This window comes from Lactuca saligna, chromosome 2 (assembly GCF_052625555.1).
Source record: "Lactuca saligna cultivar CGN05327 chromosome 2, ASM5262555v1, whole genome shotgun sequence".
In the NCBI taxonomy this organism is placed as follows: domain Eukaryota; kingdom Viridiplantae; phylum Streptophyta; class Magnoliopsida; order Asterales; family Asteraceae; genus Lactuca; species Lactuca saligna.
This window is the reverse complement of record NC_136418.1, coordinates 94,829,745-94,901,833: the sequence shown is the minus strand read 5'-3', so window position 1 is coordinate 94,901,833 and position 72,089 is coordinate 94,829,745.

Genomic DNA, 72,089 nt, shown 5'->3' with positions numbered 1-72,089 from the left:
ACTTAATGTTTATCATAGTATCGGTGGAGCGTGTGTGGTTAACCGGCACATCGATTGAGGGGTAAACACTTAAGGGTACCAAGTAATTTGCATGGTTACTTCACACCTTGTTTTGTGATCCTCGGCATCCCAGTCACAAAACTTGAAGGGCACACTCGAGATTGAAACATGCCATTGAACAGTTCAATGAATCTCAAAAGATCTAGGAGTTTCAAAACCAATTAAAACCTAATAATACATTTCATTTATCTTGGTGGAAATTGGTGAATCGTCATTCACCTACCTTCAAATTGTTTTATAGCTTGGATTACGGCATACCTCTTCTAAGTTATAAAATAGTCTGTTGGGTCCTAGCCTTAATATTTCATATTGGGTGTCATATTAAGGACTTTAGATCAACTATCTTGAATATCTCCCAAAAGATGTCTGGTTTAGACATTTATGATCTTCCCAAATATCTTGAAACAAGCTTTCCTAATGAAGATGATGTCCCATGGATATCATACTTCTTTCTCCTCCTCCAATTATTCTCCCTAACCCACAAGTTCTTGAAAAGTTTAAGGTCACTCAAGCCCTAATGGCAAGGCAAGGTCTAGGTGTGATCACATCTTGGAGATGTAGTCACATATTGACAAGCCGGGAGAGTTGGGTGTCAAAGTCTTGAGAAAGTTGATGATTCAATCACTTTCTAAGTCACATAGTGAGTTCCTTTGGGACACCTATGAAATAGACTATGACAAGACCCTTAATGATCTTATCTATTGTTAAGATCAACTTCCTGAAACTTTATGGACATTGACAATGGTGACACTGGAAATACAGAAAAAGCATTCTCTTCCCAATGGAAAGGGATCGGCCATGGTCAACTCGGTTGACCAAATGGTAAAGAGAAACGTCTAAGTCTGTGATAGTCTCGTGTACCATTATCAAAGGGTCCATATGTTTATATTGCCAAAGGAAGGGGCATTAGTTGCGAAGCTGCCAAATTTACCTAAGGATGTTAAGGTCAATAAGATTGACTCTACTTCAGGTAAAGTCCACTACTCTAACTCTGTTAAGTTTCTATTCTGAGACTCCTGATACATGATGTGACTGGGTCACATGGTAATGTTTTAAGGATCAAAGAAAAGTAAAGGAACTTAAAGAAAGAATATGCTGAATCTGATCCCATAGATGGATTTCTATCGCGTAGTTTGAAAAAAATCGGATTCTTGAGCTAATTCTTAGGAGTTATGAGATATTGCTAAGGAATAGATAACAACAAGTTTTTCATATGGGTTGTAAGGATAAGTTTTTCCGCATAGTTTTAAAATAAAAGAAAAAATTTTGGTTTTATTTATTTTAAAATATCCTTACAATGGCATTTGAGGAAAAATTGTTGCTTATATGATTCCATTAATAGCAAGAGTGGAAGTATGAAATTGATTCCTTCATTTGTGGTAATGTCTAAATTTACCAAATAAGGAAAGATTCTCATCATCCAAAGTCTCAATTGGACCGGGACTTGGAAGCATGCAAGTTGTATAGCATGATGTATGAGAACTTTCAAGTATTGGAAAAATTAAGACTAATTACTTATTCACATGGATGTGTGAGTCAAGTAATGGACTAAGGGATCGAGCACATAGTCATGTGCACTGATTAAGTCCACCACAAAAGATGTAAGGCTATTCGTCATAGTTTACTAAAGCTCAGTAAATATGATTATACTTACAAGCTTAAGTGTAACTCTGAGACATTGGAAAAGGTTCCAATGCATGGCAGAGCGAATAAGAAGAATCAAATCAGGCAAAAGGATAAAAGTTTCTCAAATCTGAAAAGATGGGAGAGTACTTTAGTATCAGTTTTGTGATCATCTTAATGATTAAGAAACCATATCAAAAATTAGTTCTCTAAGGAAGTCTTAGTTCATTTTTATGACTAAGAAGAAGGGATCTTGAATTGTTGAAATGGTTAAATCAAGAAGATGAGTCATACTTTGTTTCAATACAAGTCTTAGAGTCATACTCCAAGATTGTAATTTGAGTGACATGTCTTAAAGAAGGTTTAAAACACTTGACAAATGTAAGAGTAAAAGTTTTCTACTCTTGTACATTTGAAATTGGTAAGTTGTGATGTTTTGGATAAAACAAAAACCAACTAAGGCCAATTGTGTGAAGTGTTTGTCTTGATTAGAATCCGCACTATCTCTTGGAAGTTTGACAAGGGAGTCTTATAGGTCAAGAGGACAGTGGGAGTCTTAAAGGTCTTGAAATTCTCAAGAACTAATCAAGAATGAAACCTGAAGTTCTTCACTAGCACACGACTTGTGGTTTATAACCTATCGTGTTGACATATTCTGTGCCCATTCCAGTTAAAGTTGGCTTTGCATATGAGTTCTTAGAGTTCTCAATGTGTTGCACAACAACTTGGAAGCAATGGTAGGCCCTTGAGCTGCCAGGTGGCAAGAAATTAAGATTGAGTTCAATCCATATGGTTTTTTGGATTTGTCATTATCCTTGTCTTGTGATTATGGTTTTGACAAATTCATATGGGTAGGAACTCATACACCAATAAATCTAAGTGTCATAAGGTTTCTCTCTGATTCATGAAAATGATGGTGAGGAAACACTTCCACTAAGTAGATTTTAGCTAGATAGCAATTGGGATATTTGCATTCTCAAAGTCGTTAGTGGAGCGTGTGTGGTTTACCGGCACACTAACTTGGACTTGTGAGAAATGGCAAAGGTCAAAACGATCAAGATTATGATTACGGCATCCCTTTTCATAGTTCTTAAAATTGTTTTGACACACCCATGAGCTATCTAAGGGAAGGTGTATGTTTTTGATAAAGTCTTATCAAAACAATCTAGTATCAGAAATCTGAACTTTGGTAAGAAAGTCAATAAAGTATTGATTTCTAGAAGTCGAGCTTTCTGAGTATATGTCAAAGCTAGTGGGAGCATAAGTGTTATGCTAATAATCATCATGTTAGTGGGAGCATGATAATTACGATAAGTATTGCAAGCTAGCAATGTTAATTATAGAAAACAAAAGGTTTCAATTGGGAAAAAGTTGTTTTGCTATAATTAAGGGAGAGGAAATTATACTTCATCTCAAATCTATAAGCTTAGATCATGAGGTTTTAATCATTTAGTCAAGGATATATATGAATTTCATGTTGGAATGGCTCAACATAAGGAAATTCTGTATATGGGTCCATTATTTGCGTTCTAAAATTCGTTTATGATTACGGCATCCCTTTTCATAATCTAAATTATGAGAACTTGGCAAATTGAAATGGAAATGTTATAGCAAAAGACTGGTTTAGTCTTTATGTGAGACATCATGAATCGTGTCCCATATGCTTCGGATATAGGATCGATTACATGTGCTATATTCATCCTTTCTAAAAATTTCAAAATGCTTGGGGCATTAAGAAGGGAAAAGGTTTAGAACTGGATATGACTAAAAGGATTAAACAATTGTCGAGGACAATCTAAGGTTTACCAAAGATTGGTTGCTCAAGGACAATTAGAAGTATAGTGATAATTCTGGAAGGACCATATTGACATAATCTGTAAGGAGGCAACTCTTGTTCAGAAGTGATAGTCGAAATGGAATCTGGAAATGTTTCAAAGTTAGAATTTTCAATCTGTGTAAGATTAAGGAAACTTAATGCAAGAAGGATGGTTCCAAGGACTTGATCTCCTTTGGAATGCTCTGTAATGATTGTTGTTAAGTCTTTCTGACTTTGTGCATAATCATTACAAGAGGATCGATGCATATAAGTTTAGAATCTAACAGATTTCAGTAAATGACATGAATTTGGAATTCTTGCATTTGCAGTAAGGATTTGGGAGTGTGAAAAGAGAATCATTGAAGTTATGTTCATTTGATCTAGTTCACAAAATAAAGATCATAGACAAACATATTATGCATACTTGGTGTATGGCATGACTAGTGTTTAGAAAACATAGTGTGCATGCTTGGAGCATGGGACAACTATTGTTTTAAATTCAAGAATAATGTTGATAGCTGAAACAGTATACAATGAATAATGTGTAATCATATGGTGATAAATAAAAGGTGTTTTATTTATATTCATAAGTTCTGAGACCATATTGGATTCAATTATTATTGTGTTTCACTTTGCATGTTTTGACATCCCGAATAAACTAGGTTATTCTTCCGGAATGACTAAGTTATTCAAACCATCCACAGTCGGTCATATGTTGGAAGTAGATATGAATTAAGACTGTCATGGGTTGGCTTGTAGAGGTCTAAGATGTTGGACAAAGGGCTACAACACTCATGAGTGCTCATAAGTTCTGAGTATTGGATTCAACCCGCGCTCATTGGAATCACTTCATGGATTTTATCACGAGTGATCATGAGACGATAATATCTTATATTCTTCAAACCTAGAGATATGAGTTGTTACTATGAGTTGATAGTACATTGATTACACGAAATGCATTGGTAACTCGATGTTATAAAACGTGTCTTTGTGTATGATTCAACAAGTAGTAGAACAAGCCATATGAGTCGAAGTTTATCCATTCCTTTTACCTTCGGGATAAAAGCGATATCTGTGGGCCCCTCGATGATTTGATGATGACAAATGGAAGTGCTCGGCTGGGCCAGGACTGATTTGATTTGTTCAATTAGTCAGTCGTCATAAATCGGAAATCGGGAAACAACAAATGGACAGAGAGAATGATTATAATCCATGTCTCAGTCCATATGATATCTAGAATGGAGGAATATATGATCCCTTATCTAATGGACAAGTCATTGACAAGATCAGAGTTCATCTACAAGGTCAGAGTTCGACAGAAGCTTTTGAGAGCTACGATTGCCAGTTGGTTCCTGAAGTCATACGCAAAAATAGTTTTAGACTTATCCAAGTGGGAGACTGTTGGATTAATGTCTAAGTCCATAATTATAATTGGTAAGACTTGACCCGACCCGGCATGGTCCATTTGGGTTGCATGGCATCATGCACTTGGATAGACTAAAATGAGAGAAATAACACTTAAGGTTTGTTAATATATTATAAGTTCTAATATATTAATAAGGTTATTTAATTAGTATTGATCAAGAATTAATTTGGAATTAATTAAGTGATCAAAAGGAGACTAATTAAATATATGGGTTGATTGTGTAAATCATTCATTCTTATATATGTGGGCTTGTGATCCAAGATTCCTTATGTTGGACTAAGTCCATGGGGTGACCCATGGATACTCCATGGAGGTTAAAATCCATGGAGCATAAGGAATGGGTAAAGTCATGAGTTACATGGTGTAACCCTAATAGCCACCATATAAAAGAAACCCATGGCTCAAGAAATCGTGACTATGTGTGTGTATGAGGGCTAGACGATTTCATGAAGTGTTCTAATGTCTCTCTAAGTTATTCCAAGTGCTTATGGTGTTGTGTGAACCATTTGAGGTGTCACACTTGGGGCACTAGGCACTCAAGCTTCATGAAGACAAGCACTATCAAAGATGTATGTATTCTATCTTGTTATATCCATTATTTTGTATGCTAGATTAGGATAATACCTTTGATGTTCATATTTGCATGTATAATAGAGAAAACATAGATCCAAGGTATTTAGGGTTGCATGTACACTTAGGAGTGTTAGAATGCTCATAACCCAACAATCATATGGTGATAAATAAAAGGTGTTTTATTTATGTTCATAGGTTTTGATACCATATTGGATTCAATTATTCTTGTGTTTCATTTTGCATGTTTTGACTTCCAGAATAAACTAGGTTATTCTTCTGGAATGACTATGTTATACAAACCATCCACAGTCAGTCATATGTTGGAAGTAGATATGAATCAAGACTGTCATGGGTTGGCTTGTAAAGGTCTAAGATGTTGGACAAACGGCTACAACACTCATGAGTGCTCATAAGTTCTGAGTATTGGATTCAACCCGCGCTCATTGGAATCACTTCATGGATTTTATCACGAGTGATCATGAGATGATAATATCTTATATTCTTCAAACCTAGAGATATGAGTTGTTACTATGAGTTGGTTGTACATTGATTCCACGAAAACGCATTTGGTAACTCGGTGCTATAAAACGTGCCTTTGTGTATGATTCAACAAGTAGTAGAACAAGCCATATGAGTCGAAGTTTATCCATTCCTTTTACCTTCGGGATAAAAGCGATATTTGTGGGCCTCTCGATGATTTGATGATGACAAATGGAAGTGCTCGGTCAGGCCAGGATTGATTTGATTTGTTCAATTAGTCAGTCGTCATAAATCGAAAATCGGGAAACAACGAATGGATAGAGAGAATGATTAAAATCCATGTCTCAGTCCATATGATATTTAGAATGGAGGAATATATGATCCCTTATCTAATGGACGCGTCATTGATTTGTTCAGAGTTCGACAACGGCTTTAAGAGCTACGATTGCTAGTCGGGTTATGAAGTCGTACTTGCAATAATAGTTTTAGACATATCCAAGTGGGAGACTGTTGGATTAGATGTCTAAGCCCATAACTATTATTGGTATGTACTTGACCCGAGAGTAGCATGGTCCATTTGGTTGCATATCATCAGGACAATTTGTTAGGATGGACTTTTGAGAGAAGGTTATTTATGGTTTATTAATATATTATAAGTTATAATATATTAATATGAAATCATATGTTTTAATTAGTATTGATCAAGAATTAATTTGGAATTAATTTAGTGGTCAAAAGAGACTAATTAAATCTATGGGGACTAATTGTGATAATTAGTTATATTTATATGTGTTGGGCTTATGATCCATGTTGGACCAATTTTATGTATGGATACATAAAGAGTTGGGCCACATGAACCATGGATCATAAAACCCATGGGTATGGATTATGGGTGATACCCATGACCCTTGGAATCCTACATATAAATAGGTTACTCCATAGCCAAAATCACCACTTCTTTTCTTAGAGAAATATGGAGGTGTTTTGGTGCATGGAATTCTCTCTCAAGAGCCACCTTTGTTCTAGGTGTGTTGTGATTCCATTTGAGGCATTTCATACTATTGGTGCTAAGCTCTTAAGGCCAAATACATCAAGACTTCAAGCCACATAAAAGGTATGTTTCCCTAACTAGTATATTATATGGTTTTTGTCAAATGCATGCTAGTTATAGGTTTAATGCCTTGGAAACCATTTGCATGTATAATTAGTGAAAACATAGATCCAAGGTATTTAGGGTTGTATGTGCACCATAGGATGTTGTATTATACCAAAACCCAATAGTGGTATCAGAGCCATGGGTTGTTTTCTACTATATTTGATGCAAATGTATTTTTTTTCAAGTTGATGAAAAAAAAAAAGAAAAAAAAACATGAAGTTTGTCAAATTTTATGATAATTACTTGATTTTATGAAAAACTAATTATTTGTAAAATTTGAGTCACTTTACTACAAGAGTTGAACTAGCTCAATTTATTAAAAGATAGAATGATATGATTATTTTATTTTTTTTAAGTTTGATCTAAGTGGTTTTAAGGAGTTACAAATTTTGTCATAAGATTTTGGAACTCAAAAGTTTTTTTTAAAGTTATCATCTTAAGAGTTTTGAAACTTCCATAAGTTATGGATGTGAAATGTCTCATTTATTAACTCTTTAGGTTATGAAGTCTAAGAGTCTTCAAAGAATAATTGTCAAAGTTTCAAGATTTGTATTAGTTTATATGATTATCTAATTTCTTAAGGGGAATACTAGAGGGCTAGCCGATTTATGTGTGTAAGGAATCTCTTCTCAAGTTATCCTTTGTTCTAGGTGTGTTGTGATTCCATTTGAGGCATTCATACTATTGGTGCTAAGCTCTTAAAGCTCTAAGGTTTCCAAGCCACAAGAAAATGTATGTTATCTAACTTGTTTTGTTACCCAAGTATCAAAGATTTGTATGCTAGTTAGGGTAATGCCTTGGAAAGTTCAAGTTTTCATGTATAATAGAGATAACATAGATCCAAGGTATTTAGGGTTGTATGTACACCTTAGGAGTTTTAGATTGCTTAAAACTCATCAGTAGTGGTATCAGAACCAATGCTTCTTTTCAATTATACATGATGAATTTGTACTTGGACTCGGTGAGTCCTCCAGTGGACTCGGCGAGTCCACTGTCCAGAAAGCCAAAATTTTGATTTTTTAAATTCATGATCCGATTTATGATTCTTAATACATGATGTGACTAGGTTACATTTTGATGTTTTGTTGGATCATGCCAAAGGAAGGAAGCTTAAAAGAAGAGTATGTTGAATCTGGTCGCGAAGATGGATTTCAATCGCATGGTTCGAAGATCGGATTTTTAAGCTGCTACTTAGGAGTTATGATAGATTTCTAGGGAATATATAATAACATAGTTTTCATTTGTAATTGCATTGTAAGGAAAAGTTTTTTCGCATTTTATAAATAAATAAAATTTTGTTTTTTTATTTATATTATATCTCCTTACAGTGGCATTGGTGAAAAATTGATGTTTGTATGTTTCTATGTTAGCAATATGAATTTGATTCTTTCGTTTGTGGTACTGTCAAAATTTACCAAATAAGGAAAGACTCTCATCACCCAATTTTCAATTGGACAAAAACTTGGAATCATGCAAGTTGTATCTTATGATGAATGAGAGTTTTCATCTTTGGCAAATTAAGACTAATTCATTGATCACATGTATATATGAGTCAAGTGAAGGACTAGGGGATTGAGTACACATTCTTGTGCACTGGTCAAGTCCACCACAAAGATCGATAAGACTATTCATCATGATTTACTAAAGTTTAGAAAACATGGTTATGCTTACAAGTTTAAGTATAACTGTGAGACATTGGAAAAGTTTCAATGTATGGCAGAACGAATGAGAAGACAAATTAGGTGGAAACATAAAAGTTTCTCCAATATGAAAAGATGGGAGAGTACTTTAGTATCATGTTTTATGGTCATCTTAATGATTATTGAAACCATATCACAATTGATCCTCTAAAGACATCTTAGTGCATTCTTATGGCTAAGACGAGGATTCATGAATTGTTGAAATGGTTAAATAATTAAGATGAGGCATACTTCATTCTAGAAACAAGTCTTGGAGTTATAATCCAAGATTGTGCCTTGAGTGACATAATCATAAGAAAGGTTTAAAACACTCATCAAATGTAGAGTAAAATATTTTTTCTCTTGTACATTTGAAATTGGTAAGTTGTGATGTCATGGATAAGACAAAGACCAACTAAGGCTAATTGTGCGATGTGTTTATCTTAATAAGAATCCGCACTGAATCATAAATATTTGTTTGTCAAGCAATGATTCTTTACAATAGAATATTATATGTTAAGAGGTCAGTGGGAGTCTTAATGATCTTGACGAGTTTTCAAGAACTAATCAAGAATAAAACCTATTGTTTATCACTAACACACAACTTGAGGTTTGCAACCTATAGTGTTGACATATTCTTGTTTTTGTGCCCATTCCATTTAAAGTTAACTATGTATGTAAGTTCTATGAGTTCTCAATTGTGTTCATCACAACTTGGAAGCAATGAAAGGCCCTTGCGCTACCAGGTGGCAAGAAATTAAGATTGAACAAGTTCAGTCCATAAGAGTTTGAATTTGTCACTAACATTGTCTTTTGATTATGGTTTGACAAATTCAGATGGATAGGAACACATACACCATAAAATCTAAGTGTCATAAGGTTTCTCTCCGATTGATGAATATGATGGTGAGGAAACGCTTTCACTAAAGTAGATTTTAAGGAGATAACAGTGGTGATATTGATGGGTTTTGAGCATTCTAACACTCCTAAGGAGTTCATGAAACCCTAAATACCTTGGATCTATGTTTTCACTATTATACATGCAAACTTTCATTTCCCAAGGTATTACCCAAACTAGCATACAAAACTTTGATACTAGGGTAATAAAACAAGTTAGATGACATAACTTTTGTTGTGGCTTGTTGTTTGGTGCTTTAAGAGCCTAGCACCAATAGTGTGAATGCCTCAGCTGGAATCAAAAATCACCACTAACACTTGCAACCTTGGAAGAGAACTCTCTATGTAACACTAGTCAAAATAGGTCAATGGACAATTACATGTGATTATGCCAATCATGTAATGTGATTATGTTAACCTAGTAATGTGGTAAGAGTGTTATGTAGTTCATGATAAATTCTAATACAAATATGAACTATCTTTATGATACAACTAAAAGTATACGTCCATACGATTCCAAAAATATAGAGAACATCTGAATCTGACTTCGCATGAAGAAGTTATGATAAACCGAACACTATAAATCTCTATAATAAGAGGAATTTAAAATAGACTTAGAATTAGCTATTGGAGTCTAAAAGAGAGTTGTTGTACTCGTGAATACCTACGCGTGGATATAAAGAACGTCAAAAACGAAGTTTGTATGTGAAAGTTATCACCTTCCGAAGATTTCGCTTTCAGAAACCCTAATCTAACTAAACTCACGACGTGAACAAGGGTTTATTCACGACGTGAGGAGTCATTTTTCCACATTTCAGAATCTATAAGGTGTGACGAGGCTGCGAGGGGATAGGATCCAAACTCACGACGTGAACAAGGGGTTTTTCACGACGTGAGGAGTCACATGGCCACCTTCCGAAGCTAGGGACGCAAATGGCAAGTCTACAGGGTGATCATACAAGACTCACGATGTGAGCCTTATGAAACTCACGACGTGAGAGTCCAAAATCCTTACTATAAATAACAGGCCCGACTTTAGCTATTCCTTACACCATTTCATTATCTCCTCTATCCCTTGTTGAAGCCATCTTGCATCCCGAGCACCGACGATGTCGCACGCTGACCGTTTTGCTTAGATAACATAAAATTACGCTACTAGGGTGAGTTTCACAACCCCACTTTCTAATATTTCGGGGGAAAACGCATGCTAGTTATTATATATATTTTATTATTATGTCTGTATGATAGTATATAGTTATGATAACCGGGATATGATTGTTCTAAATATAACATTTTGAATACATACAACTATTATTAACTTATCAGTATGTTAATAATGTAGATCTTGAGTTATACTTAGGATTCTATATATATATATGTTGTGTGCGATATAATACCGAAGTTATATTCGAAAGTTCTAAATGTTAAGTTACATAGTATGTTGCTATTAATAGTTTTATGTCAAGATAAAACTGGATATTTTATATGCTGTTATTATTAGTTTTATGTCAAGATAAAACTGGATATGTTATATGTTGTTATTGTTAGTTTTATGCCAAGATAAAACTGGATATGTTATATGTTGTTATTGTTAGTTTTATGTCAAGATAAAACTTGGTATTGTTATTGATAGTTTTATGTCAAGATAAAACTAGAAACATTATATGTTGTTATTATTGGTTTTAGGTCAAGATAAAACCTAGTTTTACTTCAAGATATAGTTGTTATAATGCCTAAATATTATGAAGTTAGGAGTAATGTTTAAAAGCATAGTCTAGTAAGTTAGGGTTTTAGACATGAAGATGCTTGTGTTGTTAGTTCTATAGGAAGCCGTCAAAGTCTACATGAGTAATTGTATTCATCAACTAAGATGGGGGTCTTAGCGGAAATCCTCTAAACTGTAACCGTTAATCCCGTGTGAGCAAGGAAGTCGTGTATAATTAGTATACAGGTTGACCACCCCACTTGTAACTATTAGCTACAGTCAACCAAAAGCAAGTGATGAACTATCCTTTTATTTTTTATTATTCCGGTGTCGATGAAGCGTACGGTGTTGTTTCTCATGTTAAATCATGAGTGCGTTTGTTTCTCATGGTTAATCATGAGTGTATTCTATCAGAGGTATTATGCCATATCAACGGTTATAGGCTCATGGTAGCAAATTGTTAGAAACATTATGCCTTGTCGTATACAAGTATTAATGTTAAGTATAAGTTTTCCCCTATTTATACGTTAAGATTAAGAAATGTTTAGATATAACACTTAATTGATACGCATACTATTATACCTAATGTTGGAGAGTGAAAATGATACTTTCAAAACTATACTTTTGAATGTGTAAAAAATGTATTATTTTATGGAGTCAAAACCTGTGGACTCACCAACTTTATGTTGACGTATTTTTAAAATGCATGTGTTTTCAAGAAATTGAAAAGTTGGTATGTATTCGAACAGGAGAAGTTTTACTATTATCTTTCTGTTTATTAAGAAGTATGCCATATTCAAATATTATGTAATAAATACTAGGAAAACAATAATGTAACTTTCAATCATCAATAAAGGTATGTATTTTCTTTAGTATTGTTCAATGTATGTTGTATAACCGTGATACGAAAAATGACGTTACACTACCCGGTGTTTCCGCCGACGGCCGGGGTGTGACACTCTAGCACACAAAAATTGGCCTCACTCTTGTAGAGATTCTAGGGTTCCAATTTCTTGAACCAAAGTCCATCTTATATAGTGTGCACATTAGGTTTACACAATGTAACTCATGACTTTCCGCATTCCTCATGATCCATGGGTATTAACCTCCTGGAGCATCCTTGGCTTACCACATGGGTTAAGCCCAACATAACGAATCATGGATCATTAGCCCACATTATAAGAAAGAATGATTTACACAATCAATCCCTACATATTTTATTAGTCTCTTTTGATCACTAAATTAATTTGAAATTAATTCTTAATCAATACTAATAAAATAATATGATTTCATATTAATATCTTATAACTTATAATATATTAATAAATCATATACGTCCTCTTCTCAAGGACATACCAAATACAGTTATGACTTAGACACCTTATCCAACAGTCTCCCACTTGGATATGTCTAATAGCTATAGTTTTAAGTGTAACTTCAGGATCCGACTAGCAATTGTGTCTCTTAAATGCCTTTGTCAAACTTAGACGTACCATTTTAGATAAGTGATGATATAATCCTCTATTCTCAAGATATCATCCGGAGAAACACATGGAACACAGTTAATATTATTGTCTAACAGTTTGTTTCCCGATTTATGATTTGTTTAACATAGAACTTAATCAAACACATTTTTGTTCTGACTAGGCCCAACACACAAGCAAACCAAAATCATCAAGGGGCCCAAGACATCGCTTTTAATCCTCCAAGGACTAAAAGGAATAGATAAACATTAACAATATATGCTTGTACTAACTATTCATCAAATTGTACACAACAACACATTTTATAACATTGAGTTACCGATGCGTTTTCATACTATCAATGTACAACCAATTCATAGTCAACAACTCATATATCTAAGTTTGAAGACTTATATGATATTATCGTCTCACGATCATTCAAGATAAATTCCATGAAGTATACAAGTGAGCGTGGGTTAAATCCAATACTCAGCCCTTGTGAGCACTCATGAATGTCATAGCAATGTCTAACCATTTCTGACAATCTATAAGCCAAATTCATGACAGTCTTAATACAATACCTACTTCCAAAGTATGATCGATTGTGGATGGTTTGAATAATCTAATTATTCTGGAAGTCAAAACTTGCAAAATGAAACAATAGTAAACAATTGACATGAGAAGTACCATAATATTAAATAAAAACACCTTTTATTTAAGCATCAAATGTCAATTACAGTCTATCTATTACAAGCTTCGAAATATCTATCTAATCATTAAAAACTAATATCATCCTTCAGCCCAACGTGTCTCCCATGCAGTAAATGCTTAACCCTACTTAGTCCCTTCGCGAGGGGATCTGTCGGGTTCTCATCTAATGATACCTTCTTTTCCACAAGGATTCCTTCTTCTATCTTGTGTTTTATGAAGTGATTTTTTCTGTGCATGTGTCTGGACCTGCCATGATCCCTTGGTTCCTTGCCTAAGGCAACCGCATTGTCATTTTCACTGAAAATATTCATAGGCTCCTTTATAGATGGTACAACTCCAAGGTCTCCGATGAAGTTCTTCAGCCATATCGCCTCCTTTGTCGCTTCGCTCGCTGCTATGTACTCTAATTCACACATTAAATCGGCTACGGTCTCCTGCTTGGAACTATTCTAAGTAATTTCTCCTCCATTGAGGGTAAACACCCAGAGAGACTGAGAACGGAAATTATCCCTGTCGGTATGAAAGCTGGTGTCACTATACCTTACCACTCTAAAGTCATCACTCCCACCAAGGGTAAGGACCCAGTCCTTAGTCCTCCGCAGGTATTTGAGAATGTTCTTCACCGCAGTCCGGTGAGCCTTGTTAGGATTCCCTTGATAACTGCTAACCATGCTCAAAGAAAAGGTCACATCAGGGCGAGTACAAGTCAAAACATACATGATTGATCCAACAATGGATGCATATGGTAATCGACTCATCTCAACTATCTTAGCCTCTGTACTCGGACTCTGAGCATTACTCAGTTTGACATTGCTCTGGATCGGTAAGTCACCTTTCTTGGAACTATGCATGTTGAACCTCTTCAACACCTTGTCCACGCAGGTACTTTGACTAAGTCTAATAAGTTTCTTACTCCTGTCTCTCAATATCCTAATCCCAATAATATAAGCAGCCTCTTTGAGGTCCTTCATAGCGAAACACTTCCCGAGCTAGGACTTTACCTCCTGCAGAGTCGGGATGTCATTCCCTATGAGACGTATGCCATCCAGATACATCACCAGAAAGCTAACTATACTCCCACTAGCTTTGACATATACACATGACTCATCGTTGCTCTTTGAAAAGCCAAACTCTTTGACATTCTCATCGAAGCAAAGATTCCATCTGCGAGATGCTTGTTTCAATCCATAAATGGAATTCTCAAGCACCCACACTCTATTAGGGTACTCAGCATTGACAAAACCCTCTGGCTGACTCATGTGAACATCCTCAGCCAACTTCCCATTATGGAAAGCGGTTTTGACATCCATTTGCTATATTTCATAGTGATGAAATGCAACAATATCTAGCAGCACACTAATTGACTTAATCTTCGCTACTGGTGAGAAGGTCTCATCATAGTCAACTCCCGGAGTTTGAGTAAAACCCTTTGCAACCAGTCACGCCTTGTATGTGTGTACTTTCCCATCCATGTCATTATTCTTCTTGAAGATCCATTTAAATCTGACTGTCTTACGACCCGGTACATTGTCAACCAAGTTCCAAATTTGATTGTTATACATGGACTGAATCTCGCTGTCCATAGCCTCTTTCAAATTAGTAGACTCGGGGCCTGCCATGGCTTCCTTGTAGTTGTTGGGTTCATCCGAATTTACCAGTGTGTTATCCCTAATAAATGCATCACCTTCTGCAGTAATATGGAAACTATAAAACTCAAGTGGAAGTCAAACTCTACCAGAACGCCTCAGAGGTATAGACTCGTCAATCGGCTCAACAGGAGTTTCCTCCTCAAGTTGATCGCTAGTTTTTGAGGTTCCTTTAACGATTGACTCTTGAAGTTCTTCAAGGTTAATTTGCCTCCCACTGTCCCCTTGGAATATCATCTCTCTCTCACGAAAGATTTCTCTCCTCGCAACGAAGACAATATTGTCACTCAGCCTGTAGAAGAGATAACCAAAGGACTTCTATGGGTAGCCGATGAAAATACACTGCTCACACCGAGGTTCAGGTTTGGCATGAGTCTTGTGCCTCACAAAAGCCTTGAAACCCTAAACCTTGATGTGTCCTAACGAGGGAACTTTCCTTGTCCACATCTCGTGAGGTGTTTTGGCAATGTTTTTAGTTGGGACTCGATTAACGATATGGGAGGCAGTCTCTATGGCGTACCCCCATAATGAGATTGGTAATGAAGCTCAACTCTTCATGGAACGAACCATGTCTAACAAGGTTCGCTTGCGCCTCTCAGCCACACCATTAAGTTGTGGTGTCCTAGGTGGCATCAACTATGAAAAAATTCCACACTCCTTAAGATAGTCTAGGAACTAAATACTAAGATACTCACCAACCCAATCAAATCGGGGCATCTTTATGTTCCTGCCCAGCTGATTCTCCACTTCTTGCTTAAACTCTTTGAATTTCTCAAAGGTTTCTGACTTATGCTTGATCAAGTAGATATAGCCATATCTGCTGTAATCATCGGTAAAAGTCACATAGAAGCGGTAACATCCCTTGTGGTGGTTCTGAAGGGCCTACACACATCAATGTGTATGAGATCCAACAAACCCTTACCCCTCTCATAAGTACCAGTGAAGTGGGACTTGGTCATTTTTCCATGTAAACAAGATCCGTAAGTGTCATATGACATTAAGTCGAATGACTCCAAAACTCCAGCCTTCTGGAGTTGGCCTATGCGCTTCTTCTTGACATGTCCAAGGCAACAATGCCACAAGGATGCCTTATCCAAATCATTAGAAGAATCGATATGCAATACATTATTTCCTAATTTATCTACAACCATCACAGTTTCATATACACCATTACAAGGTAATGCTCTAAAATAAAAAAATAGCATTACAATAAGCATTTATTGCACCAATTTCATTATCAAACAAAAATGTGAAACCTTGTTTGTACAAACCATGAAAGGAAATAATATTTCTCACCATATCAATCAAGTAGCAACAATTATTTAAATCTATTTCTAACCCACTACTAAGCAATAAAGAGTAAACTCCAATCGTGGTGATAGGTGAAACCTTCCTATTCCCCATGATCAAGTTTATCTTCCCGTGCTCCACATCCTTACTTCTTTTTATGCCCTAAACAAATGTGAAATCCACAACATGTGTCAAGCACCCAAAGACTTAGTATATGATGAGTTTTTAGATATAATAGTATAAATACATGCATGGGTGGGTTTGACTTTCCCATCCTTAACATCCTGCAAATAGTTGGGGCAACTTTTCTTCCAGTGCCCCTTTTCATGGCAGTAGAAACACTCTGCTTCTTTGGGAATCGAAGAGGGAGTAGTAAGACCAACTTTGGTCCCACTTGAAGAGGATCCATCAAGGGACTTTCCCTTGTGGCTACCTGTTTCAGCAGTCCTCAAAAGTACTTGAAGTTTGCTAAGTGTGACCTCCTCCTTGTTTATATGATAGGTCATGTAGAACTGATCATAATATGGAGGTAAAGAGTGCAGTATGATATCAATAGCCTGATCCATAGGGAAGCTCACATTCAACTTTAGCAAACGGTCCACAAACCTTTGTGTTTTCTGCAAGTGGCCCGTGATGACTTCACCATCCTTCATTATGTTTGTTATCATCGAAGATATGATTTCATACTACTCTTGATGAGCACTCTAATGGTATCTTTCCATCAGATCCTGGTGCATCTCATAAGGGTAGAAGTCCTTATAGGACTTTTGGAGTTCGGGAGACATGGTGGCAAGCATGAAACAAGCTACCTTAGTCGCATCTTTCTCAAGTGCCCTAAAATCAACAATCTCTTGAGGAGTAGCAGCAGAATCATCAATTTCCTTGAGCTCCGTGTCGAGGACATATTCCTTGTCCTCGTAGCGAGTCACCATCTTGATGTTCCTAATCTAATCATTGAAATTAGTCCCATCAAAGATGATTTCCCCACAAAGGTTCATGAGAGAGTAGGAGCCTGTAGGGTTTAAGCCAGAAGCCACATTGTTGGAAGACATCTAAAAAGAAAGAAAGACAAAGTTTAGATTAAATAATGAATCTGAAATATAACAACCAAAATGAAATATTAAAGCTAGGACCCAACACAATATTTTAAACTTTGGATGAGGGATACCGTAATCCATCTTGCAAAGTATTTGAAGGTAGGTAAATGACGATTTACCAATTTCCACCACGAAAAATGAAATTTTTATTAAGTTATAATTGGATTTGAAACTCCTAGATCTGTTGAGATTCATTGAACAATTCAATGGCATATTTAAATCTAGATTACGCCCTTCAAGATTGTGACTGGGATATCAAGGATCACAAATGTGACATCCCCATTTTCACGACCAGAAAAGACCGATTTTGTTTATGCTTTGTTTGAAAACCATAGTAACATTTTAAGTAAAAGTGTTGTGGAATTTGTCCCAAAACAAAATATGATAAATATTTATCAAAAGCATTTCCATAGAAATGTATTTCATTAAAAAGACTCGGGATGTCATGTTCAATACAGATCATAAGCATAAACAAAACAACATAATCATTACTACATAATCATATGTACCAGCCTATATCCGTAATCCCTCATCCAAAACATCACATCTATGCTCAAGCGCCACTACCTGTAATTCATGAAACTGAGTGGTTCAGGCTTGGGAGCCAGGTGAGCATATAGGGTTTTCAACCCACAATAAATAATTTTATTAATTTCATCAACCAACAACAACCCGATTACCCATCCCCGTTATCCTGACATTACGTCCCTAAAACACCTATCATAAGGAACCTAGGCTAAGGAATCAACATCAGGATGGACAATACTGCCAAGGGGATTCCTTGGAAATAAATGTCCTTAAGGCAACCATGTGGGGGATGGAGTACACCGGTGAACACATCGTTCACAAACACCTACAAGTTGCGAGCCTGCTAGCATTCCACTGGACTGTCTAGAAGAGTCTGAGGTCATCATCTATACTCCGCTAGATGACTAGAATCAACAACAACAACATCTCCGCTAGATGACTAGAATCAACAACAACAAAATCGACCTCTCATCATTTTATCACACATCATCTATTACATCTACCCATGTTTTACCCCAATATTTTTGTAGATATTAAATACATATATAGTTTAAATCATTTAAAACATGAATAAAAAACGTTCATCCACCATAGACAACAAGTATTCAGATAATATGTACACGTAGCACGTAATTTATATAAAATACTTCATATCTATGTGTAAGATAAAAGTAACTATGCACTCACCTGAAAAGTTGGTGATTATGCCTTTGAACAGCGCTTCGTTATCCCAAAACAATTATCCCTCGATAAAACCTATTATCAATATCACTAGGGTTTAGTCTAATGTTAACTGCGACTAATTAATAGTCTAACTATTATTACTATTATGTAAGCATTAAAAAATATTATATAACCAATAATAATAGCCCAAGTACTCCTTATAAGTTCCTAATAACATTACTATATTGAAACATAAGCTATACTAAAGATAGGGTAGGAATAGCTCACTTACAACGGGTTTTCTCGAAAACTAGGCTTCGCTAGAGCAGTGTTCCCGAGCCGAAAGGCTCTTTTCTCAGGGCTTCGGGAGCTTCGGGCTTTGGGAGCTTCGGGGTTTCGTTCGGGTGCTAGGGGGTTTACCTAGACTTTAGGGGGGGTTAGGATAGGCTCTAGAGAGAGAGAGTGTAGAGAGAAAAAGTTGAAGGGTGAGGTGTGAGAAAGTTGGAATGCCCGACACCTCTATTTATAGTGAAAATATCATATGGACTCACTGAGTTGGTGCATGTGGCAGCCTTCTAGTGGTGTCACGTGTCCAATTATGGTGGTGCCACGTCACCCAATATCGCGTATCAGACTCGTGACTTAGAAAAATTATAACTCTCGCATACGTGCTCCATTGTCGATGTTATTTTTTCAATGCGTAGTTAAAAACAAGATCTACAAGTTTCATTTAGGCCCTGTCGGTTAACTCTCAACCGATCTTAAATTTAACTGTAGGAGGAGATTAGACTGCTAAATGACTGTGAAGAATTCGTAACTCCTTCATATGGACTCTGTTTTTGTCTGTATTTTCACCGTTGAGTTCCTATTAATGAGATCTTCAACTCTCATTTAGGTTGCGTCAAAGTTTAGCCAAAAACCAGTCGAACTAAAATTCGAGTTTTAAGTTATACACTGCTAAGCCGAAACATTAAAAAATCATAACTTCCTCATACGAAGTCAGATTTGGGCATTCTTTTTATGGATTTTCTCAGTTGAACATACTCTATGACTTTGGTTTATATTACTATGGCTAAAATGTCTTCTATCATAAATTCACTTTTTACGCTTCCTGAGTCGTGCCTGTTCCGTCGCGATACTTTGACAGGTCATAACTTCTTGGTTATAAATCGAATTTCGGTGTTCTTTATATCCCCTGAAGCCTTGTTTCGACCACTACAACTTTATGTAAAGATATCGGACTTATATCACACTTTAATATTGACGCTTATTTTTATTCTTTATTAATTACATCTTTATAATTAAGTAATAAGCACACATATACACATAATTCATATAGAATTCAAATATTTCATCTTCATTACTTCAAAAAGAGTTACAATAGTTGACCTAGACTATTACATCGCCCAAAAAAGCTTAGCCTTGAAACTCGGGCATTACAATCCTCTCCCCTTTAGGATGATTACATCCCGGAATCATGCATCAGCAAACAGATGTGGATAGCAACTCATCATGCCACTCTCTGTTTCCCAAGTGAGATTCTTCCCATTCGAATGTTTCCTTCGGAATAGCACTAAGTCGACCATTTTGCGTAGTAACTTCTTAGTCTTACGGTCAATAATTGCCTCGGGCTCTTCGATTAGCCTCTTGTTCTCATCCATTCTTAACTCCGAGACTAGAATTATGTCGAGAACTTCTCCCATGAACTTCCTCAAATATGACAAATGTAAGGTGTTATGAATACAATCGAGTTCTTCGGGCAATTCCAGCTTGTAAGCTTGGTTCCCAATCTTCTGAAGAACTTTAAACGGTCCAATAAACCTTGGACTCAACTTTCCTTGTTTCCTGAATTGTATAAGTCCTTTCCACGGTGAGACTTTAAGCAAAACCGAATCCCCAACTTCAAAGGTCATCGATCGTCTTTTCTTGCCAGCATAGCTCTTCTGATGATCCTGAGCTTCTAACATTCTCTCCCTAATCACCTTCAGCTTCTTAGCAGTCTCATGGACTATCTCGGGGCCCATAAACTACTTTTCTCCAGACTCAAGACAACAAGACCGTGTATGAAACTTATGTCCATACTAGGCTAGATAAGGTGCCATCTTGATGCTCGAGTGGAAACTGTTGTTATAGGAAAACTCTACTAAAGGTAAGTGCTCATCCTAGTTACCTTGGAACTCAAGGGTACATGCTCTCAGAATATCTTCTAGTGTCTGAATTGTTCTTTCGCTCTGACCATCAGTTTGCGGATGGTAAGCAGTACTCAAACATAACTTTGTACCTAACTCCTCTTGTAGACTCCTCTAAAACCTCGATGTGAAACGACTATCACAATCTGATATAATCATTAGAGGAACACCGTGAAGTCTTACTATGAAGTGTGCACTCTTAGTGAACCGATCTACGACCTCCCAAATCATGTCGTGACCGTTCTTCGTCCTGTGCAGTTTGGTCACAAAATCCATGGTGATGTCCTCCCATTTACCCATGGGTACAAGTAAAGGTTCCAAATTCCCATACGGTTTTTGATGTTGTGCCTTAACTCTTGCACAAGTCACACACTCGGCCACATACTTCTCAACATCGAGCTTCATCATCGGCCACCAGTACGTAGGATTTTAGGTACCTATACATTTTAGTGCTGTCGGGATGAATCGAGTACATGGTCTTGTGAGCTTCTTCCATTAGAAGATCTCTTATTCCTCCCGTCTTAGGTAGCCAAATCCGATCTTGGAATATCTTCAGTCCTCGACTGTTTGTACCAAAGACTAACGTTTTTCCCAAATGTTCTTCTTTTAGGTTATTCTTCTCTGAAGCTTCTTCTTGAGCTTTTTTGATTCTTTCCACAATTTTCGAGACAATTCAATTCTCAACGTTCTTGGCCTCTTCCTTTCAATGTTGACTTTCTGACTGAGAGCATCAACGACAACATTTGCTTTACTGGGGTGGTAAAGTATCTCATATTCGTAGTCTTTAAGCAATTGCATCCAGTGTCGTTGCCTTATATTCAACGCCTTCTGAATAAAGAGATACTGGAGACTCTTATGATCAGTTAAAAGTTTACACTTAGTGCCATAAAGGTAATGCCTCCATATCTTTAGAGCGAAAACTACCGCTGCCAACTCAAGGTCATGAGTGGGGTAGTTCTTTTCATGCTACTTCAACTTTCGAGATGCACATGTTATCACCTTTTCTCTTTGAGTTAGAACACAACCTAACCCGACTCCACAAGCGTCACTGTATACCGCGAAGTCTTCAACTCCATCGGGTAGAGAAAGTATTAGTGCTTCGCATAAATTCTTCTTTAGCTTCTTGAATGCGTCTTCGTATTTCTCGCTCCATGTATATGTGGCTCCATTTTGGGTCAACGTTGTCAATGGAGCAGCTATCGAAGAAAAGCCATGGATAAATAGTTGGTAATATCTAGCTAATCCTAGAAAGCTTCAAATCTTCGTGGGACTTTTTGGTCATTCCCATTTCATCACAACCTCGATCATTGCTGGGTCAACCATTATCCCTTCTTGGGTAACCATGTGACTTAAGAACTGGACTTCTCGTATCAAAAAGTCGCATTTGGAGAACGTAGCGTAAAGCTTCTCATTCTTCAGTACTTCTAAGACTTCTCGCATATTTCTGCCATGATCCTCCTGACTTCTTGAGTAAATCAGGATGTCGTCGATGAACACTATCACAGATTTATCGAGGAATGGTTTAAGAACCTTGTTCATTAAATCCATGAATGTTGCAGGAGCATTGGTTAGTCCAAATGACATAACCAATAACTCATAGTGTCCATATCTTGTCCTGAACGCAATTTTCTCAATATCCTGCTCTCTTACCTTTAGCTGATGATATCCCGAACCAAGATCGATCTTTAAGAAGTAGCTCGAACCCTACAGCTGATCGAATAGGTCATGAATCCACGACAATGGATACTTGTTCTCCACTATTTCCTTGTTCAGCTCCCTGTAGTCTATGCACATTCTTATACTTTCGTCCTTCTTCTTTACAAATAGCACCAGGCCTCCCCAACGTGATGAACTAGGTCGAATGAAACCGTTGTCCAACAACTCCTGAAGTTTCATCATGAGCTCCTTTATCTCCGTCGGCGCTAATCGGTACAGTACTTTTGCTATTGGTGTCGTCCCTGGTAACAAGTCTATTCGGAACTCTACTTGTCTATCAGGTGGTAATCCGGGAAGATCTTCGGGAAAGACTTCCGGATAATCACACACGACCGGTATATTCTGCACCTCCTTATTTTCCTTCTTAGCATCGATAAAAAATGCCAAGTATGATGCACATCCCTAGGACAAACATTTTTTGGCTTTCATCAGGGTGATGATTCCAGAATTGACTCTGTGTTTGTCCCCGTACACCATAAATGAATCTTTTCTGGGCGGGTTTACTCTTACTATCTTCTTTCGGCATAATATCTCGGCATCGTTGGTGCTAATCTAATCCATTCCCAAAACGATTTCGAAACCGTTCAACTTTATGGGTAACAGCTCCTTGCAGAATTTGTTTCTGTTTAAGTCGATGACTATATTCCTAATACGATCACTAACAGCTACGAACTTGCCACTGGCAACTTCCACAATTAGGGCATCATCAATTTTTTCTACAAGCAATGCTAATTTTTCTCCAAATCTATGCGATACAAAGGAGTAGTTTGCTCCGGAATCAAACATTATACTAGAAGGTAAACCATTTACAATAAAGGTACCTGAAGCGACATCTGCTACCTCCTTTGCGGCCTCGAGAGACATTTGGAAGGCTCTCACCTTCCGCTTCAATGGAATGTTGGGTCTCCTTGGCTCCTTTTTCTTTGAGCAATCGTTTGAAATGTACCCTTCCTCATTGCACTCATAATAGACCTTCTTAGTGAACATGCACTCGTTGGCATAGTCCCCAAGATTTACACACTTGAAACACGTGACCCCTCCGTCACACTTCCTAGAGTGCTTCTTCTTGCACATGTCACACCACTTTGCTTCGGCTCCACCTCCTCTCGAACTAGACTTCGAGAATTTACTCTTCTTGCTTGACCTCGAGGATCCATCAAATTTCCTTTTCTCACCAACCTCGGCCCTCTCCAGACCTCTTTCCTTCAGCTGGGTCTCTACATTCTTAGCTACTCGAACAACTACTTTTATGAAAGTTGCCATGTTGACTGTTGGACCAAAGTCAACTGGTAGTCCATTCGTGAAATTATGAATTTTGGAGAGTTCGTTTAGGACTACGTATGGGAACAACTTCATCTTCTTCGTGAATATAGTAGCATAGTCGTTAATGCCCATTCTCCCCTTCTTCTTGTTTTGGAAATCATTGATCAGATCAATCAGATCTATCTCTGAACAATACTGCATCTTTAGTTATTCCAAGAACTTTTCCCATGAAATCTTCAGGGCTTCACCTCACGGCATCATATCCACCAATAGCTTCCACCAGCTCAAGACTCCAGTTTTCAGTTGTCTTACTGCGAAGACGGTCTTTTGTTTCTCGCTATAGTTGCAGCTCTCGAACACCATCTCCATTTCGGAGATCCAGTCCATAATCTCAACTGGCTTTGGGCATCCGGAAAGACTTGGTGGCTTAGCACCTAAGAAGTTATTATACATTCGCCCATCCTTATCATTTCCCCTCTCCAGGCCATTCCTTTGTTCTCCTTGAGTCCCAATTTGACTCACTTGCTGGCTATAGTTCCCCTTCCTTCGATTGCTCGGGAATCAGCTCGGGTTGTTCTTTGGGCATGGTAGGTTCTTCCCTATTTTAGTGCAACATCTGCCTTATTTCCTCCTTTTGTTCTGCTAACATAGCCTGAATCATGGCTTGTACTCTAGCCATGGTGATTGGCTTGAGTGCAACTTCTACTACAACACGTATTTGCTGAATCACCAGGGGTTGAATCCTGCTTCAATTCGCATTGGCAGCTCCACTGCGGGTTCTCATCATTTTGATCTATACACCGAATAAGGTGAATTTAGATCTTTACTTAGAACAGAAGTTTACATCAGCCTTATCTCTCCGAAATGTTTATATGCTAGTTCTAATATCGTAGTCGTACGTTTAGAATCCTAAACACATAAGGTTTCCAGATCCAGTCGGCAACAGAACATAGATCCGAACAAATAACAGCATATCTGGGACGAAGCATTTAGCACATAAAAGCATTTTATGCACAATTCCTAAAATAAGCTGGTGCTCACATCTCACAATCATCGCTTAGCATTCTAAGTTTAAGTCTAGAAATCCTACAAATTCCTAGTTTGCTTAAACTAATGCTGTGATACCAACTGTGACATCCCATTTTCATGGCTAGAAAAGACCGATTTTGTTTATGATTTTTTTGAAAATCAAAGTAACATTTTAAATTAAAGTGTTGCGGAATTTGTCATAATACAAAATATGATAAAGATTTATCAAAAGCATTTCCATAGAAATGTATTTCATTAAAAAGACTCGGGATGTCATGTTCGATACAGATCATAAACATAAACAATACAACATTGGCATTACTACATTATTTCATATCTACAGGCCTATATTCGTAATCCCTCATCCAAAACATCACATCTATGCTCAAGCGCCACTACCTGTAAGACATGAAACTGAGTGGGTCAGGCTTGGGAGCCTGGTAAGCACATAGGGTTTTCAACCCACAATAAATAAGTTTATTAATTTCATCAACCAACAATAACCTGATTACCCATTCCCGTTATCCTCACATTATGTCTCTAAAACACATATCAGAAGGGACCTAGACTAAGAAATCAACATCGGGATGGAAACTACTGCCAAGGTTATTCCTCAAAAATAAATGTCCTTAAGGCAACCATGTGGGGGATGGAGTACACCGGTGAACACATCGTTCAAAAATACCTACAGGTTGCGAGCCTGCTAGCATTCCAATGGACTGTCTAGAAGAGTCCGTGGTCGTCATCTATACTCCGGTAGATGACTGGAATCAACAACAACAACATCGAGGCCTCTCATCATCTTATCACACATCATCTATTATATCTACCCATGTTTTACTCCAACATTTTTGTAGATATAAAATACATATACAATTTAAATCATTTAAAACATGTATAAAAAATGTTCATCCAACATAGACAATAAGTATTCAGATAATATGCACACATAGCACGTAATTTATATAAAATACTTAATATCTATGTGTAAGATGAAAGTAAATATGCACGCACCTGAAAAGGTGGTGATTTTGCCTTTGAACAATGCTTTGTTATCCCAAAACAATTATCCCTCGATAAAACCTAGTATCAGTATCACTAGGGTTTAGCCTAACGTTAACCGCGACTAATTAATAGTCTAACTATTATTACTATTATATAAGTGTTAAATAATACTTGTATAACCCATAATAATAGCCCAAGTAATCCTTATAAGTTCCTAAGAACATTACTATATTGAAACATAAGCTATACTAAAGATAAGGTAGGCATTGCTCACTTACAACGGGTTTTCTCGAAAACCATGCTTCGCTGGAGCAGCGTTCCCAAGCCGAAAGGCTCTTTTCTCTGGGCTTCGGGAGCCTCAGGGCTTCCTTTGGGTGCTAGGGGTTTTACCTATACTTTAGGGGGGATAGGATAGGCTAGAGAGAGAGAGTGTGTAGAGAGAGAAAGTTGAAGGGTGAGGTGTGAGGAAGTTGTAATGCCCGACACCTCTATTTATAGTGAAAATATCTGATGGAATCTCCGTGTCATGACTCAAACTCGCCGAGTTGGTGCATGTGGTAACCTTCTGGTGGTGCCACATGTCCAATTATGGTGGTGCCACATCACCCAATATCGCGTATCAGACTCCTGACTTAGAAAATTATAACTCTCGCATACGAGCTCCATTGTCGATGTTATTTTTTTCAGTGCGTAGTTAAAAACAAGATCTACAACTTTCATTTAGACCCTGTCGGTTAATTCTCAACCGATCTTAAATTTAACAGTAGGAGAAGATTAGACTGCTCAATGACCGCGAAGAATTCGTAACTCATACGGGCTCTGTTTTCGTCTGTCTTTTTACCATTGAGTTCCTATTAATGAGATCTTCAACTCTCATTTAGGTCTCATAAGCCAAAAACCGCTCGAACTAAAATTTGAGTTTCGGGTTGTACACTTCAAAGCCGAAACTTTGAAAAATCATAACTTCCTCATACGAATTAAGATTTGGGCATTCCTTTTATGGATTTTCTTGGTTTAACATACTCTACGATGTTGGTTGAGATTACTAAGGCTAAAAAGTCTTCTATCGTAAATTCACTTTTTACGCTTCCCGGTGCCGTGCCGGTTCTGTCCCGAAACTTCGACAGGTCATAACATCTTCGTTATAAATCGTATTTTGGCGTTCTTTATATCCTCGAAATCCTTGTTTCGACCACTAAAACTTTATGTAAAGATATATGACTTATCTCACACTTTAATTTTCATGCTTATTTTTATTCTTTATTAATTATATCTTTATAATTAAGTAATAAGCACACACATACACATAATTCACATAGAATTCAAATATTTCATCTTTATTACTTCAAAAAGAGTTACAATAGTTGATCTAGACTATTACATCGCCCAAAAATGCTTAGCCCTGAAACCCGGGCGTTACGACAAACAAGGTGTAAATAACCATGCAAATATTATTAGTACTCTTGATGTCAATTATCACCTTAATCAATGTGATCAAAAGAGACTGATAAAATATAAGGGGCTGATTTGGTAAATCATTCATTCTTATAAAGTGGGCTTATGATCCATAGTTCTTCATTTTGGGCTAAATCCATGTGGTAACCCATGGATACTCCATTGAGTTTTTAACCAATGGAGCATGAGAAATATGGAAAGTCATTAAGGTTTACATGATCTAACCCTAGTCAGCCACACTATATAAGAACCCCTCTACCTCATGAAATTGGGACTTAAGGGGGAAACTAGACGGCTAGCCGATTTGTGTGTGCAGGGAATCTCTTCACAAGTTATCCTCTGCTCTAGGTGTGTTGTGATTCCATCTGAGGCATTCATACTATTTGTGTTAAGCTCTTAAAACTCCAATGTTTCCAAGCTACAAGAAAAGGAATGTTATCTAACTTGTTTTATTACCCAAGCATCAAAGATTTGTATGCTAGTTAGGGTAATACCTTGGAAAGTTAAAGTTTGCATGTATAAAAGAGAAAAAAAATATATCCAAGGTATTTAGGGTTGCATGTAGACCTTAGGAGTGTTAGAATGCTCAAAACCCATCACATACATCCGAAAATATGAGTTCTAATGGAGCAGTGGATGTAAGAGACGAATCATTAAAAGGTAAATGGTGACTTTTGTTTATTCGACATGAGTTACAATGATCATCAGAACTAGAATTGAATGAAGGAGATGAAGATAACTGCTTAAAAACTTTATTTTGTGGGTAGCCAAGACGGTGGCGCGACATGGAGGGATTAGTACGATGCATGGTGTAAATATTTTGTGATGGAGAAGAGCGAATTTCATACATTCCCTTGATTGCTGTTCCCTGAAACAATGGAATTTTAGATGCTAGGTCCTCGATAACAAAAACAAAAGAATAGAATTCTATTAGAAATTGGTTATCAATGCATAAACGAGATATAGATATGATATTTTGAGAAAGAAGAGGAACATAGAGGACATTTTTTAGAATTAATGGTGTATTTGGTGTTTGAATTATGACAAAACCAATGTGAGAGATTTGTAAGCACGAACCGTCGCCAATGACTAATTCTTCAGTGCCCTCATATGGTGCATGGATTAAGAGATTATTTAGATTATTTGTTGCATGAAAATTTTCTCCGCTGTCAAATAGCCATTTTGCGGTGGTTGGTGGAGATATGTTGATAAGATTCATGACGTAAGCTTGAGCATATTGGACCTGTGTGTTACGGTAAGGAGGGACAGAAGCATGTAGAAAAGACTTTTTAAATGTTGAGCAACTGGTTAAAGAGTGTCCTTTTTGATGGCACCGTTGGCACTTTCCCATGAATGGGTGTTGACCAGGAGTTTGAGTAACCGGAGGGACTTGCTTCGAGGGTGTGGGAAGCAATCCTGGATTGGTGGTTTGCTGTCGAGGAGGCCATGATTTCTTGTTGGACTGGTGGTTTGTATAGAAGACGGTGGCTGGTTGGTGAATAGTAGCAGCAACTGGTACCTGTTGAGCAAGAGCTAATTCATGATTTATTATCTTTTCATGCAGTTCATTAAAGGATATAGGATTGTCTCTTGCGTAGATAGAATCTAGAATGGGATTCGTAGGTGGATTGATCCAACCCATTAACAACAGCATCAATGATGACTTCCTGGTCAAGTGACTTTCAAAGAATTGCAAGTTCATCAACAACAGTTTTGACACTTTGCATGTATTCAGTGATTATTTGATTGGGAGTTTTGGCAAGTCATTTCAGGTGGTATTGTAAATGTTTGATACACCCTTGTGATGGAGATGCATATGTACTGGCTAGGGTTTGCCATGCTTCACAAGAAGATGAAGCATTTTTCATAAGTGGAATGATCTGAGGTGATAAGGTTCCCACTAAAGCACCAAACAGAAGACGATCTTGCCTGAACCATTTTGTGTAGTCTGCGTGTGGAGTGGTTGTACAATAGCAACAATTATTTGGGTCGGAGCTAGATGTGTGCCATCAATGAATCGGTATAGATCTAGGCCGTGCAAGAAGGCTTCGATTTGAGTTTTCCACCCAAGGTAATTTGTAGATGTCAATTACAGAGTTGCTGGGAAATTGACGATGGTGATATCCTTCATGTTAGTGTTGATAGTGAGTGAGGAGGAGGAATCATTGGTGGAGATGTTTTGTTTTGGAGAAGATGGGAAGAATTCATAGGTCTAGTGTGTGCAAAGCCAAGCTCTGATACCATATAAAGATTGTAGAGAAAGAAGAAGATGAATAGGAATTGTATATGTATTGTACATTGACTGAATTACAGGGGATTACAATTAGGGTATATATATATATATATATATATATATATATATATATATATATATATATATATATATATATATATATATTAAAAGAGGCATCTAACTAATGGAGATATTTATGGAAACAATATTTGACAAAGTAATATACATGTGAGCTAAATATATGGATCTAAATATGTGAATAGATATAACCGAGTTATATCTTAATGTCTCTTCCATACCAATTCTATAGTCGTTTGTTCCGTAGCATATTCTGTAGCCATCAGTTTCGTAGTAAATTCTATATATATATATATATATATATATATATATATATATATATATATATATATATATATATATATATATAGATCTGGTAACAAAAAACAATTCGTAGGAAGGTAAGAAGTTTTTTATCTACATATTTTCTTGGCGAATAAAATAAATAAATCGCTAGATGACTCCAAAATAATATGATTCACAAAAAAAATCTCGATGATTTATTTATACAATGATTTTGTTGTTATTCACTAAAATTGTCATAAAAGTGAAATTTTTCTTAATTTACATGAAAATGAATCATGAGGATGTTTTTTTTTTCTTGTGAGTTATCTTACTTATAAATCATTTAGTGATTCATTTTGCTTTTCACTATAGTAATATATAGAAAAAAAAAACTTCTTAACTTCCTACCAAAATTTTCCATCTTACTTGATCTTAACTCTCTCTCTCCCTCTCTCTCTCTCTCTTTATATATATATATATATATATATATATATATATATATATATATATATATATATATATATGTTAGGCTAAGTAAAATGAAAATTTAGAAAATCGAAATGGTGAAAATGAGATTTTAAAAAGTTCAGAGTAAAAGAATCAAATTGACATTAAAAAAATCATTTTATCAAATCTTTTAGTAAATAGAAGGATAAAAATGTTATTATAAAAAATAAAAAAGGTGCTACTATTTTGTAAGCTCGCGCATTGTGGTGAAAAACATCTTTGTAAATTGAACCACAAAGGGATAAGAAAAAAATTTAATCGAAAAAATTATTTATGAAAGATGCGAGTAAAAATAAATTTTAACATTCTATCTTAATTGGTACATTGCATAAATAACAATTATTTACGATATTATAATAATAAACTAAAAGTAATATTAATAAAACAAATTAAGTAGGAAACCAAAAGTTTAACTTAAAAATATAGTTACATACTAAAATTATAACTTATAGAATACAAAAAATTTAACTTTAAAATTATAAGGATAATAACTAATTTAGGTTAAAGAATATAAAAGCAAATGAAACTTAAGGGCTGCAAATGAAAAAAACAAATGAAAGTGAAAATGGAAAAAAGTAAGTTAAAGAAACATCTCTGAACTCTCTCACATCGGACGGCACAAAATTAGTTTTCGGTAAAAAAATCTAAAACCAAATAAAGCTTAGGGGAGAAAAATAAAAAAAACACAAACAAAAAGAGGAAACAAAAAGAAACCGTTGATTTGCTTACGGCTAAAGTTCATTTGAAATGAATAGTGAATCGCCCTCAAAAACCTATTTTGGTAATTAGTATATATATAATTAATGATAAAAGATTGTTTGAATAAAATAACATATATGTAATAATTTGGTATAATTATTTCAATTCATGGTGATACAATTTGAATTTAATATTTCAGTTAACATGCATTAATCATTATTCTCGACCATTATATAAGCACGATAAGAACCGCACAAATGAGATTGAGTCCCAGTTCAGTTTGTAGAATAGTAAAGTCATGAATTCATTCAAAAAAAAACTTTTTTCCCTTCTTCTATACCCTCCTTATTTCAACTTTTTACATAGTCCCTATTACATCATGTTGTTTTTACAAAGAATGAACCATATATATTAAAAGTGAAAATGCCGAGGACATCGTGGTTCATATAAAGTCAACAGATCATGATCTTGGAAATCACACTATTTCATATAATAGGGTTTACAGTTGGACATTTTGTGAAAAACTTGTTGGTACTCATTTTACTAGTGATTTTTGGTGGGATACACAATATCAAACTTTAGCTTTAGCTCATCGTGAAATTTTGAGCCATTGTCGCGATAAGTATTACGGCTTTCAGTCATGCTTCTGGTTAGTCATGTTTGATGGATTCTATGTTTTAAAATGGAATGATTCATTTCCAGACGGATGGGTGAAAAAGAAATCGAGGCAATGAATTATATGTGCCTTTTTCTGTTACTATAAATAGATGTATCAAAATCAAGTCTATAAGTATAATAAACCTATTTTTATGTTTTGAGTAACGTTATCGATTGGTATAATTAAAATTGTATTTATGGTTATTATTTGGTTACAATGTCACACCTAAGAATCGTAAAAACACAAACTACAATTGGATGTCTCAAATTACAATTGGATGTCTGAAGGTCGACTGTCAAATGATTAGATGAACTAAAGTGAAGAGTTTTAAACAAACTTAAAGATCGATTAGATCTATGAAACAGGTAGATAAATGACTAAATAAACAATTAAGAACAAGCTAATGAATCAAAAGGTATCGAATGATTCAATAAACAATCCTCAGAAGAGCTCGATAAAGAACGTCAACTGTAGAGGAATTTAGGGTTTAAAATATTCAATGAGAGTGACGACCGTTACTATACGCATACATGCATGCATATATTTATAATGAAACCCTAACAGTTTTTCTAAGAAAAAGAAGGCTAATCTAGTTAAACACGGATTGACAAGCCCAATCCGGTTGTAAACAAAAGGGCCCAAGACGCAACCCAATTATCTTCAACAATCTCCCCCTTTGCGTCTTTGGCACAGAATCTTCATTCTCTTTTAACAGCAGAAGGCTTCTTTACCGTCTCAAAAATCCTCGGTATAATAGCCAGAATGTGATGCCTGAAGGTGATATACCAACGAAGCATATCAGTGAAGTTCTTCTTGTCTGTTGTGGAGTTCTGCTTGCATCGGTGAATGATATTTATAATATGCTCCAGACAATCTGTTGAAAACAGATGTTTGTCTACGAAAGCAAACAGAAACTTATGCTTGTCGCCTCTTGTGAACATGACTGTCAGATTGGAAGAGTCAATTTGCCCTAACTTCATTTTATGAACGTCTCCTGGCTTGGAAGTAGGCTTGACGGTCGGTTTCTTGTTCATTATCTTTGCTATTTCCTGATCCATAGTGGCAAGCTCATGGATGTAGGAAGCCAACATTCTTTTGAGATGTTTCAGAATCGGTTCATACTCTCTATGATTGGAGAGAAGAATGTTGTATAGCAGAATCCAATCATGCGGATTCAGACTGGGAAGATCTGCCAGAGAAATGAGATGTTCTGTGTTGGCCGTTCCTCTGTTGATTTTGAAGTTAACGTTCACAAATTTCCCAGCCTGTGTTGGTTTCAGTACCTTGACTTTAATTAGCTTCTGTGCACTCCATGTCAAGTACTGCGGTTGACCATACTTCAAATAGAAATTTATTAATTCTCTGTCAACCTTCAAGTTTGGATGAGGGACATCGGCAGTGACATCAAAGCAATGAAATGTAAAAGATTTTCGCGTGATTGGCATGTCAAACTGCGAGTCTTTGGTATTTTCACACTCGAAAGATGCAATCGGTTCCAACCAATATATGGAGGGAAACTCAATCGCTTGATTGATGAGTGTGTCTCTGTCCCATTCTGGGAACAGAGTCTTCTTGGCTTGTATAGCATCCTCATCCTCCTTGATCTTTCTTTCCCTAGCCTCGGCCTCTCGAGCTATTTTAAGAGTTTCATCCAGCTCTTTGTCCCTTTTCTTTCGTTGAAGAGCTTCAGTGACAGTTTCATCTGTATCTGACTCGCTCTCAACAAGGAACTGTTTCCCAGAACCCGAAGCTACATTAACCTTCGGTTCTGTCTTTGATAAACCTTCCTCTCCCCCTTGTCGCGGAAGAACAAGCTTCTCCGAGACACCCTTCATTTCGCTCAAGATGTTAATCGCAGGAAGGAGTTTAGCCTGGAGATGCTGTCTGATAGTAAGGGTAAGGAAGGGATCATTAGTGTCAAGAACATTTGTCAACATATTCTTGACATCACCAGCACAACCTTGAAGAACTGCCCGCTGAGTTTTCAGCAAAGATATTTCTTGTTGTGCCTAGGCCAGTTGTATCTTCTGAAGGTCGATGGTTGCCTGATGCTTGACAAGATCTTCCTTTAAGGTGCTCTCTGCTGCTAGAGAAGCAAAACGTGAATCCAAAGATTGGAGAAAGGAGGTGGATTCAGTTTTGAGGTCAGCACGCAGAGCCTCAAATTTGGAGGTTTCACCCTGAAGGGTAGCCGAGAAGGAGTCGACTGATGTCTGAAACTTGGCCGCACTGGAATCAGCATGTGCTTTTAGAGAATCAAGAAAGATCTGAGTTGTGTGAACAACCTCAGAAACTTCCTTTGTGGCTTTGGAGCATGAAGCAGCTGAGTTGTCGATGGTATCAGTGGAACGATCCAGAGCGTCAGTGTACGTCTTGATCGCAGACTCAATGAAGGCTTTCAGCACGACACCCCTGTAGGCTTTATTATCAGCCAACAGACTATCGAGTTTGTCGTGAATTTCTTGAATCTGCTGACTGGTAACAGGGGTATCGGCATCAGTGTCTGTGGGAATCCGGTATGGGCTATAATAAAGAGAATCGTACTCTTCATCATCACCGACCAAGGTAGCACCGGAGTTGGAGGATGGAGAAGGAGATGGTGGGATGTTGATGACGGGGGTTTCAACCATAGTAGTAGCCCCTGTATCAGATACATTAACTGTTACCGGTGGTTGGGAAGAGGTGATAGTAACTGATTCGGTGATAATTGGTGTGGGGATAGAGGATGTAGGTTGAGTAACAGAGAAGGGAATGGTTGGTTCTGTTGTAGTGGGAGGGATGGTTATAGGAACAGAAAGTGGGACCTTCTGTGTTGGTGATTGGGGTGGGGTAGGAATTTTAGGAGAAGTTGGAGGAGTGGGTGATTTGGTAATTTTGGGAGATGCTGGTGGAGAGGGTGATTTGGGAATTTTGGAAGATGCTGGTGGAGAGGGAAGAAGAGTGCCTGCAGGAGAAGATGGTTGTTGAGGAGACTGAGCAATTGTTGGCTCTGTTGGAGGAGCAGCAACCTCTGTGTCGGATGGGTCATTAGGAGCAGAGCCAGGAGAAGGAGACCCTTTGGCTCTTTTAGCCATCTTCTTGACCTTCTTTGATTTGGACTGAGAAGGTTCCTCTGCATCGGATTTGCGTTTGGAGGATCTTCGCTTTCTCTCCTTTTTCGGTTCAGTTTCTTTCTTCTCTAGTTTCTCCTTTTTGCCGGCCCTCTTGCCACGGTTGGCAGGTTGATCAAGGGCTTCTAGTGCAGCTCTCTATTCATCGGATAGAACCCTTGGAGGCAAGGGTGTTTGGGTGCTATAGTCAGCCATGATTTTGCTGTGAGGCGTGACACACCTGTACATGGATTCAGGGATTAATCCATAATGGAGAAACTTACTTGGATCAGAAACGATGATCTTCTTAGTGTGGTAAGAGGCAATTGAAGCCATAAGAGCATCCTTCATCACCGGGATTTCAAGGGAATCCATAGCCTTCTTTGTGATAATCGTCCAGAAACGGCCGCATGATATCTTAGAGTACCGTGTAGAGGTGTTGAGACTCTGAACGACTTGAGACCAGATTATGGAGCCATAATCTAGATTGATGCCGTTGTAAAGACCATAAAGTATGGTGAGAGACCCTTTACTCGTGGTTTCCGAACCACCACACCGCTCCGCTAAACCCTTGATCAAAAGGGTAAGCAATCCGTTCCACTGAGACGGAAGACAAGATTTCTTGACCTTCGCGATAGTTGTAAGAACATCCGTATACCCCATCTCGTACATCATTGAGAAGAGTTGAGTAGTGGTGATAAAATCCGGTGAGATGACGGAAGAATCAACTGCAAGCCCTAGAAGAGAGCAAAACCTTGTTTTGGACACAGAGGTTTTCTTATCATGGATGGTGAAGTAGATGCGATCTTTGTGTTTGTCATAGTTTGCTGTTGTGTAGACTTGAGAAAGCAGGGACATTGGAACGGCTTCCACCTGCGTGAGTGCCAACAACAATGGGAAATATTTTAGGCATTCCACCACGTGTAGCATGTACGAATCATATAAGAACGGGGTCATCTCTATAATCATATTTTGATTGGGCTTGATGGAGAGCAAAGATGAAGATGCAGTTTGATCTTCTGCAAAAGAAGAAGTCGCCATTGTTGAATTGAGGAAGAAGATGAACAGTGGAAACTTTTCAGAGAGAGAATTACGTGGGAGGTAAATGCCAAATAACACGATCACCCCTTATTTATACCGTTCACTGGAGAGAGAAAATCATGATGATGAGGAAACCAAAACGTCGCCTAAAAAAGCACGATTGGAAGTTATGGTGTATCCCAGGAATACGTCAGCACACGTGGGTGTGAAACGAATCAATTGCACGCGCCCAAATCATTTTTGTACCGTTTGAAATTCCTTGTGCCCTTGTTTGGTTACAACTGAAACTTAAAACCATATACCAAACAGCAATCAGAATGTTGGAAAAAATTAATTTTCGTGCATAAGAGTGTGAAAGATAAAGAAATAAAGCAAAGGTGTTTGAGAGGTGAGTGTTGTCTATTAAGAAGACAGAAAGCAGAAGATTCTGGGCAAGAATCACTTCCTTCAAAGCCAAGAGAGACTTGAAGTGCTTGTGTGGTTTCCCTGGAAATACGATCAGTTGTCTATTAATAAACAATGAAAGGCATCTTTTGATCATGGCTGAGGGGTGGCTGACCTCTAACCGAACATCAAGTCTTAACATAAAACTGAGTGTTGGCCGAGATACCTGTGAGACCGATGTGATCTGTTGAACAGGTAGGTGGGAATTATCGTGTGACAAGCATGGGATAAATAGAAATCTCAAAGAAAAATAAACTGGACCTCTTTGGGAAGAAATGTCTTAGGTGGAGACGATTTCATAAAAGATCACACAAAAAGAAAATGAGATTTCCAAGTAATATCTTGAGTATATCACTCACCATCAATTCATTTCAGGTATTGGATTTTGGGTTTCACTTAGAACGTGGTAATCGAATCCAATATCATAAACATAGAGGTTGTGTAACCATAAGCCTCAGTGGTAAAGACCGAAAGCATCAAGGGTTACTTTGGGGAATCGAAGTTAAATGTAGAATTTGAGGAGGTGGTTAAGAGACCGAACGTACCTTCTGCTACAGAAGTGGGACAAAGCAGAGCAATTATGTATCAAATGAGTAGAGTAAGGTAGCTCTAGACCGAGTGTGAGAGAATAGCCTGATTGGGAAGAAATGATAGGTATAGATCGAATCATTAAGGCGTACTCAAGGTCATAGAGGCTTGCGACAACATACAACAACATGCTTCTAGGGACGTCTAACTAGTTTGAGAGAAAGATAAAACATACCTGGGTAAACACTACAGAAGGTGATACTTGTATTCACCTGTGCAAAACGTACACCGACCAGGACTTGCGAGTAGTGGAAGTAAGTAAGAAAACGGAATAAAACAGAAGGATAAAATGTTTTTGTAATTTTGGGATTTTTCTGAAAAATAAATAAAAACAGAAAGATAAAATGTTTTTGTAATTTTGAGATTTTTCTGAAAAATAAATAAAAACAGAAAGATAAAATTGTACAACATAAAAAATTGATGAAGCAGAGATAGACCGAGCGATCTGTGTATTTCGGTGACAATTTCAGAACAGAGATGAACCGAGTGGTCTGTCTAGTTCGGTTCTAGTAAATCACCAGAGCAGAGAAAAACCGAGCGGTCTGTTTGCTTCGGTTTCTTTAAATCTCCAGAGCAGAGAGCGACCGAGCGGTCTGTTTGCTTCGGTTCCATTAAATCTCCAGAGCAGAGAGGGACCAAGCGGTCTGTGTGCTTCGGTTCCTTTAAATCTCCAGAGTAGAGAGAGACCGAGCGGTCTGTCTATTTCGATTCTTGATTCTTAGTTGGAGATTTGAGGATTTGGAACCGACTCTCCTACCATCATACCCAAGCCGTGTAGAATTTTGTTGAAAGTCGTTTCAGGAAGAGCTTTGGTAAAGACATCGGCCAATTGATCAGTGGTTCGAACAAAGTGGACTTCAACGTTTCCGTCTTCCACGTGATCTTTGATGAAGTGATACCTCAGTGCGATGTGCTTGGTCTTGGAATGTTGCACTGGGTTATGACAGATCCTAATTGCACTTTCAGAGTCACAATATAGTGGGATCTTTTTCATATTGAGTCCATAGTCTCGGAGTTGACTCTGGATCCAAATCACTTGAGAGGTAGAGGAAGCAGCGGCAATGTATTCTGCTTCAGCAGTAGACAGAGACACGCATGTTTGTTTCTTTGACTGCCAGCTGACCAACTTCCCATCGAGGAATTGGCAACCACCAGTGGTGCTTTTCCTGTCGAGCCACAACCACCAAGGTCTGCATCTGAGTAGGTTTGAAAGAAGAAGCCTGAGTTATAAGGGTACCACAGACCTAAAGAGGTAGTTCTCTTGAGATAACAGAATATGTTTTTCACTGCAAGCATATGAGGTTCCCGTGGATTTGCCTGAAACCGAGCACAGTAACAAACAGAAAACATTATGTCAGGTCTGCTAGTAGTAAGATACATTAGAAAGCCTATCATTTGACGATAAAGTGTAAGATCAACAGCCGGTTTTTCCAGGGATGGAGTGAGCTTAGTGCCAAATGCCATTGGGACTTTGACCTTTGAATCTCCCATCATGCCAAATTTTTCTAGGAGATTCTTTGTGTAAGCTTCCTGGTTGATAAAGATGCCTTCAGGTCCCTGTCTGATATTTAAACCAAGAAAAAAGTTAATGGGACCCATCGAGCTCATTTCAAATTTAGTCTGCATCAGCTTTCTGAATTCAGCTGTTAGGCTTGGATTCGTGGAGCCAAAGATGATATCATCGACGTAAATTTGAACTATCATAAGGTGGTTACCTTCCTTTTTGCGAAAGAAGGTTGGGTCAACCGAACCTTTTTTGAATTTGGACATCTTTAAAAATTTAGTCAGCGTTTCATACCAGGCCCTCGGTGCTTGTTTCAGACCATACACAGCTTTATCCAAAATGTAACAGTGATCGGGATACTTTTCATTCACGAATCCAGGAGGTTGCTCCACATACACAGTCTCTTCGAGATCTCCATTGAGAAATGCACACTTGATGTCCATTTGAATGACCTCAAAGTTTTTGTGAGCAGCATAAGCAAGAAATATTCTCACTGATTCCAGCCTAGCTACCGGAGCGAATGTCTCTTCATAGTCAATGCCTTCCTCCTGACAGTATCCTTTGACGACCAGACGAGCTTTGTTTCTGATAACGTTCCCTTCCTTGTCAAGTTTGTTCCTAAAGATCCATTTGAGACCAACAACCGAGGCATGTGGAGGAGTTGGAATAAGACGCTAGACCTTGTTCCTTTCAAATTCATTCAGTTCGTCTTGCATTGCTTGAACCCAATCAGAGTGATCAAGAGCAGTTTTAACTGTCTTTGGTTCAACTTTGGATACGAATGAGTTAAACATGTAGAATTCGACTTTTGAGTACAAGGATGCTTGTTTTGCCTTGAGTTGTGATCGGGTCAGAACTGTTTCTGAGATATTACCGACAACTTGAGAGATAGGATGATTTCTGGTCCATTTGGTGAGAGGAGGGAAGTTTGGATCAAAGGATGGATCCAATTCAGCATTTATCATTTCTTCTGGTTCGGACATACTGTCGAAGTCGTATGACATATCAGCATGCTCCACCTCGACATGTGATTTTGTAGGAATGTCTTGTGAATCTTGAGCTATAGTGGTTTCTTGAGGTGATGATCTTTCGGGTGTTGATGAACCTACGGTTGGTGGGGCATTTTCGGTTGGTGAGGCTTTCTCGGTTGGTGAGACACTCTCGGTTGGTGAGACATTCTCGGTTGGTGAAGCACTCTCGGTTGGAGAAGCACTCTCGGTTGGTGAAGCACTCTCGGTTGGAGGTTGAGACCTTAGCTCCCCCTCAACTTGTGAACTTGGCTGGGATGCTGGTGGATACTCCCTCTCTACTGATGCATTGTGTTGGGGAGGGTCTTGTGAACTCGATTCTTCTTCATTCATTCTTCTTGCAGCATCGTCAATAAGTTGCTTCAAGTGATCTACCCTGTTGTCTGTTGCACTGGCTTCAGAAAGAGTGGCCTTCTCTGGTTCATCAAAAAGCTCCATGAATTTCTCGAATAGATTAGCGACCGAGGCTGTGACTTGGCCAGTTTGAGGAAAGATTTCTCCAACTGTGTCTTCGTTGGCCTTTAGCTTCATAACATAGCTATCATCAAAAGTCATGTAGTAAGTTTCTTCGATCTTCCTTGAATGCTTGTTTAACACTCTGTATGCTTTGGAAGCAAGAGAATAACCCAGAAATATCCCTTCGTCAGCTTTGACATCAAACTTGTTGCGGTGTTCTTTGGAATTGAAAATAAAGCATATGGAACCGAACACATGGAAAAACTTCACATTTGGCTTCCTGTTGTTGATGATCTCATAAGGAGTGAGAATGAAGCGTTTGTTACGATACGACCTTTCTGTGTAAAACAAGCAGCAGAAATAGCATCAGCCCAAAAATATAAAGGTAAGGAAGCAAAACTTAGCATTGTTCGGGCAGCTTCACATAAGGATCGGTTTCGTCTTTCGACAATTCCGTTCTGTTGAGGTGTGTAGGGAGCTGAGAAGTTGTGACTGATCCCCTTTTCTTCCAGGAATTCTTCAAATTCTTTATTTTTGAACTCCAACCCATTGTCGCTTCTGATGTTGCGAACGACCTTCTTCAGCTGTACTTCAATCTGCTTGATGAACACTTTTAGCTTGTGAGTCGCTTCAGATTTAAGCTTCAGAAAGAACACCCATGTAAAACGTGAAAAGTCATCAACAATAACAAGAATATACTTGCTACCACCGATGCTTTCTATAGAAGATGGACCACATAAATCAATATGAAGTAATTCCAGTGGTTCAACAACTTTAGTGTTTATTATGGATGGATGACTTTGACGGCTCTGCTTCCCCATTTCACATGCAGCACACAGATGATCTCTGTCATACTTGAGCATTGGGAGACCCCTCACATGACCTCCAGTGACAAGTTTGTTGATATCTTTGAAATTGAGATGAGAGAGTCTTCTGTGCCACAACCTGCTTTCATCAGATGGTGCTTTGGATAACAGACAGATGACTGGGTTTCCTTTGATTGGTTTAAGATTTAGGGGAAACATTTCACCTTTGCGCTCTGATTGGAGAATAACTTTGTTCGTCTTCTTCTCAATAATTTCCGAACCTTCATCATCGAATGAGACTTTGAGACCAGTACCTCCAACAAGCTGAGATACACTGATGAGATTGTGTTGTAATCCCTCTACATATGAAACTTTCCTGATTGAGAAATCACCGTTTGTAATCATCCCGTAGCCTTTGATTATTCCGAAGGAATTGTTCCTAAATTTGACATTTCCACCATTTGAAAGAGATCTGAATTCCCTTAGTTCTTCCTTCCTCCCTGTCATGTGACGCGAACAGCCACTATCAATGTACCATTCTTTGCCATACTGCTCGTCACTGATAACCTGCAAAAATTAAGCAGATTTAGGAACCCAGAGCTTTTTGGGTCCTCGTGAGTTGTTTACGGGAATAGTAAGGGAGATGTCAACAACATATGTTCTTTTTATTAGTGTTGTATCATCTTTTCTTTTGATGGTGAAAACTTTGATTTTATTTGGATTTAATGGTTTTTGTATCGATTTTGATTCAGTATCTGAAACCTTCTGTTTTCCTTTTGGATCAGCTGATGACTGAGATTTTTGAGAAGAAACAGAGTGGACTTTAGGACGAGAAGAGACAGAGGATTTTGAGGAGTTAGAAGAGTTAGAATGAGATGACTTAGAACGGTATGACTTCTTGATTGAAGATTCTGGGTGACTCTTTTGCTTTTGATTAACGAAAGGACCAACTTTAGAGTTTTGACCTCTTTTAATTCCCGAACCGAACCTGTATGTTCAGTTGTTGTTGTGCTACGAGCCGAACCTCTGCTTTTGGTTGTCATTATGCTCTGAACCGAACTTCTGCTTTCGGTTATTGTTCTGCTCAGAACCGAGCCCTTGCTTTCGGTTGTTGATCTACTCTGAACCGAAATTCTGCTTTCGGTTATTGTTCTGCTCAGAACCGAGACTCTGCGTTCGGTTGTCGTTTCTCTTCGTCGATCCAACAGGATTTTTCACTGGTTTTAAATTCCTGTCTTGATGTGAGAAATAGGCATTTTGCGATTGCCAAAACTGTTTTCTTTCTGAGAGATTTTTCCTGTATCTCTGATTCCTTTCCCGTTTTTGACTTCTCATCTGCTTTGGTCGATGATGGACTTTAGCTTTATGTTTTTGATTTTCATTGGTTGAACCACTCTGAACCGATGTTGTTTTGCTAGGAGATGTGACTTCTTTTGCAGGAATTTCTTTCTCTTGAGGAACATCTTTTGTTCCACTGGTACTTGCCACGTTGAAGCAATTAGGTTTATTTAAAGGTTATGGAACGTATCTGCCTTTGTTTTTCCATGAAGTCCTTTCAGACAGACCTACTGTTTCATCAGCATTGTCAATGGGAGCCGACCAGAAGAACTCATCACAGCCATCAGCATTGTCTTCGTTCACAATAGTTGTTAATTCAGCAGTCTGATGTTCGGTTACACCTGTGACTTTGTATACCTGATTCGGAGTAGTCCTAACTTTTTGGTATACAACTGCCTTCTCTACAAGAATCGGGGACTTTTGTTGGGACAACCAAGCGAATTCCACATAATTTTCTGAGATGAGATTTTTGTGGTTCTCGGGTTCATTTTTGACAAATTCTGAGCAATCAACTGTGTCCTCTACAGAAATTTCACTCATGTTATCGTCCTCATTAAGCTCAGATGCATTTTCAACATCAATTTTATTTTCCGAGCTTAAGTTGACATTCAGTGAGTCAAATTTTTGTATAGTTTCGATTCTAAGCTTCAGTTTATCATTTTCATCCAAAAGATTTTTGAGCATATTCTTGTGGTCCTTGGATTTTATGAAAGATTCAATTTTGTCCAGTCCATATAAATATGTTGGATTAACATCCTCAGACGAAATAATACTCTCACAATTATATGCATCAGCATCAATTTCATCTTCCTTAAACTCAAGAAAGGGTAAAATCATGCGATGAATCTTTTGCCCTATTTCACAATTTAAATGAAGCTGAGTAATATTAGTATAAAGACGTTTGGCAATCAGACAAAAAACATTTCGCTGTTTCAAAAGCTTTAAATTGTCTCTTTGCAAATAAATGTTTTCATCTTTTATTTTGATTAACTCTGACTCCTTCAGTTCGATCCACATCCGCCGTTCCTCACTCTTCGAAGACACCCTGCTTAATTGATCGGTTAGTTTAGAGTTGGTGACCCGAGTTTGAGTTAAACTACTATCTAGATGAGAGATTCTTGAATTAACATTTTTTAATTCCTTTTCATATGAGCAAAGTGGGACTTTAAATGAGACAAAAACTGATTGTACCTTCTTGATCAGTTCATCAAGTTCGCTGAACTGCTCGCTGAGTGGTTTGGCAGTAAAGCACAGATTCTGCTGTTCTTTGTCATCATTCCCACCATCAGTGTTGTATCCTCTCATCTGAGAGATGTCGGACACCATCAAGCATCTTCCTCCACTGCTCTCTTCTTTCTCTACATAGGCCTTTCCATGTGAAGGCTTCCTCACTTCATCATCTTCAGAGTCGGTTGACCAAACCTCCACGCCACCGAACTCATCATCAGCTACCGAACCCTCCACAATTAAAGCATTCATGGAAGGGTTAGCAGCAGATTTCTTCTTCCTTAACTCATCAAGCTTTTTCATCAACACAGCTTCTTCATCATTTTCTTCATTCTTTTCTGCCATCTTTTTGAGGACGCAATCTTTTGCATAGTGGTTCTTTCCTCCACAATAATAGCAGCTCACTCCGGAGTCTCCTTCAGCCTTCTGTTCCTTCTTTGCTTCTTCAGCTTTCAGTTCATCTTTGATCTTTTCAGTGCTATAGCTTCCTTGCCAGTTTCGGTTCCTATTGGTGGGGAATCTCTTCTTGATGAATCTCTTAGGGTTTAACACCATCATAGCATAGTCTTCAGACGTGAGATCATAATCATCCAAGTTGAGATCTTCATCCTCTATCACAGCTTTGCTTTTCGACAGGAGGGCTAATGAACCTAGACTTGAAACCACGGTCTTCTCCTGCAGTACGATCTTTTTATTGAGATTTTAGGATGCCGACCAGTTTCGCCAAAGAATAGGATTTGAATTGCTCGTGTGCTTTAACTGTGGACACGATTGCTCTCCACTCAGACCTGAGTCCATTTAAAAAAGTAACCTTCTGTTCAATAAGCTTCCTTTCGATGTCATGTTTGATCATCTTGCTAAGAAGATGATTGAAGCGATCAAACGTTTGAGTCACCGTTTCTTCTGTTCCTTGCTTGAACTCACCAAACTCAGACAAGAGTAAGGTTTGAATGGAGTGTTCAAGATCTTCATCTGTAGAGTACAATTCACGTAGCCTTTCCCATATCTCTTTAGCAGTCGTGCATGAACTTACCAGCCTAAAGGTATCGGATTGAAGAGCAAATCTAATCAATCTTAGCGCTTTGATATTGCACTGAAATTTAACTTTTTCATCTTGCGCTACATCTTTAACATCTTTCAGGAGATCATTGTACTCCTTTTGAGTTTTAATAATCCTTGAAGTTGCTGAATGAGAAAACGGTCCAGAGATAATTGCTTCCCAGATAAGGTATCCATTATCCTCAGATCCTATGACATAATCTTCAAAGTGATTCGCCCAGACTTCATAATCTTGGGTGTATAGGATGGGAATCTTTGTTGTCGATCCAATGCTTTTTGAAATATTGATGGGATTGGATTGTGACTCGTCCATAATTGATCGAATAACCTGTTCAAAGATCAGACTTGTAATATATCAAATTAGGGCAAAAATAATAAATATTGAGATACGTCAATTATGAGATGACGGCTCAATAAATATCAATGAATGCGGAATAACCCTAATCGAAGCTTTTTCACAGAAAGGAAGTGTATGGATTACACAGCCTCCTGCTCTGATACCAATTGAAGAGTTTAAAACAAACTTAAAGATCGATTAGATCTATGAAACAGGTAGATAAATGACTAAATAAACAATTAAGAACAAGCTAATGAATCAAAAAGTGTCGAATGATTCAATAAACAATCCTCAGAAGAGATCGATAAAGAACGTCAACTGTAGAGGATTTTAGGGTTTACAATATTCAATGAGAGTGACGACCGTTACTATACGCATACATGCATGCATATATTTATAATGAAACCCTAACAGTTTTTCTATGAAAAAGAAGGCTAATCTAGTTAAACACGGATTGACAAGTCCAATCCGGTTGTAAACAAAAGGGCCCAAGACGCAACACAATTATCTTCAACATAAAGTAACATGATTTTTAACACAAAATGAAAATGTATGTTATTTGGCAATGTACTTTGCTACATTTTACAAAATAGCAATATATTCACATCAATAATATTTATCATATATTCGTCATTGTAATAATAGAAATCTTCAAAAATAAAAGAAATAAGTTGCGATTGTTTGAAAATTTTAGAAGATCTAATCCAAAATTGGAGTTGTCTTGTTCATCCAAGTGTTTTTGCCATTATTGGCTTATAAATCATGACGAATGACAGCAGTAAATTGGAAAAGAGAAATTATCCACGAATCTAAAGTTACCGAGACAAATCGATAAAGAAACAACAATATAAAAGTTCGAAGCTTTGTTTCACGTTAGTCAATTTGGCAATATGTATAAATTAAAAGTGAAACCAGTATCGATTTTCAAATACACGTTCTAAACTTCTAATGATGTTAATTTGAGTGATTATGAAACTTATTCGACAAAATGTCAGTTACTAATGGCCCACTAATTTAGCATTATTCACTTTTTCTTAAGATAAAATCATTTTTTAATTAAATCTTGAAGATTTTCTATGAATAATTGTTTGTTATCAATGGAGAGATCTAGTGGCGCAACTCCAACAACATATAAGAAGAAAACTCATAAATAATTAATTTTTTTTGAAAGGTAAATTAGAAAACAAAAAGCCTAATAAGATTCTATAAAAGAAGTAACACATTAAAAAGATGAAATAGCAAAATTTAGGTTGAAAATTCAATAAACCCAATTTAATTTACATTTTTTTTACTCATATTAAAAAATCTAATATAATTCTATTGAATAATATAAAAAAATGTCTAATTTCTTTGGCTTGACTATTCGAAAAACCAGGTTCTTCCAAAATTTGCAAATAACTTAAATGATGACCACATTAAAATAGTTCCTTTTGGAGCGCATAAATTTGTAATTTCCACCCACAAAGTCCAAACCATAGAACAAGTGGGTAAATCCACGCCAACCTGGTAGATAATTTCAACCAAACAAAGTTTTGTAATTAACAAAAATATGATATAAAGTCTCAATCGAACGGTATCGCAAATGAGACTGCACATAAGGCGATCAACATTTAACATTAGACAACTTTTGATAAGTGTGATGGTTAAACAACTTCCTTAGTGCATATAGAACCATTAAAAGGCTTAACCCACACAGGTTACGATAAAGAGTACAATACCCTCTAACACCAACAAAAGAAGTAGCACAACTAGGATCGTACATGTAGGAGAAATAAGCATGTCAAGTGGTCATTCTACCACTACAAGAAAATTTTAATTTACCTATCGAAAAATTTCATAGCAAAAAGTTGAAACTCCGTAGCTAAAGCTGAATAACGATGGAATTTGCTACACAGTTTATCAATTAGACTTCGTAGATTTATTTCTTGTAGCAAACTCTTTAGCTATGGAATTGTATTTCAGTAGCGATTTTGCTATAACAGTTTCTACGACATCTATTTTATTGCAATTTGAGTTCCATAGTAAATTCCGTAGCAAATTCTGTAGTTTTTTGTTCTGTAACTAATTCCATAGCCATTTATTCCACATTAAATTCCATAGCTATCTCTTCTGTAGCAAATTCCGTAGCCGTTTGTTCCATAATAAATTTTGTAGCCTTTAGTTTCGTAGCAAATTCTCTCTCTCTCTCTCTCTCTATATATATATATATATATATATATATATATATATATATATATATAGAGAGAGAGAGAGAGAGAGAGATAGCTAAGTTATTTTAAGAACATCGAAAAAGTTGATAACTTGAAAATAGATCTAAACCATCCAATAATTCACATCAATGGCTAACATTATTGTGTCATTTTTGTAAAGTTAGAAACTTTGGATATAAAAAGTAAGTTTTTTATCACTAAAATGATAGTAACTAAAGTCAATTTCAATCCATTCCACTGATTTCGCCAACTTTGATTGTATTCCATGTATTTTCTCAAAGTAAACATCAATCTCTCTCTCTCTCTCTCTCTCTATATATATATATATATATATATATATATATATATATATATATATATATATATATATCTCAGATTACGTCTTCAAGATGCTTTGTTCGTACCATACCTGCATATGCATATGACACACCTATCTTCTTGATTTATTTTGGTGCCTATCTTCTTCATTTTTTTCGACAGAAACAACATTAGTGTCAATTAAGGGAGAGATGGAGAGAACAAATATACACACAATAGCATGAGAAGGGAGATATTCATTGTCTCTATTTCCCCATTTGAGATAGAATTCAAGGAGGCGATCCTCTATTCATCATCTTCTTTTTGTGAGACAAACCTGCAATTCGATTGACAAGAGATACTCACAAAGCATAGAGTCGGCCAAAGTTCATCATTTTCTTTTTTGACGAGACTAGCATCGGTTCAAGATAGAATGAGTGGGTCCCGATTTTCTTGAGCCTTACCTAATTTCATCTCGATTTCATGCTCAATAGACAACAAGCGTGGAACAAGCAATGTTTATTTGGCAAATCTTAAAGGTAATGACTTAATCTTTAACCTTTTTATTGGAACACCGAGTATTGATTTTCATCTTTTTTATTCTGCAATGTGCATTAGTGAGACGGTTTTTATGGTATATGAAAGATTATTCTAGAGTTTCTAGAATATCTTATCATATATGGATAATAAAGAAGGTGAACAATTTCCATATTTGAGATTTGGGTTATCCATATAGCATCCTTGGTGCACTGTAAATAGAACCCTTAAGGCTATGATTTTCTGCCCCTTTTTTTATAGAAGCAATAGTTTTTACGTTAGTGCTTCTTTGCTTGTTTTTGAATAGTTTAAATAGTTATAATTATTTATGATTATAACTATGCCTACACATATGATTTAGTTAGTTTTTTTATTTTATTTGCTATAATCATTTATGATTATAACTATGGTTGCACCCATGATTAGAACATCATTTTAATTATTTCTAATTATAACTATGTGCAACATAGTTGATTTGAACACTATTTATAATCCTTTGTGATTATAACACACCATATTTTCTTCATCAATCATTCATTTAAACATTTTTTTGATCTTTTTAGTGTATTTACATGTTATTGACATTTTGTAGAGATTGAGCAAAGAAAATGGTTGTTCGGATTTGTTACGTATTACTACTACTTGTTTAACAAGCTTGCGAATTACACTATATTTGTTATTCATTAATATTTATTGTTATTTACAGGTGATTACCAATTATAAATTATTATATTTCGGTGCAATTTGATTCAAAAGGAAGAATTGGGGTTGTGATTGATTCAAGAAAAGGGTTGACATAAGCATGAATTTTGTAGCTTTTTTTTTTGTTCCGAATTGATTTAATCATTGTTGAATATAATTATGTATAAATGTATGCACTTAATATTTGCATATTCTTTTACGAATACAACTTTATAAATATGTGAACACAATCCTCACATTTAATATAATTAAAGAAGAAAAATTACTAAAACTAGTGATTTTTCCTTCATTCGTATAATCATTGAACATCAACATAACCAATAAGTTGCAAAATTAGGACTTCATTACCTAATCATAATGGAACACAAAGCAATTAAATCATCAACATGGTGATTTATTAGTGACAAAAATATGTTTTCATGTTTACAACGTTTCAACAGCACAACATATACACAAATATATTCATGCATGCTTACACTATTACTAGGATTAAACTAACCAAAACAAATTAAAAAAAAATACTTGATGGACTAGGAACTAAATGTGTGGCATTTTCAACTCCATTAAAACAATTATCATCACTTACAAATCATTCAGCATCAAAATTCATTTAGTAATTAAATATTGAAATTTAATGGAAGAAAATGTTATCATACAAAATTCATTTAGTAATTAAATATAGAAATTTAATGAAAGAAAATGTGAATCATTTAATAGGAATATATTAATTTTATTTACTCTCATTCAATCCTATTTTATCCATGAAAACAGCCGTTACAAGCCCATTTAATATGTTACTTTTCAACTAATTACCATTAATGTAATCATAAAATTTCTATAATGCCCATTAAAAATGATTGGTCATATTATAAAATATGCTCAAATAACAAGATACATTATAGATAAAGAAAGACATGAGAATAAAAAGAACTTTTATTTCAATATTTTTGATGAAATCATCAAACTTTACGATAGATAATATTTACTATTTATACTAGACAAAGAAGATGAAAGGTGATGTATGATATGAATGCACATTATAGTGGTGCGTAACTACACTCATAAATCTGATAATAATGGTTGCTATAATGTTCACTAATTATGGAGAGTAATGGGGGAATATGGAGAATCCAATAGTCATTCACTAAATAATAATTCATAACACTACCCCCTTGAATGATGATTGTATCATGCCTCGTTAAAACCTTAATCGGTAAAACCTAATGGGAAAACTCCTTTATTATGGAAAAATAGTACATGATTAATAATAGATACTGGAAACAATTGTCTCGTTAAAAGCCTTGCTAAGAAAACCCAGTGGGAAGAACATAGCTAAGGAAAAGTGTACAATATGTTTCCAACTCCCCCTGATTAGCACATCACTTGATTTTCTTCAAGCACAGCATAACAATGTTTCGTACCATCTTTTCAAATTTCGATGTAGGAAGTGCTTTAGTAAACCAATAAGGAATGTTGTTACTGGATTGAATTTTCTAGATGTTGATGACACACTCTTTTGGAAGATCATGAGTGAAAAAAACTTTAGTGGTATATGCTTGGTTCTCTGTCCTTTGATAAATGCTTCCTTGAATGAAGCTATACAACTTGTATTATCTTCATAAAGTATGGTTGGAACATCCCCGTGATAAGTTAGACCACAATTCTTGCAAATGTGTTGAGTTAAATTTCTTAACCAAATACATTCATTACTTGCTTATAAATTGCTATAATCTCTGCATGGTTAGAATAAGTAGCAACTAAAGTTTGTTTAACAAAATGACAAGAAATTACGTTACCTCCACAAGTGAATAAATAACATGATTAGGATCGAGCTTTGTGTGGATCAGATAAATATCCCACATCTGCATAACAAATTAACTTTGCATTTAATAAATTTGATTTGTATAAATTCATATCTATTGTACCTCGAAGATATTAAAGAATGTGTTTAACTCCATTCCAGTATTTTCTTGTTTGACAATAACTATATCTTCCTAATAATTTTATGATAAAAGATTTATCAGGTTTGGTATTAATATTAAGATATATTAGCGCACCAATAGCACTAAGATATAGTTCTTCGGGAACAAGAAGATTTTCATATTTTTATAATGTTGAAATTGGTGCATTTTGGCATCTAAGTGCCTTACCACCTTCGGGTTACTCATCATGGATGTGAGTTATTCATATAAAACCTTTTTAGCACCTTTTCTAGATATTAATGTAACAAAACTCCATTTTTGTGTACTTAATTTGAAGACTCAAATAGAATTTCATCTTACCAAGATCATTGATTTCAAAAATTTGTTTCAAACAAGAAGTGACCTTTATCAATTCTCTAGCAGTTCCAATTATGTTCAAATCATCTACAATCACATCAATTATGATAAATTCTTATATAGATCTTTTTATGCATACACATGAGTTTAATGAATCAGTTTTATAGCACTATGTCAACAGAAATTGTCTGTAAGAAATATATCTTCATTATTTCTTTTGCGAATATCCATATTTATTTTCAATAAGTAAATAAAACATAAGAAACATTCGACTTAGAGAAATAAATTCATATTTTATTTCGTTGATAAGATTGTGATGACATTATTTCTCACAATATGAATATGACATAAAAACATAAAAATGACATGAAACAAAACTACACATTATTCTTCAATCACCATCCATATCACCACTCGTCGTTTCTGGGTAGATAAGAAAATCGGCAACATCCAAATGTGTCATTTCTCGTTGATCTTCATGAATATCACTTTGAATAAAATTTGTTTTGATATTTTATTTTTCTTTAGATTTAGATAATTTTGATAAAGATCAACAAAATGCTTTGGTAAGCGTCATGTACAAGACCAATGATCAGTCATTCCACATCAGTGGCAAACATTTACAACTATTTTTTTTTGCCTTGACCCCTTTATCATTAGGATGTGGATTTTTGCTATTTTCCAACTTCTGGTGGTTACTTGTAATCTTGTTATTTTTATGATAATTATGATAACCTCTACGACCTCGGTTAGATCCATGACTATTATGATTATATGATGTTGCATTCACTTCAGGGAATGCACTAGAACTGGTCGGGATTGATTGGTGATTTTTCATCAATAACTTATTTTTTTGTTTAGCCACAAGAAGACATGAGATTAATTCATATTCTTTTTTAAATCTTTCTTATGATATTGCTGCTGTAGGAGCATGTTGGTGGCATGGAAAGTATAGAATGTTTTCTCTAGCGTAACATAGTTTTCCATAGTTAAAATACTAATCAAAATATAGACTTGTATCTTAAGGAATTTTTAGTTAATAAATTTCATAAAATAATATGTAATCATTATACATGTGAAGTTATAAAAAATACATACCTGTAAATAACAAGAGCGATTAAGAGTTAGAGCTCTATGGTAGAGTTGTGCAGATAACGTGTTATAAAATATGCTCAAATAACAAGATACATTATAGATAAAGAAAGACATGTGAATAAAAAGAACATTTATTCCAATATTTGTGATGAAATCATCAAACTTTACAATACATAATATTCACTATTTATACTAGACAAAGAAGATGAAAGGTGATGTATGATATGAATGCACATTATGGTGGTGCATAACTACACTCACAAAACTCATAATAATGTTTGCTATAATGTTCAGTAATTGTGGAGAGTAATGGAGGAATATGGAGAATCTAATAGTTATTCACTAAATAATAATTCATAATAGGTCCATAATTGTTCTCTCATTTTCAACCATTTTAGGTTCTCAATATGACCACTCCCTTTATATATATATATATATATATATATATATATATATATATATATATATATATATATATATATATTTATATATTTATATTTGTGTGTGTGTGTGTGTTAGGAAAGTTGTTTTCGTAGGAAGGTAAGAAGTTTCTCTTTCTACATATTTTGTGGCCATCTATTACGTAACAAATTTCGTAGTCATTTGTTCAAAAACAATTTGTTCCGTAGTAATATGTAACATCTTGATTCGAATGGTCCATGATTAGGGTTCATGGGCCACGAGCTAGGCATGAGGAAGTCTCGGGTTGTGGCGAGTTTCTGGAATCGTAAAGCATCTCATCCCCTTTCTGTAGGTATGAGGATCTTTGGAATCAGAGTTATATAAAAAAACTATGGAAGTTTGAAGATTTGGCAAGATGAGTACCTAAAGTGGAGAAGTGTGGCAGCGAAGTACGCTGGACGTACGTATGCATACACTTAGCATACATATGCGCGTGTTTCTTAAGCAAGAGCCACCTAGTACACTGGGCGTACTAGGGGGTACGCTGGGCGTACTAGGCACAGAAGGAAATGCTAATTAAGTGAATTGTTCCTATAAAAAGAAAGAGATGGTCTCATTTCTGGCCACCTTCCTCAGTTATTAAACCCTATCAAACCCTAATATTTGTTCTTGAAGCTTGTGGTGGCCATGATGAGCTTTTTTGTGTTCTTGTGGACTTTTAAGAGTTAAGAAGGAGCATGGAAGGGAGTGAAGTTGAAGAGAAGGCTGTGGATCTGAGCTTTCTTGGGGCTAGATCATCGTTTGAAGGTATAAAGCTCCAAGCTTTCCCTCTTGTTTTGTTTTGTGCATATTAGGGTCCATTTTAGGGTTATTGGTCCCAAGCTTGAGGCTTTATGATTTGATGCACTCTAGAGCTTAATAACTTGTCCTTTTATGTGTTTCTAGTGGTGGAGAACCATAAAAATAAGGTCTTGATCTTGTGAATCTACCCGTGCATAAGTTATGAGCATTTTGGGTTAAGAAAGTAAGAGTTTTTAAGTGTTGTGACCTTATCAACCATGAAAAGGCTTAACTTCGATAACTTTTTGGAGTAGGATATGTTAGGAAGTTCAGGTCCAAGAGATGAGTTAAGGTCTTAATAGGTTAAGACCCAGAAATTGATTTAAGCAAAACTGAGAGTAAGCCTAGCGTAATCCTAGTACGCCCCGCATACTGGGCTGAGGTCCCCGATCATAATTGTGCATGCTTGAGTACCAATTATAAAAGGAGGTACGCCCAGCGTAAACCCTTTATAGGCTTTTGGGCTAAGTGATGTTTTGGGCCTTGAGTGTTATGCCTGGAGTTTGGGCTTCATGCATTGAGTATTGGACCAACGGAGTGTATATGTATGTGCTTTGGGGCCCTTGCTTTGGGCTTGCCTTTTTGGTTGGGAATTGGGCCGTGTGAGGACCCATTTATTATTGGGCTTTGGTGGGCCTAATGGGATTAGGTTATTAATGAGCTGTTAGGTGGTCTATCTTTAGACCCAATGAGTGAGAGGTTGGATTGAGCTCCTAATTGAGATTTATTGTGGGTTTGGCACAGAGTTAGAATCTGGTACGTAGCATCAGTGATTATAGGAGTTGTTCTTCATCAAAGGTGAGTCTTCTCACTATAATTCACCTAGAGTGGTAATTAGAGTTATGTGAAAGAGCATTTTGTATGTTATTTATATGATGTGATACACTGCATTATTTCAATGTGATTTTGTGACACTCGGAAAACCGAAGGCGGAAACATTTCCGTGGCGAACTCCACGTTGAGTATCAAATCCAATGCACATAGTAAGTAAAGTAAATAACCATTACATTACATATAGAAATGTACATTTGTTCCAAAAGTAAAGTTGTACAATTGTGATACATAGTATATATATGAACAAAAGTAAGATGAGTCTTCTACATACTCCGTCTTCACCAAAATGGATCATTGAGTACCTGTCTAACGTGGACCTGAGAATACAAGCAATTTGAAAATCAGCATAAAGCTGGTGAGTTCATAAGCGGTTTTGTTTTGTGAAAATGTATGAGTTTCCTTCTGGTTTCTGAAAATGTTACGACACAAGAAAATCCCAAATTTTCTTAAAAGTAATGTTTGGTTAACTATTAGGTTAAATTGTGCTGGTTATGTTCAACTATGATCCCAGGAAAATCCCATGTTTTCCTAATGTGAAAGATGTATACTAAAAACCTGGTTACCCTTGTAAAGTGTGTGTTAATTCACCAATCCCAAATGTAAAGTAAAAGATGTACGTTGACAATGTATTAGTTTTAACACATTTATAAAACTAACACATACCAAGTAAACTAGTTACTTAACCCATTATTACCATTATGTAAATCTCTGTTATCCAAATTGCGAGTTCCATAACCATACTAAAGACTAATTATGGCAATAAATAGTCCATTTCACTCTATGACTTTCGTGACCCTTGAACCTTTCGGTTTGGCTATAGCTAGCAGCCAGGTGTGGGGTAGTCAGCCCCGTATATATCTATACACTCAAATCACGCTCCCTATATAAGAGATTCTAGTTACGGGGGTGGTCCTCCACTCGCGTATCTCTGTAGAGTGTTCACCGAGGACGTGTCTCCAATTATAGGATTAACAAATTTACTAGTAATAATACTGAAAGATCAAATGACTATCCTCCACTCGCGTATCTCTGTGGAGTGCTAACGATGACAAAACCATGTTCAAATGTTTAAATGTTATGCTTTTAACTGATATGATGTGGGAAAACATTTGTGAAAATATAAATACAACAATTTATAAGGTATTTCACAAATAACATGATAATGTGTTTTGTAGGTTCAAATGGTTGTTTGTTACGATTGTCAGTGTTAAAAGCATATATAATATGAAACACAATGTATGTAAATCAAGTTTGAGTACAAGTATCACTTGTACTTTGCTTGTATTCCCCCTTGAAAACAGTGAAAACATTGAACATGGGTAGGGGTATGAACTCACCAGACGAGAAAACGCGACGGTTTGGATGCTAAGCATTGGTTCGGGGCTTGATTACATGAGAGGTTCCTATGTAATATGAAATGGTATCCAAAAGTATCTAATTAGACTTTAAAACACTAATTAGATATGATAATACACTCCAATGAGCGAAAACACTTCAAATCAAGTGTTTGGAGTGACCCAGGTGACATCTACGGACGTACACAGATTGGATATTGATTTGGGACTTCAAGAGTAGACTCCCTATGGAGTTTTCGGCCCTAAGACCATAACCACATGAGTTCATGGCCATGAACTCATGATTGGGGGTTCTATGGTGCTAAATGGCATGCTAACCCTTGGGAAAATTAGATAGGTTTAATTCTAGAGCCTTGGAATAGATTGAATTCACTTAAGCACCATTTATTGGAGTTTACGGCAGTAAACATGGAGTTTATGGCCGTAAACTCTTCCATGCTCAAACCTTAATTCATTTGGTGATGCTAGAACAATCATATGCGATTCAAACTATTTTTCCAAGCCTTGGGATGAATTTTAGGCACTATTTGACTCATCTAAATGAGTTTACGGCCCTGGAACCTTTCCTTGGGGGGGGGGGGGTTATGGCCGTAAGCTCTCAAATGTGGGGATTTCATCATGTTGAAGGCCTCCAAACTGGTTGTTGTTGATTCTAGGATTTATTCCAAGGCTAATGGTGTGTTTAAATGGCTTTTAAACACTTGGTTTTGAGTTTACTCTCCATGAATGAGGAATTTACGACCCAAGCTTGTTCTAGGGTAGTAAACTCATGTTTACTCCTCAAAAACAATGTTTAATGTGTTCAAAGTCCGAATTTGTAAGCCATGTAGTCATATCTAAGTCCCAAAGTTGGTTTGGAGGGTTTAAAGGCTCAAAAACCCTCTTACGAGGTGTTTACGGGCCACGCATGCTCCTTGGCCATAAACTCATGTTTGAGGTCCAAAATCAAAGTTTAAATTCGGATTTGCAGGCTAAGGAGGTTGAACAACAAGTTAGGGAAGTTACCTCAAGGATTTGGAGCCTTAATTCTATGTTTTCGGACCTTAAATATCGGTTTGAGGAGAGAGGTTAGAGAGAGAGTAGTGAGAGAGAGAAAAAGCTTCAAATGGAAGCTTAGATCACTTTAAATAGTGTCTAAGTTTTGGACACGGTGGAATTCTACCCGATACCAGCATTATACGGTGCTTTTGGTCGCACCCGATTGAGTTATCGTAACTCGATATGGTCGATTCTAAAATGTTTCTGATTACTAATATGAAGTGTTAATGTGAGTTCTAAACATGTTTAGACACTCATTAAGTCATAATAAAAGTCCCACAATTATGACCTAATTAAATGATGTAACGGAAACAAATCGAAAACGACGAATATATTAATGAAAAGGGTTACAATTGATGAAACGAACTTAGGGTTGTCACATTATCCCCCTGTTAGAGGGAATTTCGTCCCGAAATTCTGAATTAAGATACAAATCATGGATCAGGAAAGAGGTGTGGATACTTCTGTTTTGTCACACCCCAAAATCGAGAACGGTAGAAACATATACACCCCAAAATCACAACAGTGTAAAATAGTAAACAAGCAACAACATCATCCATTGCATTATAAGTAAAGTTTTAATACATGTGTGTTCTTTCATGGTAATAAGACACCAAAAATATACAATAAAAATAAAAGACGAGACTTTTCTGTGCTCCGTCTTCTCAAAACCTAGCCACCATACCTGTCTACTGATGACCTGAGAATACAAGTTATTTTGAAAGCAAGTATCAGCTTAAAGCTGGTGAATTCATAAGTATGTAAGTGTCATTTCCTTGTTTTGAAAAGCTGTTATGAATGCCATGTAAATCTTTAAATGAAGATTTTGATATAAGTATGAAAAACCCTAGAAAATCCCTTACTTCCTATTAGTATGAGATGTAGTCTTCTGCCAAGACCCAAATCTTTTGTAAGTAAAATGATAGTTTTTCCTTTCCATTAACTAGTACCAAGAGTACTTAGTCTAACTATTCATTTATGTGAATATATCACAAAATTAAGTAAATAGGAAAAAAGTACTAATGTAAGTGTTATCCCGAGGTACTAGGGCTAACACGCCATCGCGTAAAGCGAAATGTATAACCTAATGAACATACGAATATTGTCCAATTGTCCTCTGTAGCAGCAGCAGGGCGGAGGAAGGGTTAGTCCCATAAACGTTTTCCTAATATAAGTATTAACCATAGACATCCGTAGATGTTCATCAACCTCTGTAGCGAACAGTAGGCTCAAGGACTGGTTAGGCACGTAATGGACTCCTAATATAAGTAGTAACCTTAGAGATCCGCAGATGTTCATCACCCACTGGTGCTAGCAGCTGGGCGCCAAAATGGTTAGTCCCGTCTAGGCATCCCGTTGAACTGGGATAGGCAGGAAAATTTACACATAAGGTACGAATAAATCTTCCTCATGTATGGTATTCATGTAAGCGTATTCACGTAAATGTATCTATGTAAATGTAGTCATGTATCATGTAAGCCTAGGTAAATGTGTTCATGTATCATGTAAGCATCGGTAAATGTGTTCATGTATCATGTAAGCATATGTAAGTGTACTCATGTATCTTTTAATGTACTGGTATAGACTCATGAATGAACTGACTCTTGTGTGATTCCTTGTAATAGGAATAATGTTTTGTATCTTCTAACTATCCCTATGATAGTTAACTGGAAGGTAATTGATTGTTCAAGTAGGTAAAATGATTTTGTAAAACATATAAGAGTTTTGAACAGTAGGTAACAATGACTTGATGTCATTTAAATAAACATTTCAAAAGTTAATACATTTGATAACAAAGTATTTTTAAGATAGAAAACCATTTCATGCATCACATTTTGTAGTATGCGAGATCTACTGAATGAAAACATAGTTATAAAATACATATGAAAGATTTGATAACACGCTGTTTTCTACTTGTATCCCCCCCCCCCCCATTAAAGCATTTAAAATCATTTAAAACATTGATTAAGGGGTATGAACTCACCTGTAGATGGTGGTTTGGATGAACTGAATGATGTAGGATTGCTAGGTGACAAGTGAAGACTTGTTCACAGTCAATGATCCTAGTTAACATATAATGACACATATATGTATCCACTTAGACTTTAAACCACTAATTGACAAAGTTAAGACATCCTAAGGCATGTAAAACACCTTATATAAGTGCTACAATTCATAAGGATTACATCTAAGTGCTAAAGGACCTTGCCATTGTGGGTGAGGCTTAAGGGTAAACTCCCTTGGAGTTCACAGTTTTAATGACTTTGACCTAATGAGTTTACGGTCATAAACTCAAGAGTTTACGATCGTAAACTCCTATCTTTTTTACCATAAGATGGTTTGAGGTTTTGCAAGTCCTTTGAAGCATTTCTACTTGGTGGTTTGGCCTTTGGAAGAGATTAGGGAATCATTACACTCCTTTGAGGAGTTTACAGCCTCATGGTCATTTCCCTTTGGGTTTACTACCTTAAACTCATGAGTTTACTACCTTAAACTCATAAGTTTGGTATTTGGGGGGTTTTCAAGTCCTTAGCTTAATCATGGCAATAGTCTAGGTTAGATTTAGACATAAGGAATAACCATTGAACTTTTATGGGTCTTTTATGCAATTTTTGGGGTGTTTACGGTTTTGGGAGATCCCCAAACCGTAAACACATAAAAATGGAAGTATTTTGTGCTTTTTGTGTGATAAACTCATTAAGGATGAAGCTAGACAAGTCCCTAAGGCATGGTGAAGCATCTAGGCACCTTAAGGCACCACTTTGCACCATAAATGGTGTTTACGGTTTTGGGAGCCTTCCAAAACTGTGAACACCTTGATCTTCGTGTTCTTGGGACTTTTCTTTTAATGTTAATACGTACTACAAGCTTAAGAAGACTCAAAGATGGAAGTACTTACTATAAGGAAGCTTGGATTTAGCTAAATGTCCAAGAACACTTAGTGTGTGTTCTTGGTGTTTTTGGAAATCTAATCAAAAACAAAAAAGTGAATGGATGAATAGATTCACAAACACTAGATTAAGTGTTTAATCAACTTGGAATGGATAGAACACTTACAAGTTTGAAGATCTTGAATTGTTTCTAGTTTGCTACATGAGAGGTTTTCTTGAGTTTACTCTTTTGGGAGTTTACTCTTTTGGATAAATCGGGAGTAAACTCATATTGACTAGAATTAAGGAGTAAACTCGTGGATAAGCATGAGTTTTCAGATTTTGGTATGATTTTTTGACTCAAACAAAATAGTTTGGCCGAGAGTTTCTAAGACGCGAGGTGTTTGCGGTTTTTAAAATTTAAAACCCGAGACGACACTTTCTTTCACCCGTTCATTTAAAAATAATATTAAAGTAATCAAATGAACTTTATATTTCTTAAAATAAGAAATAATGATATTAATTTATGATGCGAAGTGGTTGACTTTTAGGGTTTGACTGAATGAAAATTTCGGGTTGTCACATCATTCCCCTGTTAAAGGGAATTTCGTCCCAAAATTAAAGTCTAAGCATATAAAGTATTTACAGGCAACTAAGGAAAAAGATGATGATATTTCCGTTTCATCTAATCCTCTCGTTCCTAAGTGAATTCAGGTCCCCGTTTTGCGTTCCAGCGAACCTTCACTATCGGGATACGGCTCTGCTTTGTTTGCTTGACCTCTCGGTCCATGATCTCTACTGGTTCCTCCACGAAGTTGAGGCTCTCTTTGATCTCGATCTCATCGAGTGGAATAACAAGAGTCTCATTGGATAGACACTATTTCAAGTTCGATACGTGGAAGGTAGGATGTACGTTACTGAGTTCGTGCGGTAGATTGAGTTTGTAAGCTACAAGGCCGATTCTCGCGAGAATCTTGAAAGGCCCTATGTATCTTGGATTGAGCTTCCCACGCTTTCCAAAGTGTATTAAGCCCTTCTAGGGTGAGAACTTTAGTAGGACTCGGTCACCCACCTAGAATTCCAACGGTTTCGTTTGCTTGTCAGCGTAGCTTTTCTGTCGGTCTCTAGAGGCTTTCAATCGTTCACGAATTTGAATGATCTTCTCTGTCGTTTCCCAAATGATCTCTGGACCCGCGAGAGTGCTTTCGGGAACTCGTCCCTTAGCTTACTGGGTATCACCCACCTCAACCCAGCATAGAGGGGATCTGGACTTTCGGTCATAGAGGGCCTCGAATGGAGCTGCCTTTATGCTCGTGTGTTAACTGTTGTTGTAGGAAAATTCAACGAGGGGTAAATGGGTATCCCAAGCTTTTCCAAAGTCAATCACACAGGCACGCAACATATGTTCTAAGGTTTGGATAGTTCTCTCACTTTACCCGTCGGTCTGTGGATGGCAAGTTGTACTCATGTCCAGCCTAGTTCCTACGGAACTTTGTAATGACTGCCAGAACCTCGAAGTGAATCTACTATCTCTGTCCGAGATAATAGATAAGGGAACACCGTGCAGTCCTACAATCTCCCTAATGTAAGCTCTTGTAAGTTTCTCCATATTGTCTATTTCTTTGATTGGCAACAAGTGTGCAGACTTGGTCAGTCTATCGACGATGACCCATATGGAATCAAGTCCACCCGTTGTCTTGGGAAACTTGGTTATGAAGTCCATAGTGATCTGCTCCCACTTCCATTCTGGTATCTCCGTTTGCTGTAGAAGACTAGAGGGTTTCTGGTATTCGACCTTGATCTTTGTGCAAGTAAGGCATTTACTCACGAAGGTAGCACTATCTGCTTTCATGTTAGGCCACCAATATAACTTTTTAAGATACAGATACATCTTATCTGAACCCAAGTGGACGGAATAACGTGTGTTGTGAGCTTCCGTCATGACCAAGTCTCTGAAGCCACAATGTTTTGGTGTCTAGATCCGATCCATGAGGTATAAGGCTCCGCCACCCTTGAATTCCAAGCTCTTATCCATCCCTCTAAGGGATTCACTAGCCACGTTTTCAGGTTTCAAAGCGTTGAGCTGAGCCTCCTTAATTTGCGTGGACAAGTGTGAATGGATAGTTAGAGTCAAAGATTTGACTCTACGACCAGTATATTCTTTCTGACTTAGGCGTCGGCTACTACATTGGCTTTACCCGGATGATAACTAATATCTCACTCATAATCACTGAGTAGCTCGACCCACCGTCGTTGTCTCATGTTGAGCTCCTTCTCGTTGAAAATGTGTTGTAGGCTCTTGTGGTCTGTAAAGATCCTGATTTTTGTACGATACAGGTAGTGTCTCCAGATCTTCAGAGTGAAGACAACTGCTCCTAGCTCAAGATCGTGGGTGGTGTAGTTAACCTCATGTGTCTTCAGCTGTCTCGAGGCATAGGCGATGACTTTACCTCACTGCATCAGAACACATGCGAGTCCTTGATTTGATGCATCGCAATAGACTACAAAGTCTTCTATTCCTTTGGGAAGGGATAGTATTGGTGCGCTGCACAAGGCTCGTTTGAGCATTTGGAACGCTCTTTCTTGGTTTTCCTCCCAGTCAAAGGCCACGCCTTTCTGGGTCAGGGTGGTAAGAGGTTTCGCTATGCTGGAGAAGTTATGAATGAACCTGCGATAGTAGCCAGCGAGACCTAGAAATTGATGAATTTCTGTAGGTGTCTTCGGTGCTGAACAGTTCTCAATGGCCTTAATTTTGGAAGGGTCCACGTGTATTCCTTCTTCGCTAACAACATGGCCCAAAAATTCGACTCGTCGGATACAAAATTCGCACTTGGAGAACTTCGCATAGAGCTTCTCCGCTCGCAATGTTTCTAAGACTCTACGGAGATGTTGACTATGTTCCTCCTTACTTCGAGAGTAGATGAGTATGTCATCAATGAAGACGATGATGAATTGATCCAAGTAAGGATGGCACACCCTACTCATCAGATCCATGAATATTGCGGGTGCGTTAGTTAATTCGAACGACATCACTACAAACTCGTAGTGTCCATAACGAGTTCGGAAGGCTGTCTTGGCAACATCCTCCTCTAACACTCATAGCTGGTGATATCCGGATCGTAGATCTATCTTTGAGAAGTAGTTGGCTCCTTGAAGTTGCTCAAATAAATCGTCAATGCAGGGCAAAGGATAACGATTTTTAATGGTAAGCTTGTTGAGTTCTCTATAGTCGATGCACATGCGAAACGATCCATCTTTCTTCTTGACGAACAAGACCGGTGCTCCCCATGGTGAGAAGCTTGGTCTAATGAATCCCTTCTTGAGAAGTTCCTTAAGTTGGTTGGAAAGTTCCTACATCTCGGCCGGTGCCAGACGATATGGAGATTTGGCTACGGGAGTAGCTCCTGGCACAAAGTCGATTCTGAACTCGACTTGGCGTTGTGGTGGTAATCCGGGAAGTTCTTCTGGGAAAATGTCAGGAAAGTCGCATACTTCGGGGATTTTCTGAATGTCTTTCAACTCTTGACTCGTATCGACTACGTATGCGAGGAATGCATGATATTCCTTTCGGAAGCACTTCTGGGCTTAAATGCACGAAATGATGCGAAGACTCGTACTAGGTTTGTTGCCATAGATAACTAATGTTTCGTTGTTAGGAAGGTTAAGACGAACTGCTTTTTCAAAGCACATGATGTCGGCGCGAAGAAGAGTCAACCAATCCATGCCGATGATGACGTCGAAACATTTAATTAGGACCGGCATGAGGTCTATCTTGAAAGTATGGCCATCTAAAGTTAAAGTACAACCTACATATATGCAGTTAGTACTCTTTATTTTCCCATTAGCCATTTCCACCGTGAATGTGTTATCTAATGCGCATGGTTTTTGTTTAAGCAGGTGTGCAAATTTATGACTTACGAAACTTTTCTCAGCTCCACTATCGAAAAGTATGCAAGCATGTGAGTTATTGAGGAGAAACGTACCAGTAACTATCGTAGGATCAGCTACTACTTCCTCGTGGCCTAGGGCCATAACTCTTCCTACTCCTCCAACCATCCCCGCTTTAGGGAAGTTCCTCTTGTAGTGGCCCGCTTCGCCACAACCATAGGAAGCTTGGCCCATACCGGCGTTGGGAACATGGGCGGCCAGAGCTGCTGGAGTCCTGTAGAAACAGACTGTGCGCCCCTTCCTATTGCAGTTAGAGCACCTCATCTCCTTGCAAGGTCCGTGGTGGTGGAAGCTGCACTTGGTGCACTTCGGGAGAGTTCCAACATAAGTTTTTGCTGGTAAGGGGTTCGAAGGGACAACGGGAGTTACCGTGACGGCATTGATTGCCACGAGTTGTTGTCTCTTGGAGGATTCCTGTGAAGCCCCTCTTTTCCTCTTGTTCCACCCCTTCTTTTGGTTGTCGAGGTTGGAATTTTGTTGTACGGATGTAGGGATTGTTGGGTTCTTGTGTTTCCCGTGATCTATGAGAGACTGTGCCAGCTCCATGGCACTATCAAAAGTGACAGGCTTGGACGCTAATACACTTGATTGGATCTGGGGAGACAGCCCCCGGATATATCTCTCTATTTTCTTGCTTTCGAGAGTTACCATATCTGGGCACAGGATTTCCAGATCACAGAACCTATTTGTGTAGGTTCCAATCTTGGATCCAACCATTTGCAGGCTCCAGAGTTCCTACTCGAGTTTTTGTATTTCTCCCCGAGGATAGTACTCTCTCATCAGCATGTCCTTCAAGTGTTCCCAGCTGATGGAATATGCCACCACCAGAGTCAGATATTTAACATGGCCGTTCCACCATGTTAGTGCTCTATCAAAGAAGGTACAAGCCGCAAACTTAACCTTGTTGCCCTCCTGGAAAGCACAGATTTTGAAGACGGATTCCATCTTTTCAATCCATTGTCTCAACACCAAAACACCACCTGAATCATTGAAGTTGCGAGGCTTGCCGTTAGTGAAGTCTTTATAGGTATATTCCCGAGGATTTCCATGACTTTCGCCGTGGTTCGAGGGAGGTGCACCTATTCCCGATCCACTAGGGACAGGGGCGTTGATGGCTGACACAACAACTGCAACTGTTGCTGTGAAAGCTGCCTGGAACATAGTGGCATCGAAGGGAGGAGGTGATTGAAGAGGTTGAGGTGGTGGTGGAGGTAGTGGTATCGGTGTTTCGTTGTTAGGGTTACGCCTGGGATTCCTGCGTGGCGGCATCTTTAACTATACGTTTAAAAGATGATGACATGGATAAGAATAAATGAATAATGAATGTGTCTCATGGACTAACTCCCCATAGTCCAACAACAAAATGAATATTATGACTAAATGAAGATGACAACATTTGGATAATAATTTCCATATGATTAGATATCTGTCAATAATACTGAGATTACAGATGTAACAAGTTCAGGAAAATGGCCTATAAGTAGTCCTTACATCAACCAAGATAGGAAAATTTTGACAGAACTATGACTAGATCAAGACCTAACAGGTCTAAGGTTTACAAAGATAGGAAATTAGACCCAAGTTTTTAGATAAACTAGGTTATATTCAAAAGATGAGTCGACGAGATTCTATGGATGACGAGAACTGCTAGCATGAGTCCTTGATCCTAATAGTAGACATTCCATGTCCCTCATACGCCTGTGAGCTCTTGCTTGCTGAGCTTGAAGTTCACTAACTTCAGCTTGAGTTTCAGCAAGTTCCCTCTGCAGAGCTACATTGCGGACTAGAGTCCTTTCGTGAGCAGACTCTAGTTGGCGAATGCGGACTGTGTTAACGCTAGAGTTGGCATCAATCTCCAAGACTCGATTGATAGTTGATTGACCCAGTATTGTGTTCCGAGAAATCCTATGAACCATGATGGGTAGGACTCTGTCAGCAGAACCTCCTTCAGTGAGGTTGTAGAAACTTCGGTCTCTGTTGTAGGGAATGGGTTGACCCTGTTCATGACTCCATGTATTCAACTTAGTGGCCCACAGAGGTGTGGGTCCTTGAAATGCGGGACAGGGGTTCAGGTTTGGGTTTTGAGCAGGTCGGGGTAGGATGTTGACTTCAGACTTCGAGTCAGAACTATCAGAAAAACCCTCAGCATGATGATCATCTAAAGGGATTAGGTGATCATCTTCTGGTTCTTCTTCTAGCCATCCAACGTTACCTTGGTTTGGAAAGTATGTATCGCCATAGTGAAATCCAGCCATTTTAATCTACGTGAGAAAAGGGATACAAGAAATAGCTAATTAGATGAACTAACTAAGATAATTACAGTTAGACCAAATACCCTTATGGTATTTCTTTATGGTTGTGTTGGTAAGTTTTTAGACTTGTTGCCACATCACAACCATTCTTGGGCATATGCTAATCACTCCTTGGACCAGCATAGTTGATCAGGCTATGCCATTCCTAAGACTGACCATACATCCCCAGGCTTACTTGTGATATTCAACAATCGTAATACTTTTGTTCTTGTCATTGTGACACTAGTTTTAGTATGAATGCAGGCACGTATACTTACTTAAATATTTTATTATTTATAAGTATAACTCTTAGACATAGTGTTTTAATCCCAATGTATTTATAGTTAGTATATCTTTTATGGGTTGATATAATATATTCAATATAAACAATGCTCTGATACCAATCTGTCACACCCCAAAACCGATAACGGCGGAAACGTTTCGGGGCGGAGGACGTCATGTACAATATCACAACAGTGTAAAATAGTTATCAAGAAACAACATCATCCATTTCATTGTAAGTAAAATTTTAATACATGCGTGTTTTTTCATGGTAATAAGACACCAAAAATATACAATCAAAATAAAAGACGAGACTTGTCTGTGCTCCGTCTTCTCAAAACATGGCCACCGTAACTGTCTACTGATGACCTGAGAATACAAGTTATTTTGAAATCAAGTATCAGCATAAAGCTGGTGAATTCATAAGTATGTAAGTGTCATTGCCTTGTTTTGAAAAGCTGTTATGAATGCCATGTAAATCTTTAAATGAAGATTTTAATATAAGTAGGAAAAACCCTTGAAAATCCCTTATTTGCCATTAGTATGAGATGTAGTCTTCTGCCAAGACCCAAATGTTTTGTAAGTAAAATGATAGTTTTTCCTTTCCATTGACTAGTACTAAGAGTACTTAGTCTAACTATTCATTTATGTGAATATATCACAAAATTAAGTAAATAGGAAAAAAAGGACTAATGTAAGTGTTATCCCGAGGTACTAGGGCTAACACGCCATCGCGTAAAGCGAAATGTATAACCTAATGAACATACGAATATTGTCCAATTGTCCTCTGTAGCAGCAGCAGGGTGGAGGAAGGGTTAGTTCCGTAAACATTTTCCTAATATAAGTATTAACCATAGACATCCGTAGATGTTCATCAACCTCTGTAGCGATCAGTAGGCTTGAGGACTGGTTAGGCCGGTAATTGACTCCTAATATAAGTAGTAACCTTAGACATCCGTAGATGTTCATCACCCACTTGTGCTAGCAGCTGGGCGCTGGAATGGTTAGTCCCGTCTAGACATCCCGTTGAACTAGGATAGGCAGGAAAATTTAGACAGAAGGTACGAATAAATCTTCCTCATGTATGGTATTCATGTAAGCGTATTCAGGTAAATGTATCTATGTAAATGTACTCATGTATCATGTAAGCCTAGGTAAATGTGTTCATGTATCATGTAAGCATAGGTAAATGTGTTCATGTATCATGTAAGCATATGTAAGTGTACTCATGTATCTTTTAATGTACTGGTATAGACTCATGAATGAACTGAATCTTGTTTGATTCCTTGTAATAGGAATAATGTTTTGTATCTTCTAACTATCCCTATGATAGTTAACTGGAAGGTAATTGATTGTTCAAGTAGGTAAAATGGTTTTCTAGAACCTCTAAGAGTTTTGAACAGTAGGTAACAATGAGTTCATGTCATTTAAATAAACATTTCAAAAGTTAATACATTTGATAACAAAGTATTTTTAAGATAGAAAACCATTTCATGCATCACATTTTGTAGTATGTGAGATCTGCTGAATGAAAACACAGTTATAAAATACATATGAATGATTTGATAACATGCTGTTTTCTACTTGTATTCCCCACCCCCCCCCCCCATTAAAGCATTTAAAATTGTTTAAAACATTGATTAAAGGGTATGAACTCACCTGTAGATGGTGGTTTGGATGAACTGAATGATGTAGGATTGCTAGGTGACAAGTGAAGACTTGTTCACACTCAATGATCCTAGTTAACATATATTCACACATATATGTATCCACTTAGACTTTAAACCACTAATTGACAAAGTTAAGACATAAAAATGGAAGTATTTGGTGCTTTTTGTGTGATAAACTCATTAAGGATGAAGCTAGACAAGTCCCTAAGGCATGGTTAAGCATCTAGGAACCTTAAGGCACCACTTTGCACCATAAATGGTGTTTACGGTTTTGGGAGCCTTCCAAAACCGTGAACACCTTGATCTTGGTGTTCTTGGGACTTTTCTTTGATTTTAGTATGCACTACAAGCTTAAGAAGACTCAAGGATGGAAGTACTTACTATAAGGAAGCTTGGATTTAGCTAAAGGTCCAAGAACACTTAGTGTGTGTTCTTGGTATTCTTGGTGTTTTCAGAAATCTAATCAAAAACACAAAAGTGAATGGATGAATAGATTCAAAAACACTAGATTAAGTGTTTAATCAACTTGGAATGGATAGAACACTTACAAGTTTGAAGATCTTGAATTGTTTTTAGTTTTCTATTTAAGAGGTTTTCTTTAGTTTAATCTTTTGAGAGTTTACTCTTTTGGATAAATGGGGAGTAAGCTCATATTGACTAGACTTAAGGAGTAAAATCACGGATAAGCATGAGTTTTCGGATTTTGGTATGATTTTTCGACTCAAACGAAATAGTTTGGCCGAGAGTTTCTAAGACGCGAGGTATTTGCGGTTGACTTTTAGGGTTTGACCGAATGAAAATTTCGGGTTGTCACATGTTTCATTGAGTCTTCACACTCACAAGTGAACTCCGGTCCCCGCTTGGCATTCCAGCTAACCTTAACTATTGGGATGAGACTTTGTTTTGTGCGTTTGACCTCTCGATCCATGATTTTTATTGGTTCCTCCACGAAGTTCAAGTTTTCGTTGATCTCGATCTCGTCTACACGAATCACTTGGGTTTCATCGAATAGGCACTTCTTAAGATTTGAGACATGGAAAACGGGATGGATGTTACTGAGTTCGTGAGGTAATCGAAGTTTATAGGCTACCAGACCGATTCTGGCGAGGATCTCGAAGGGTCCAATGTACGTCGGGTTAAGTTTCCCACGCTTTCCAAAGTGTACCATGCCTTTCCAGGGCGAGACCTTCAACAGGACACGACCTCCAACCTGGAATTCCAGAGGTTTTCGGCGATTATCTGCGTAGCTCTTTTGGCGATCTCGTGAAGCTTTCAATCTTTCCCGGATTTGGATGATCTTTTAGGTGGTTTCACGGATGATTTCAGGACCAGTGAGAGCACTGTCAGGAAATCAGCTCTTGGCTAGCTGCGTGTCCCCTACCTCGGCCCAACACAGTGGGGATCTGTACTTGCGACCGTAGAGGGATTCGAACGGGGCAGCCTTGATACTAGTATGGTAACTGTTGTTGTACAAGAATTCGATCAATGGAAAATGTGTGTCCCACGACTTTCCGAAATCGTTGACACATGCCCTCAGCATGTCTTCTAGGGTTTGGATAGTTCTCTCACTCTATCCGTCGGTCTGAGGGTGATAAGCCGTGCTCATGTGTAGCTTAGTTCCAAGTGACTTCTGAAGAGACTACCAAAATCTGGAGGTAAACCTGCTATCTCGATTTGAGATAACGGATGCAGGTACACTGTGCAATCGAACTACCTCTTGGATGTAGATTCGTGCGAGTCTTTCCATCTTAAATGATTCTTTAATCGGGATGAAGTCAGCGGATTTGGTCAAACGATCGACAATTACCCAAATGGTATTGTACCCACTCGGACACTTGGGTAACTTGGTGATGAAATCCATGGTAATCATCTCCCATTTCCATTCAGGTATCTCGGGTTGCTGGACCAGACCCGAGGGTTTCTGGTACTCAACTTTCACCTTGGCGCAAGTCAGACACTTGCCCACAAACGAAGCGATCTCGGCTTTCATGTTCGACCACCAATATTGTTTCTTGAGATCTAGGTACATCTTGTCCGAACATGGGTGAACGGAGTATTTGGTCTTGTGTGCTTCCTCCATGACAATGTCCATGAAACAGTAGACTCCATCACCTCTAATCTCAAGTTTCTTATCCATTCCCCTTAGGGCTTCACTTGATTTGTTCTCAGGTTTGAGGGCTTCTATCTGGGCATCTCGGATTTGCATGGATAAATGGGGATGGATAGTCATCGTCGGTGTCCTCACTTTACGGCTTGAGCTTTCCTTTCGGCTAAGGGCATCTGCTACCACATTGGCCTTGTCGGGATGGTAGCGAATCTCACACTCATAATCGCTGAGTAACTCTACCCATCGTCGTTGCCTCATGTTTAGGTCTTTCTGATTGAGGATGTGTTGTAGGCTTTTATGGTTAGTGAAGATCGTACACTTGGTTCCGTAGAGATAATGTCTCCAAATCTTTAGTGCAAAGACTACGTCTCCTAATTCCATGTCATGTGTGGTATAGTTGACCTTGTGTGCTTTCAGTTGTCTGGAGGCATAAGCAATCACTTTTCCTCTTTGCATAAGCACACAGCCTAAACCCTGATTAGACGCATCACAATAGACAACGAAGTCTTCTGTACCTTCGGGTATGGACAAAACAGGTGCGCTACACAAGGCTTGCTTTAACGTATGTAACATGGATTCTTGCTCTTCACTCCAACAAAAAGGTACCCCTATTTGTGTTAGAGTGGTTAGGGGTTTGGCGATTTTGGAAAAGTTCTGGATGAATCTTTGATAATAGCCGGCGAGACCCAAGAATTGACGAATTTCTGTGGGTGTCTTTGGTGCCGACCAATTCTCTATCGCTTTAATCTTGGAAGGATCCACGTGAATACCCTCCTCGCTTTTCACGTGACCGAGGAAAGTTACCTTCCGAATCCAGAATTCACACTTGGAAAATTTCTCGTACAACTTCTCGGATCTAAGAGTTTCCAACACCGACCTCAAGTGTTGTTTATGATCTTCTTCGATTCTGGAGTAGATAAGGATGTCATCAATGAACACAATTACGAATTTGTCCAACAAAGGACGACACACCCGGTTCATCAGGTCCATGAACACTACCGGTGCATTGGTTAGTCCGAAGGGCATCACTACGAACTCGTAGTGTCCATACCGAGTCCTGAAAGTTGTTTTGGAAACATCACTCTCCAGAACTCGTAACTGATGGTACCCTGACCGAAGGTTTATCTTTGAGAAATAGCTGGCTCCCTGGAGTTGATCGAAGAGGTCATCTATTCGCAGAAGAGGATATCAGTTTTTGACGGTCAACTTGTTCAGCTCACGGTAGTCAATACGCATCCGGAAGGATCCATCTTTCTTCTTTACAAATAAAACCGGAGCTCCCCAGGGTGAGGAACTTGGTCTGATGAACCCTTTGCTGGGTAACTCGTTGAGTCGGCTAGATAAGGCCTGCATTTCTGTTAGAGCTAGGCGATATGGAGACTTGGCTATGGGGGTAGCTCCAGGAATTAGGTCAATGCGAAATTCGACCTGGTGTTCAGGAGGAATTCCTGGAAGCTCTTCTCGAAAGACATCAGGAAAGTTACAGACTTCGAGGATGCTCGCGAGGTCTTTAATTTCCTTTTTCTTGTTAATGACATGGGCTAGGAATGATGGGCACTCCTTTCTTAAGAGTTTCTGAGCTTTGATACAGGAAATGATGTGAAGGTTGGAGCTGAGTTTATCCCCATAGATTATGAGATTTTGACCCGAAGGAAGGTTGAGACGGATGGATTTTTTGTAGCAAAGGATATCAGCATGATTGGGACTCAACCAATCCATGCTAATGATAACATCAAAGCTCTTAATGGAGACTTGCATAAGATTGATGAGAAATGAGTGATCGTTCAGGGTAAGGGTACAACCTATGAATATGTCGTTAGCGCTTTCTTTCTCACCGTTAGCCATCTCGACGGTAAACATTTCGGTTAATGGTTGGGGATTAGTTTTTAGATAATGTTTGAACGAATAACTAACAAAAATTCTTTCAGCACTCGAATCGAAAAGAATACTAGCATAAGAGTTGTCGAGAAGGAACGTATCCGAAACAACAGTGGGATTGGCGACTGCCTCCTCCCGTCCCATGGCTAGGACTCTCCCGGTATTATCAGTTGTCGCCTTCTTGGGAAAATTCCTCTTCAAACTGCCCAACTTATCCACAATTGTAGCAGGCTTGACCAACACCTACTCCAGAAGATTGGTTTGCGGACTGGGCTGGTGCCGTACAGAATCGGATCATGTCCCCCTTTTTACACATTTGGTGCATGATAGCTCGCAGTAGGGGCCGGGGTTGTGGTGGTATTTGCACTTTTCACACAGAGGGAGGTTACCAGCATATCTACTGGTAGGGGTTTGGGCTGTAGATCCCACAACAGAAGCAGCAGCAACGAGGGTAGTAGCAGCATGGATTGCTACCGTCTGCTGTTCCTTTGAGGATCCTTGGGAAGGTTGGCCTTTCTTCTTCTTTCAGAACTTCTTTTTCTCACCACTAGTCTTGGTCAGTTCGGGGGTGGCGATTGTTTCCTCAACTTCATCACTGCGGTCAATCAGGATCTGGGCTAAACTTTTG